At 44.5% G+C, this 63,478-nt stretch overlaps 2 protein-coding genes across 11 annotated transcripts in view; one reads left to right on the forward strand and one right to left on the reverse strand.

The window, feature by feature from the left end:
* BFAR (bifunctional apoptosis regulator) overlaps positions 1-2,175 on the forward strand; it is a 32,386-nt gene extending 30,211 nt beyond the window's left edge. For 7 of the 10 annotated variants that reach the window (XM_046667855.1, XM_046667852.1, XM_046667853.1 and 4 more), the window contains one exon: positions 1,081-2,175. In XM_046667855.1, coding sequence (XP_046523811.1) covers positions 1,081-1,273 — 193 coding nt within the window. In that variant the 3' untranslated portion in view covers positions 1,274-2,175. The remainder of the gene's footprint in view (positions 1-1,080) is intronic. The other 3 variants (XM_046667860.1, XR_006889483.1, XM_046667861.1) reach the window with 3 other exon arrangements.
* A 1,622-nt stretch (positions 2,176-3,797) lies between these two features.
* On the reverse strand, positions 3,798-19,734 carry LOC124241976 (group 10 secretory phospholipase A2-like). Its single transcript, XM_046666393.1, has 4 exons — positions 19,674-19,734; positions 16,569-16,710; positions 15,482-15,588; positions 3,798-4,427 (listed from the first exon to the last, which is right to left on the reverse strand). The coding sequence occupies exons 1-4, from the start codon at positions 19,732-19,734 to the stop codon at positions 4,276-4,278; spliced, it is 462 nt and encodes a 153-aa protein (XP_046522349.1). The 3' UTR covers positions 3,798-4,275.
* Between the last annotated feature and the right edge of the window lie 43,744 nt (positions 19,735-63,478).

Here is a 63,478-nt window from a genome sequence, read left to right on the forward strand (position 1 = left end):
GCCAGCCCCTGAGTCAGGACTCTTGATTGCTAGTGACAGAAGCCAACCTAAACTGGCTTTCCTAAAAAGGGAAATGCCCAGTTAAGGCTTCCTGCAGGGCTGGACCCAAAGACCCAAATGCTGTCATCAGGACTGACTCTTTCTCTCACTGTCACAGCTCTGCTTGGTCCTGTGTTGTTTGGCCTCAGGCACCGCTCTCTGTGTGGGGCCCCTTGGTCCCTGGGGCAGTGGATCTGAGCAGCTGAGCAACCCTGGGGGAGAGAACACTTCTTTCCCCATAGAACTTACATGCTTTAGGGCTCACACGCCACATGCCCACCGAACCCATCACAGGGTGCAGGGCTGTGCTGGCCCTCCTTGTCCAGGCTGGAGGCACGTACTTACCCTCACCCAGGGGCTGGCTCCAGCCCCACCCAGACCACATGGAAAGGAGTAGGGAGGGAGGCACCCCAAAGGAAAAATCAGGTGTTTCCAGAAGAAAGAGGATGGCAAAAGTAATATATCACCACACCAGCATCCTTTCAGCCTGAAACACATCCCATAACTCGACATCCCGTGACAGGGTTCTTGGCCTCATTAATCAGTAGCAGCCTTCTAGAAAGTTCTGAGAACCTGACAAGAATTTCCCTCATTTACTTCAATTCCGTGAACTCATTTGTTCATGCACAGTTAATTGAGCCCCTGCCCCGCCCCTGGCTCTCTGCCAGGCACTGCAGCTCTTCTGGTAAAGACGACAGTCTTTCCTCTGAAAGCCCGCAGCCTATCAGGGAAAATGTGTAGGTTAAATACGGTGTGACACAGCAGTGCGGCAGGTGGTGTTGGGGCTGTAAAGGGGAGGCCTCGCCTGCTGTGGGGACCAGGCAGTGGTGCCGAGGAGGCACCCTCCAGGCTGCATCTGGGGTTTCAAGAGGGGCTGGGGAGGTAAAGATATGTCTTGGGCCCCAGGACAGAAAGCAAGGTCTTTGCAGCACGGGCAGCCAGCCTCCTCACTGGAAGGAGGCCCAGGCTCTGGGCACTTCTGTGTCAGCATTAGGATCCCATCAAGGTTCTACCTCTCAGACGCTTCTCTTCTTTTTTCAGGACTGTGCCTCAGAGGATGTGGAGCCATTTTTGGAAGGTATCAACACAGGGTCTTTTTGTGGCCATGTTCTGGCCCCTCATTCCTCAGTTTGTTTGCAACTGTTTATTTTACTGGGCCCTGTACTTTAACCCAATTATTAACATCGATCTCGTGGTCAGGGAAGTCCGACGACTGGAAACCCAAGTGTTGTGACTGGCACTGCCCAGGCTCTGAGGGACTCTTCCAGCCTCCCTGACGTCTGAGGTTTGATGCCTAGGGTGGCTGGAGGTGGGGGGGCACTTAAGGTAGCGGATTTCCTATTTTCTGCCCTAGTAAACAAGGTGCTGCTTTGTCTGTCAAAGGGTGCGGCCAGGTCCTCTCTCCCTCTGCCTGTGGCATCGTGGCAGCAGGGACTGACATCCCAGAGCTAGGACAACACAGCAGCCACACCTCCCACCCAGCTGCCTTCCTCACAGGGACTTAGGAGGCCCCGGCCACGACGGCTGGCAAGGACCCAGGGTCCTCAGAGGATGCGATGTGTGCGACATGAGAAGGCTGCTACGTCAGCAGTGCCGCTTGCCCTAACATCGGTGACTGACAAAGACTCCCAGGGCAAGGTGGAGCCCTGATCTGAGACCAGGCTTGTTGGGGCCAGGCCTGTCCTCTAAGTCAACTTTAGGGAAACAGAAGATTTTGTCATAGGCATAGGCACATAAAAAATAAGGAAAAACCCCAGTCTGCTCGACGATCCTGTCTTCTTGACGAGTTGCTAGAACGGTTCAGAGTTCACCCTCTGGAAGGATTCCGTCTAGACTAGTTGATGGATAGCCTCGTCGTCACTGGCGTCCACGTGTAATTGTTGAAAGCTTGCATCGCTTCTCTGAGTAGGGGACTGAGGGGGACATCAGGCAGTTAATGGAAGGTAATTCACAGCAGCCTGAGCTGCCTCAGTGCTACTTAAAATTGTTTTGGGGTTTGTTTTTAAGAATTGAATGTGTAAAATAAATTCCAGGATAATCCTTCTGTTCAAGGAAACATTTTGTACGTTGACCTCACACTGTATAATCTTTACTGTCCTGTTCTCATGTATAAAACAGCAAGTATGATTACGCTGAGAGCTGTGGTTGTACTTATGAGTGGGATGAACTATGGCCTTTTATCTCCTGCCAGCGTAGAAGCAGCAGGTGTGAAATGGGATCCCTCTGAACACGGAGATAAGTCTGCCTCCAAAGGGTTTTTGTGACTCCACGACCCATTCATTAGTCCTTTGTGTATTTGAAGATTTAACTCAACCTTTGCATCTGAAAGTTTGAAGACATTACTTGAAATAAAAAGAAAGATTTTTATACAGATGAAACTTCCGCCTAGAGAAAAACTAGTGAGAAAACATGAAGCAAACGTGCATTGGCCAATACAACCTACTAGGCACGCTTAAGTCCGCCCGCCGGACGCCAACAGTGAGCCAAGGAGCCACCCGAAGGATCTTAAGTGAAAGGAGGGAGCATGTTTTTCTTCCTCTTGTGTTTGCTCATCAGGCCCCAGGGCTGCCTGACTTTACCTGGTTAACACTGTGACCTGGCAGAGACGCTGACAGCACTGCGGGTCTGGAGACACTGCAGGACTTGCGCATCCCTGGTCTCATGCCCTGCAGGGTTACTGTTCTTTCCAGATGGAGAGATAGAGGTTGGGTGGCACCGGTGGAGCTGGGCCCAGGCTGGACCACAGGTTGCCAGACTCCTAGTCCAGTGCTCCCCACCCACACCCCGTGGCCCGCCAAACACTGTCCCCACCCCTGTTCCCCATATCCTGTTCAAAGATGAGTAATATCCATGTATGCTCTAGGGAGGAGGGCAAAGAGATATGGCCTAGAGCAAACGGGCTGGGCCGGACTCTAGCTCCTTATCGCCAGCAGGAGGGACAGGCATGTTCAGAATGAGAGGCACAGGCTGCCTCTCTCCTCTCCAGGACTCTCAGTCATAGCAGGCTTGGCTGCATCAAAAGGGGGTGTCTACTTAAAATATTCAGATCCTTTGAGGCAAGAATTCCATTTCTGCAAGTCTGCGTTAGGGAATAATAAAAAGGTGGGCAACAGAAGGTGGCAAAGGTTAATTCACAAGCATCCTCATCACATCAACAATGGATAAAAACAGGAAATAGCACCAGTATCCAAAAGTTAGCTGTCTACTACAGCTATTTAAGATGAAGTTTCCAAAGATTTTTTAATGACATAGAGGAAACCTTATGAAAATCATACGGTATAGTCTCAACTATGTCTTTTAAAATTATAGAAAAGACTGATAGCACACTAAGTTGCTAAAAGTGGTTATTCTGGATTATGGGAATTGGAGTGATTTTTTTCTCCTTTATATTTCTCTGTATTTTCCTTTTTTAAATTTCTTTTGAGGAAGATTAGCCCTGAGCTAACATCCACTGCCAATCTTCCTCTTTTTGCTGAGGCAGACGCCCTGAGCTAACATCCACTGCCAATCTTCCTCTTTTTGCTGAGGCAGACGCCCTGAGCTAACATCCCTGCCCATCTTCCTCTCCTTTATATGTGGGATGCTGCCACAGCATGGCTTGCCAAGCAGTGCCATGTCCACACCTGGGATCTGAATCGGGGAACCCCAGGCCACTGAAGCAGAGCATGTGAACCTAACTGCTATGCCAGTGGGCCGGCCCCTCCTTTTTTTTTTGTAAGCAATGAGTATGTACTACTATTTTAATCAAGAAATAAATTTTAACTGTTAAAGGTGGAGTGGGATGGGGAAGAATACTCTTTCTTGAGCTAACAACTACTAGACTTGAACTTCACAAGAGTGGGCATCATGTGGCCGTCTTGTTTATTTCCTCAACCCAGAACCTAGAAAAGACCAGGCACATGGCAGGTGTTCATTCATATTTGACTACCCACCATCAAGAGCAGGTTAGAAGACAAGGCTTGCCCCTTTTCATAAAGGTTGAACCTCAAAAATGGTATCAAACCCAACACAATCATAAACACACTTTCAGTTTTATAACAGAGGCATGGGACTTTTGACCTTAATCAAACTGGAGACCAAACAGGCTCCAGCCCCAGATTCCGGGACGGGAGAGAAAGCAAATGCAAGGCTTGCAGCTTTAACACACTTGGCCTCGGTTCCCTCCTGCAAAGAACTGGATGCAGTTGTTGATAGTGAAAATGAGTTTTATTTCCTTGTGCAAAAGGACATTTGAAGTCAGTCTAGTTTGTCACACTTGGGTAAGTCTATGCCACATAAGAAATGGGGGTAGAAAAGGTACTTTAAGTTGTATGTAGTTGGGGCTAAACAGTAAGCGAACTCCTGGTCACACTTGCACATGAGTTCTTGGCATTTGTCCGCCGTTGGTTCTGGAAGAAATGGGGAAACTAAGGTTAGAGCAGAGACTTGAGGATAAACAAACACAAGGAAAGCCAGTAAAGCTAGAGGCAAGAAGGGTCATAAGTTGCATTTGTGTGACACTTGACAGTTCACCACGTGATCTCCATCGTCATGGCAACTCCAGGAGGGAGGTGACGTTAGCCCCATTTGACAGAAAAGGAAACTGAAGTTTTCAGAGAAGTATTTTCAGCTGGAGGGTTGAAGTCCGTACAACTTTTGGCTCCCGTTCTGCATCAACACTGCTATTTCATTTGTTGGGATAAGCAGCGGGGGCCTGGTGCTGCCCAGGCCTTTCTTTGTAATGCCTGCTCTGCTACTTCCCATCCGTGTGATCGCGCCTAAACTCTCCGAGCCAAGTCTTCATTCAAAATGGGGGCCCTATCCACTGTGTTACTGGGATCACTCGGCAGCCTGGGTGGGAAAGCCTGTGTGAGCTTGGCACGGGACGCGTGCTCAATCACTGTTGGCTCCACCTGCATTTCTCTGCCTTCTTTCTCCAAGTCTCTTTCAGATGCTCCTTCAAGAAGAACAGCTTGTTTTAGGTAACAGTCATGTATTCCATCTCTCCCCTCCATCCTGGGCCTACCTTATACAGAGATGCAAAGCTTGCCCCCCCAAGGTAAGTCTCCTTCTGCCTTGGGAATTCCACTACTAAAGATTCATTACTTTGGGTTGGAAAGAATTTCTGATCTTCAAGTCATATCTTATTAATCTAGAAGGTATAATGCCTTAAATAGCTATGGATAAGTCACCTAACCATGCCACCCACTGCCTTTTAGTGTGGGCTTTTAATTATTCACATAAATGAGGGGAAAAACTGACCCACTATTAAATCCTTCCAGATTCTTTCAGAGGCACAGTGAAGCACGAGCTCTGGAACTGGCCAGCGTGGCCATGGATGAGGGCCTGTGAGCCTTTAGACACATCACTTCACCCTTCCCAGGCTGCTTCCTCAGGGGCAATGTCGGGAAACTCATACTGCTTTTAAGGGCTGTTAGGAGAATGAGAAGAGACCAAGTTGTGAAATGCAGGGCTTACAGCAGGCACTCAGTCAGCCGAAGCGGACCTCCTTTAGCTGCCAGCTAATCTTTAAAGATCCCCTCTTAAAAGGCGCAAGTTCCCTGGCGATCCTAGCAAGGTGGAGCATGAGAGTCAGAAAAGCCATCAGCGTCTCTCCTGGAGTAACACCTAGAGAGCTTGGCAGCACCAGGAGGGGACAGAATGACAGGTGGGGATGTCGGGCAGGGGGCCTGGGACCCTCTGGCCATCATCCTAGGCCCTCTCGTGAGCTGAGTTGAGTCAAGGGGTTCTCTACATGGCTGCACACAGAGTTTCCTCTGTCAGGCCCATGGCCGCTTCAAGATTATTGCTTTAAATCCCCTCATTTTTAAATGCTAAGTCAACTACTAAATAAATAAATTATAATTTAATTATGTTAAATTACATTGAATAAATTCTATCACTGCCATAAATGGGAAACCAAAATCTTAAATTTAAGAAATTGACTTCTTAAGTATAAGAAATTGACTTTAAAAAAAGAAGCAAAGACAAATAACAAAAACCAGCGAAGATAAAGTTCTGATATCAAAGTCTAGTTAGATGCTGTTGCGTACCTGAAGGCTGTGAGCTCCCAAACTCGGGTGTCTTGGTTTTAAAAAAAAGGGCGTTCAGAATAAGAGAGGTTTAACCATCACACAACTGACACTTCCTCCTTGCCTAAGTAGGAAAATTAACAGAGGACTGAAAGGGAAGATCTTTCTCACTTAAATTCACTTGTTAAGCTTCTCATACTCTAGGAGACTGCTGGGAGGGAGGGCAAAACACAAAGCAGACCCCTCCAGCTGCGAAAGCCTGTGTTTAAAGGCTCCACAGACTGCCTTGGTTGTAATTCATTACATGGACAAGAACAGGACGATGGAAGCTGGCGTTCACCAGGCAGCCAGGCGGAGCCAGGCACTGGGCGAAAGGCTCTGCGGTCCCCATGTCATCCAGTCATCCCAGGCCTGTGGCACTGGCACCCCCACCTTACAGAAGAGAAAGCCAGGAAGGGGCAAGGGGACCAGGGCTCCAACCCAGCTCTGCCTGACGCCAGGCCTCTGACCTGTCGGCAGGAAGGGAATGGGGTGTCACCTCGGGGGGTGTGCCCACCCTTACGATTCCTGTTTCTAACAGAGGATTGTCCAGTAGAGTTTTACTGACATGGGAAACAGCTTATACTTAGAAAAATAAAGGATACAAAACATACTGTTGTATTTTTTAAAAATTAGGCACTCGGAAAAGACAGGAAAAACACCAGGTTAAGGAAGCAGTTGTGTGGGTAGTGTCTATGGGGTTCTATGTCCTCTGTTTTTACATTTTGTAATTGCAAACTTTTCTCCTTTGACCTATATGATGATTTCATAATGGAAATAGCACTCTCAATTAACAAAATTTGAAGGGTAGCTATTTCAGGGTTTAACTTACAATATTTGTTTGATTTAAAATGTCGCTATCACTCAGTGGCAGTGCCAAAAGGAGGAGGCCTGTGGGGGCTTCAGGGGCCCTCCTCCTCCCTAATCTCTACCAGGTCTCCCTTGCCCCCTCCCAGCTTCTACAAACACGCACACTTTACAGTCTTAAAAAACGCTCTTGCCAGGTAAACGCTCTTTCAGGACAAGTCCTCCAGCGGCCGGCAGGCTGCCCCCAGGCCTTCCTACACACTGATTCTAGAGGCGCCTCAGATACACCGCTTGACCCAATGCTTCTAGGGCTCCATGCTGCAGAAACGCTCACGCAAGTGCACAGAGTTATCAACTGCCATGGTCTCTGCCGCCACGGACAGCAGTTGATGGGGAAATGGTCAGAAGAAAGTACATCCACGCCACAGACCAGTTGTCCTCAACCGAAGGCAGCTGCGTCCCCAGGGGGCACTTGGCAATGTCTGGAGACATTTTTAGGTGTCATATGTGGGGCGTGGAGGGGGTGCTACTGGCGGCTGGTGGGTAGAGGCCAGGGATGCTGCTAAACGTTACGATGCATAGGACAGCCCCACCACAGAGAATTATTTGGTCCAAAACGTCAGTAGTGTCAGGATTGAGAAACTCCGCCATAGCTTATTAACTAGCTTTAAAAGAATCAGGTCGACCCATATGTTCCAAGATGTCCAAGATACAGTATTAAGCGAAAAAAATTTATATGTAGAGTGAACTAATTATTATTATTGTGGAGGAAGAGGTGCCAAACGTAACAGAAGCTAGTTCCTGCTGGTAGATGGAGCATAACTTTCTGCATTACAGTATCTCTGTAGTGTTTGAATTTTTCACAACAAACACATATTAGGTTTGAATCAGAAAAAGCATGTGGGTGAACAGATGAATATATAGATAGACAGATAGATAAAAATAATGAGTAAAAATCAGTAACAGAACCGGCGAGCCCTTCTGCCTGTAAGCTTTGCACGGGCTGCTGCACAACAGAGACACATGCACCCTCAGAGCAGTGTGACCTGGTGTGGTAGGGACTCCCGAGGAAGGAGCCATTGACGCTCCAGGGTGGCAGTGTTCCCACAGAGCTGGCTGGAGGCTCTGACTGGGTGAGTGCCCCAGCCAGCCCCTCTCCCCTCCCCCATCCATCAGTAAGCCCTCCAGCTCCACCTTCCAGCCGAGTATGTCCGGAAGCCAGCCCCTTCCACCACCTCCACTGCCACCTCCCGCCCAAGCCACCGCTCACCAGGACCACTGCAATAGCGTCATACCCAGCGCCTGGCTTCCACCCTTGCTCCCTCCAGAATATGTTCCATGCAGCAGCCAAATCAGTTCGGTTAAAATGCAAATCAGATCATGTCCCTCCTCTGCTCAAAATTCTCACGGGCACCCCATCTCCCTCAGAGGAAGGCCCCCAGTGCCCTACAGAATCTGGCCCCCATCACTCTGACATCGCCTACACTCTCACCCTAGGTGACTCTGCTCCAGCTTCACCATCCTCCTTGTGCTCCTCAGACCACCCAGACGTTCATTCCTACCGTGGGGCCTTTGCACTGGCCGTTCCCACCACCTCTTCACATGGCTCCTTTCATTCCCGAGGTCTCTCCTTCAATGGCATCTTATCAGTGGACCTTCTCAGACCCCTGAGCATTCTATACAAACGAGTGTCCTTCAACCAGCCCTCTGCTTTTTTTTATTGAGGCAAAATTCCCATAACGAAATTTATGACATTACTCATTTTCAAGTGCATGAGTCAGTGGCATTTAGTACATTCACAGTGTTGTATGACCATCACCTCTATCTAGTTCCAAAATATTTCTGTCACCCCAAAAGACACCCATGTTGTATGACCATCATTTCTATCACCCCAAAAGAAACCCCATTCCCATGAAGAAGTCACCCCCATTGCCCCTCTCCTGAGTCCATGGCACCACCGATATGCTTTCAGTCTCTATGGCTTTGCCTGTTCTGGACTTTTCACGTACATGGAATCCTACAATATGCGACCATTTGTGTCTGGCCTCTTTCACTGAGCCTCATGTTTTCAAGCTTCCTCCATGTTGTAGTGTGAATCAGTACTTCGCTGGCCTTGTCTTCCGACACGGCACTTAGAAAAGCACTCGGCACAGACGCTCCCGCCCACTCTCCTCCTCCCAGACTACAGGGCCTTGATTCTTTGTCCTGCCCGAAACCTAGCAGGAAGTCTGGTGCTGAGTAGATCATCCATAATATTTCTTGGGAGAATACAGAAAAGCCAGACTCATTTCCAGTTCTCACACCAACCCAGCAGCGAAGGTTTATTCTTCCCATCTTACAGATGAGGAAAGTTCAACTCAGAGGGATTCAGCAACTTGTCCAAGGCCACAAAGCTGAGACGGGGCGGCCCAGGATTCCAGCCCAGGATCTCCTGACCCAAAGCCTGTGCCTCCCTTGGGCTCCCACCCTTCTCCCTGAGCGAGAAAGATTCTTTCAGAAGCAAGCCTTGGTTTCACTGCTCCATGGCCTCAGGAACCCAACAGTGTCATGGTATTCGAGAATGATTAAAACCGAAAAGGAAAAATAGCTCCCAAGGGTTAAGTTTAAAATAAAGGGCTGCCAGTAAATATTATTATAAGCTTAAAAATTTTTTAAATATATTTAAGTCAGGCCCATAAATGGAAAATGGGCCACACCTGTAATTAAGTAAACAACTATGTCCAGAATATCTCCAAACAGAATAAGAGGATATTTTTAGCCAAAAACGCATAATAGGTATTTTGGTTCTTCTTTTCGCTCGGTTCAGGGAGGGTAGGTCTGTAAACAGGCATGGACTCCACCAGCAGACACACCAATGAGTGTTTTACAAACATCACTTTCACGTGGTTAGAGACGAGCGCAACATGCAGGCTGAGAGAGACAGATCTTTAACAGACTCCCCTTCAAGCCCATTTCGCCTCCTCTCTGCCACACTGGAAGGGGCAGAGAATGTGCCCAGGAGTGGGCGCAGAAGCACCAGCTTAGGCAAGACTCTTCTTTCCCTGGGGTTCAGTTTCCCCAACTCTAAATGAGAGATTGGATGAGCTGATGTCTGGGGCGCTTTCAGTCCTAAAAATGGATTATCATGTCTCCATTTTAATTCAGCTTTGCTTTTCTGCCAACTCCTAATTCACACTGAGGAGATACGGCTGAGAACATGCTTCTAGTAACCCTCATGATGGCCTCCTTCCCTCCCGAGCAGCCCAACTCTGCAGAAGCTGGGGTTTTCGTGGAGAGTCACGCCAGCTCCTCAGTTCTGTCTGGTGGAGGGAGCGGGGTTCAGAGAGAGGTTCAGATCAGGATGAGGAACAGAGGAGAAGGGAAGGGAGAGAGTAACAACCCCTGTCTGAACTGTTTATCATGTTATAAACCCTTTTTCCATTTTTGAAATACCCATCGTCCAGGTAAGGAAACTGAGGGTCAGAGAGGTCACCCATCTAGGGCAAGTGATTTTCTTTTCTTTTTTGAGGAAGATTAGCCCTAAGCTAACATCTGCTGCCAATCCTCCTCTTTTTGCTGAAGAATACTGGCCCTGAGCTAACATCCATGCCCATCTTCCTCTACTTTATATGTGGGATGCCTGCCACAGCATGGCTTGCCAAGCGGTGCCATGTCTGCACCCGGGATCCAAACCGGCAAACCCCGGGCCGCCAAAGTGGAACATGCGCATTTAACTGCTGCGTCACGGGGCCGGCCCCCCAAGTGATTTTCAACAAGGGTATCAAGACTATTTAATGAGGAAAGCAGAGTCCCTTCAACAAATTGTGCTGGAACAACTGGATATCCACATGCAAAAGAATGAAGTTGGACCCCTACCACATACATATACAAAAATTAACTCAAAGTAGATCAATGACCTAAATATAAGAGTTCAAAAAAACTATTAGAAGAAAATGGCGGTGAGTTTTTGTGACCTTAGATCTGGCAACAGAGTCTTAGGACACCAAAAACACGATCAACCAAAGACAAAAGAGATGACTTGGACTTTATCAAAATTAAAACTTTGTGCATCAAAGACATTTCCAAGAAAATGAAAAGACAACCTACAGAACAGGAGAAAATATTTGCAAATCACATATCTGATAAGGGTCTAGTATTCAGACTATATAAAGAAATCTCACAACCCAAGAACAGAAAGACAAACCACCCAATTAAAGATGAGCAAAAGACTGTGCAAAAATAAATATACATTTCTCCAAAGAAGATATAAAAATGGCCAACAAGTACATGAAAAGACGTTCAGCATCATTAGACACGAGCGAAAGGCAAATCAAAGCCACAAGAGACACTAATCACCCCCACTAATCAAATCAAAAAAACCGCAAAAAAACAAGTGTTGACAAGGCTGTGGAGAAAAGGCTCCCTCATATGTTGCTGATGAGAATGTAAAATGGTGCAGCTTCTGAAGAAAAGTTTGGTGGCTCCTCAAAAAGTAAAACAGAATTAGCAGATGATCCAAGAATTGCACTCCCAGGTATAGACCCCAAAGAACTGAAAACGGGGAGTCAAACAGATTCCCGTTCACAAATGTCCACAGCAGCGCTATTCCCAGGAGTCTAAGGTGCACACCCCAGTGCCCACAGATGGACCGACGGACAACCAAGACGTGGTCTGCAGGCTCAGTGGAATTTATGCGGCCAAAAGAGGGATGGAGTTCAGACACACGCCACCACATGGAGGAACTCTGAAAACGCCACGCTCAGTGAAAGAAGCCAGCCGCAAAAGGCCACACACTGTATGATTCCGTTTGTACGAAATGTCCAGAATAGGCAAATCTGTAGAGATGGGAAGCGAATTGGTGGTTGCCAGGTACTGGGGGGAGGCGGCTGGGGGACTGACTGCTTCATGGGTATAAGCTTTTTTTAGGCGAGGGCTGATGAAAATGTTCGGGAACTCAGTAGAGGTGGTGGTTGAAAGACATTGTGAATGTATTAAATATCACTGAATTGTACACTTTAAAATGGTTAATTTTATGTTACGTTTATTCTTAATTAAAAGGAAAAAGGAAAAAAACAGGTTCTGGAACCAGGTGTCTGGGTCATTTCTAGCTCCTCAGTTACTTAGTCTCACTTTCCCAACCCCAGCCTTACCTTCGCTGTGCCTGTATGATTATTCACTTCCTAGTTTTAAATTAGATTCAGCTTTTTAATTCATCTGAAAGGGACCTATAAATGGAAAATACCATCCATCAGAAGGCAATTTTAAAAATAAACACCTGGGGCTGGCCTGGTGGTGCAGCAGTTAAGTTCGCATGTTCCGCTTTGGCGGCCTGGAGTTCGTCAGTTCGGATCCTGGGTGTGGACATGGCACCACTTGGCACGCCATGCTGTCGTAGGCGTCCCACATATAAAGTAGAGGAAGATGGGCACGGATGCTAGCTCAGGGCCAGTCTTCCTCAGCAAAAAGAGGAGGATTGGCAGCAGTTAGCTCACGGCTAATCTTCCTCAAAAAAAAAAAAAAAAGATTTAAAAAATAAATAAAATAAAAAATAAATAAAACAAAGCAATAAGAAAAGGAGTTAGGTTTTTCCCCCCCTGAGGAAGATTAGCCCTGAGCTAACTGCTGCCAATCTTCCTCTTTTTGCTGAGGAAGACTGGCCCTGAGCTAACATCTGTGCCCATCTTCCTCTACTTTATATGTGGGACGCCTACCACAGCATGGCGTGCCAAGCGGTGCCATGTCCGCACCCAGGATCCGAACCAGTGAACCCCAGGCCGCTAAAGCGGAACATGCGCACTTAACCACTGCACCACCGTGCCGGCCCCAAGTACTTTGTTTTAAAAACCAGTGAGGTTGCCCTGAGGAACATTAACATTTTTAACTGCAGTTTTATTTTTCTTTTAACTTCAGAAGTGGCTGGTCACGTAAAATGTACAGCGATGTTAGCGTGGATCATGTTACAATCATCCTCCTTAAATGCACATTGCTTGTGGTTAAGGATAAATAAATCGAAAGGTATGTGGATAGATAGATAGATACAAAGAATGTTTCCAAAAGCCAGCATTAAATTTAGGAATAGAACTGCTCTTGGATAAGGCTGTAAGCCAGAAGCCTACTGTCTCATTAAAAAGGATCAGCCGAGGGTCTGGCCCGGTGGAACAGTGGTTAAGTGCACATGTTCTGCTTCAGTGGCCCAGGGTTTGCTGGTTCGGATCCCAGGGGCGGACATGGCACCACTCAGAAGGCCATGCTGTGGGAGGCGTCCCACATATAAAGTAGAGGAAGATGGGCACGGATGTTAGCTCAGGCCCAGTCTTCCTCAGCAAAAAGAGGCGGATTGGCAGCATATGTTAGCTCAGGGCTAATCTTCCTCAAAAAAAAAAAAAAAGGATCAGCCATGTTCCAGGGACTTTAAAGCTAAAGTAGCCTTAAACTGAGACTTTCTCCTCCACAAAATTAGAAGGACCGAAAGAGAAATCAGTCTCTCCTTTTGGGGTTCAGGGTTAGTTCGCACTGTGTTCATGCACTCCCCCAAACCCTGTGCTCGGTGGAACAGTGCTGTGTCATCTCACCGGAGGTTCTGTGTCTGGTCATCTCTTCAACAGACATTTAATGACATCTACTATGCATGCAGCCCGTGTCAGTCACGGTCCTTTCATCCTCACAATAAGCAGGCTCGATTTCTGCCCCGAGTTTACTGGTGAGGAGGCTGAGGCTTGGAGAGATCGGGGCTTGCCCCACGTCACAGAATCTGAGTCACTGACCAAGCGACTGTTGACCACTGGACTGGGGGTTGCAAGCTCGGATGCCCACCGGGGCAGTGCCAGTGAGTGGAGAAAAGGAGGCCCTTATCAAACATGGGAGTGCTCTTCATTTCGACAAATAAATGGGCCGACCACTCCCATTTTTTCTCAAAGCAGCCTTTTGGTCTACCCCCTGTTTTCCTAGGTTTGTTATGAATATTTCTTTTCCATAACAAAATCAGTGGCACAAGGGAGATGAAATATGGTTGTTGACACTTGGCCTCCATGTCAGACAATAGGGCATGGTGGGGACTGGGGCAGATGCCAGAGGTAGGCCCTGCCTATAATTGGCAGACCCTCTAAGTTCCAGCCAATGGTTGTTACTGAGTCTGATGCTGTTAGAGCCTCCAATTTTTTAAAGGAAACCAGACATTCAGAAATTCAGATTTTTTTATATGACTTGATTTTGATTTTTCAAATGCTGGCTCAAACTGCTTTTCGAAACAATGTGCAGGTGAAACAAAATATCTGCAAGACAGACGTGGCCCAGGGGCCACCAACCTGCAATGCTGTCATCCTTATTTTCAGAGAGGAGGGCACAGTGCTCCAGAAGGGGGAAGGGGTTTTCCTGGAGTCCCCAGTTAAGTGGCAGGATGTCTCTAGAACCCTGGTTCATTCCACCTGGCTCAGCCTTAGGGAAGAAGAGCCAGTGAAATGGACACTCAGGGTAGAGGCTTGGTCCAAGTTCCACATCACTCCATTCCCCAGGATGGGACCCAGCCTATGGCTTCTGGTCCTCCTAGCGCAGGACATCTGGAGCTGGAGCCTCAGAACTACGGTGTAGGAGGGCCATCAAACCATGCCATGCCATCAAACCATCCTCCCCTCCTTGAGAGGACCACACGCTGGGGCTGGGGGTGAGGACGTGGAGGCACAGAGCCCTCTCACACGCCTCTTCCATTTTTCTTCTGTTTCTAACATTTTATTGTGGAAAATTTCAGAAAGAGAAGTTGAAAGATCTGGTCAGAGAACATCTGTATATCTACCATGCAGATTCTACCCTTAATGTCTCACTTACCCCACCCTCTGTCCATCCATCCATCCATCCACCTTTTAATTTTATTTTGTTTTCATGCACATCAAAGTAACTTGCAGAGATAGTGCACTTCAGCCTTAAACACTACAGGACGTGGACTCCTTTGCTTTTTAACTTTCAATTCACAAGTAATTCATGAAGACATTCTCTTTGTAAAAAATGGAAGTAAAAAATGTAAAAAAACATTACAGAGAACATGAAATCGCCTTTACCACGACTCCCCTCACTGATCCTGTCCCTAGAGATGGCCACAGCCATCCTCAGTCTGGAGAGCATCTTTATATACCTTTTTCTGAGCTTTGCATAGATTTACATGCAACCACGGAAAGTAGTATGGTACTATTTTGCAAGTTTCTTTTTTTTCTTTTAACACAAGTTGTGCTTTCCTGGACCTGTCACTCTGTAGTCTCCTTTTTCACTCACCATCTTTCCATGTCGGCATATGGTTCTATCGTATCCTTTCTCCGGGCTGCAGAGTCTTCCACAGTGAGGACACATCCTGGGTTTACTTACCCAGGCCCTGTCTGATGAATATTTAGCTTGTTTATACCTGGTATCATTTCTTTTTTGGGTTTTGTCCAGACAGCAAAGAAATAGGTTTCTTTATTTTTCTCAAGTGCTCAGGATCAAAGATCACTTATATTCCATAAATACAAAGGATGGTCTATGGAGCATGGGAAACAGTGGTAAGTTATGACAGCCTGGATGCCCCAGCGACCCCCAGCGGGGGGAGGGGGGGTGGTGGCGTGGGGGGTACCGGAACTCACCACACACGATGGTCTGTTGGACGCACTGCCAGGAGTAGCTCTCGGTCTTGGGGTAGCAGCCAGCCTTCTCAGCGCGGATGTAGCAGCAGTCATGTTTATAGCAGCACCTGTGGGTGGCCGCAGACAGACCAGCAGTGAGGAAAGACAGGGTGCTCTCCTGGCAACCTTATTATTATCATCAGGGTCCTAGTATAAGGCAGGCCCCGGGCTGGCCGCTGGTGACACTGTGGGGAACAGGACCCTCCCTCACAGAGCTCCGGTCAGTGAGGGGGACAGACGTTGATCAATCTTCTCCCTGGTGAGGGTCTCATTGTAAACTTGCCCTGGAGGGAAGGAAGCTGGCTCTATGAGAGGGTGTACATGGAGATCACCACGCCTGGAGAGGGAGGGGCCCGGATGGCATCCTGGGCACGAGCTGTTGCTTGGGCTGAGACCTAAGGGAGGAAGAGCGGACACGAAGTTGGCCCAGGCAGATGGCAGGACATGGGTCAAGTCAGGAGGCAGGCAGGGCTTGGCTCACTCCAGGAAAAGCGAGGAGACCGGTGTGGCTGGAGCTCAGAGACGCGGAAAGTGAGGCAGTCGGAGCCAGGTTCAGGTGTGGCCAGGGGATGGAGGCAGAGCGGGACATACTGGGGGCAGCAGAATTGCTTCCCAGGATGGGGATTCTCAGGGACAAAGCCTGGACCAGAAGATGCTGTCTCCCTGTGGGTCCTCACTCACCCTCTATGTGGCCCCAGATAAGTTACTTAATCTTTCTGTGCCTCGGTTTCCTCGTCTCTGAAATGAAGTTGTTGTGAGGACTCAAAGGGGGTCTCATAACGGTTCTAGGTGCATCATAAGTCTGATCGACTTCACGTTATGTTTTTCAGCCAAAGTAATCATCCCATGGCCAGGCTGAGGGGCAGCTGGCACCAAGGTTTGGCCTTACTGGCCACATCACCCAGGAGGCCCTCTGCCTGCAAGGTAGTACCATGGGCTGGAAGCTTCCCAGTCCGAACCTCACCCTCAGTTTTGGGTACTTCCTCATAGGCCTTAACTATCCTGGACGCAGGGGGACCTTCTAGCGTGGGCCCAGGCATGTGCTTACCTGTCAATGTCGTCCACGGGATAGCCATTGCCACCCAGGCCACAGTAGCAGCCGTAGTTCACATAGGCAATGGGGCTGCGGCTGCCAACACAACTCACGGTGCCTGCCAGTTCTAGGAGCCCACGCCGGTGAACGTGGGAGGCTGGGGGGAAACAAAGGTTAGAGGCTTCAGGTCAGGGCTGCCCTGGCCCTGGGGAAGGGCACTAGCCTGAGAAGGGCCTGGATGACTGGGTTTGAATCCTGCTTTTCTTACTTCCTAGCTGTGTGACCTTGGACAACTTACTCAACCTCTCTGTGCTTTGGTTTCCTCATCTGTCAAACAGGGAGATAAGGGGACCTCACTTCATAGAATAAAATGAGATCGTGCATATAAAGCACCTGCACATAACAAGCTATAACTATTATTAACAATATCTTTAAGACAGCCATGAAAGAGAAAACACATCACAGAGCCACAGCATCTGAAAGATCACACGCCTGGGCCTTTGCACAGGCTGGTCCCTCTCCCAGGAATGCCCTGATCCCAATCCCCTGCCCTTGTCAATTCCAGATTGCAAGTTGTGCATCAAATCTCTGTCCAGATGGCTGTGGTCGGCACTGGACATCAGAGATGAGCTAAACAGGGTCCCTGCCATCAAGGAGGGCCTCCCCGTTCCTGGGTCTCATTTCCCCCCCCCCCCCCCCCCCAATTCCCCTCCAGACTCTGGCTCAGGGCCCTTTGCATCTCCTCTTGTTTTCACTGACAGGCACAGCTTCCTCCCACACAGGGAGGCCCTGCGGCCCGAGCCAGCCATTTCTGCGGATCTCCGTGTGGCTCTGACACATAGCAGCAGGTAGTAGGTGTGACTGGAGCCCCTCATTTCACAAGTGGGGAAGAGGCCCGGGCAGAAAAGACGACCCCCACAGTCACACAGCCAACAAGACCCTGACCTGACTGGGGGCTCCGACCCAGGCTTCTGACTCCCAATCCAGTGCTCCTTTCTCTTCACCCAAAAGCAGCAGGGGAGGGACACCTGGCAGGGCGATGGAGCTGAGGGGCAGCAAGGGGGCCACTGCTCGGGGTGAGGGGCCCTCCAAACCACTGTGACCTGGGCATCAGAGAAGCCCAGAGCGACCCCTCCTTCCCGTGAGGGCAGTGGGGCCACTCTCTGGCGTTAGATCAGAAACAACAGTCAGAGCGGCAGGAGGGAGACCCTCACTTGAGCCCGCCCTGCACCAGGCACCGCGCTCCCCGACTTACAGGCACCAGCCTTGTCTGTGGACAGCTGTTGTCCCATTGACAGGTGGGGACACTGAGGCTACGAGAGGTGCAAGGACCCTCCCCAGGTCGTAGGGCAGCAACCGCCCAGGCTGCCCGTCACCTGGGGGCCCGCTCTCGACGGCTCCAGGGACTGAGGAGGCACAGGCGGCTTACGCACGGCAGGCGGTCATCCTGTTGCTTTTGTATCTTTTTGTCTAGAACAAGTGTCTTAATCACACTGACTTTTTTGAAGAGTCCAGGCCAACATTAAAACCAATTTTTCATTTTTCCCTAGTGGAAAAAAGTAGCATATGTGTGTGAGCAAACAGAGAGGAGCTCAACAGTAACAAAACGTAAACATGAGTTTAACGCTTTGCCTTCCTCCGGATGACCAGCGCTCACCCTCACAGCGCCTGCCCCAGCGCTGCTCCCTGCTGCCCACTTCTCTGCCTGAAACCTCCGTGGCTCCCACTGCCCTCTGGATCAAGATCCCCGAGGCCCCGCAGGAGCCGGGCCCTCCCGCCTCTTCAGCGTCCCCTCTCCACCAGCCCCACAGACCCTGCTTATCATTTCCTGTTCCTCCAGTTAAACTTCCCATCACATATACCCTGTGCAGCAAATGCCCTCACCCCTCCTCACCCAGCTCGCCAGCCACCTCCTTCTAGAATCTGCCACGTTCCCAGGTGACCACAGGGCCCTTGTCACACTGTGCTATCTGCTCGCAGGAGTGACCCTCCAGCCTGTGGCTCTCGAAGGGGAGATCTCGCCTGTAGGCAGCTCCAGATCCCCTGGCGCGCAGTGGCCTTCCAGATAAGGTCCCTTGACCCCTGGATCCACCAGACCCCATGGAACACTCCCGGTCTAAGCATAGCTGACAGGGCCCCAGTCTTAACCCCACACCCCAAATCTGTCCCCGGAGGCCCCCCCACCCTGACCTAACCACGCTCTGGCATCTCAGGGTCCCAGGCACAGCCCTCCAGAGAACCCAGGCACGGGGCGGACACCCAGCAATGGGTTTGGAACCAAGAAAAACACTCCCTCTGTGCCAGCTGAGGTGGGGCAGGTCATTCTCGGGTCTGTTTGCTCTGTCTGCCCATGGCAGCCTCTGCTGGAAGTGCCAAGGCTGTCCAGGCTTCCTGGGTGTGTGGAGGGTGGGTGTGTGTGTGTGTGTGTGTGCATACGCGCTCCTCTCGGGGTATCTTGCCTGTGTCTGTGTGTGAGTCCTACACCCAAGTGCCCAGGCGAGGCTGGGGGTGTTCTGTGCCTGTGTCTCCACGCTTGTGGTGTCTGTATATTCCCTGTGAGTGTGTGTGTCTGTGCACACAGAAAGGGGTACTAGCCACAGGGACCTCTCCAAGGGTGACATCCAGGGGTGGGTGAGAAAGCAACATTATGATCTTCCCTGGCCCCAGGTAGGGCTGGGCCCCTTCTTCCCCAGCTCCTCCTAGCCTCTGGGGGACCCCTGGTAGTCCTACCTCAGCCCCAGGGACAGGTGGAGTGAAGGGGCAGTTCACAGGACCCCAGGCCAGGCGGATGGGGAGTGACTGGCAACTGGAAAGGGTTACAGCGAGTGGAGGGGGGTCTGGGGAGGACCCTGAGGCCCTGGGGTAGGACTAGGCTAGTTCTGGGTCCCTAGGAGGAGAGAATGAGTAGGGACTCCTGGGGGGGACCGGGGGACAGGGTTCTTGGAAAGCTGGGAAGGAATGCGTCAGTAGGCAGCGGAAAAGACGGCTGGGGGCTGCAGGGCTCCTGGGTCCCTGGGGAGGGCTGCTGAGCTGGAGTCCTCGCAGAGGGGTGGGGAGGCAGGGCTCCCGGGTTCCCAGGGAGGGCTGGAGGAGCCCGTGAACTCCTGGGTCCTCACTTACCCTCGCTGAGCCAGAGCACGCGTCCCAGCAGAAACAGCACCACCACCACCACCGGCAGCATTGTGAGGCGCAGAGGCAGCCGACCCACCAGACGGCAGCAGGTGTGGGACGCCCCGGCGGACCGCCGCGGTCGCCGAGCCCGGGCCGACCCCCTCCCGCGACGCCCCGCCCGACCCCGCCCCCGGCCTCACCCTCCCGCAGGGCCCGGGCGGAGCCGGGCAGGGGCGGGCACCTGCGGGGGCGCGGAGAGTCTCTCCCGGACCTCCGCATCTCGGCGTGGAAGGGGCGCGCGGGCCGCAGGGAGGATCTGGCCCCGGCGTGTCTCGGACTGGGGCTTGGGGAGAATCACGGAGGAAAGGCGTGTGGCACGGGTCGGGACGTGGAGTCAGTGCGCAACAAGGGTTCTCGGCTGATATTACTATCTGCAGCCACCTGGCAGCGCTCACCTGGGCGTCCAAAAGGAGCAGAAGCCTTGGGGGCGGGGGAGGGACTGAAGTGATATTAAACATTTTAAATATAGGTAACTTAGCACTGCTGCTGCCCCTCGAAATCAACTCTGCAATCCCACCACCACCGCCGTAATCAGGCACAGGCGGTCAAACATTGACGCACCGCCCGGCTGGAATGGTGGGGAGGGGAGTGAGGCCGCCCCTCACCCCAGCCACTTCCGCCTCAGGCTTCTCTGTTCAAGGGTGATAGGCCCCTCCCAGGGACTGTGTGTGAAGGGGAAGACGTACACAGTAGGTGCTCAGCATTTAAAAGAGATGACAATCATGGCACGCATCTGTTCCCCTTTGTCCCTGTTACGAGCCCTACCGAATTACTCATCAGTGGAACCCGAGATTCCTCCCACCTCCATCGCCAAGCTGTAGTAAAAGGATCGGCAACTAAGGGGATGTCCCGTCTCACTGGCTATAGTATGCTAAGGGCGCCAGGCACGTGGGTTTATCACAACCTCAGACCCCTTGGTGTCCCCTTTTCACAGGAAGAAACTGAGGATCAGAGAAGCTAAGAACCAAGAAGTAGGGGAGCCCAGATTCAAATTCACTTCTACGTGGTTCCAAACCTGGGTCTGCCTCCTTTGATGGAAACCTGAGGCACGGACCATCCATCTGCCAGGCTCTGAGGTCACTGCCTCCCCACTGGAGTGAGCCCCTCAAGGCGAGGGCTGGGTCTCTCCTCTTGAACACCCAGCATGGGCCTGCCTGACACAGAACAGGTGTTCAATTAAGGTTTGCCCACATGGGGAGTATGGGTTTCATACTTTCCAAAGCATGGGGTAAAAAATATTTTCTTCCTTCTAAAGGTCTGCCATCGGTAATGCCGGATAAAACATCCCACATAAATCCAGGAGAAAGACTTTTGCTTTCAAGGAATTTCCCAATCAATATGCATAGAGGAAAACTCATTTAGAATGATACATCCTGTGGGGGATCAGAATAGGCGGCCCCAAGAGGCGCCCCTCTGCTATGCGGATTATTTTGAGCTGCAGATGATAAAGGCTCAGAAGACTCAGGAAGAACATTTGACCTTCCCCCAAATTGCCTAAAAAAATTTAAGATAGAAGGACCTGTTCCAAGAACGAGTTATCACCACAGATAATTTTAGGTATGGTAGACAGGACGGCATTTGGCAAGGGCCATCTTATCAAAAGATCTCTTTTGGGTCCCATGGTCCATAGATAACCCAGCAAACAAGTATTTATCAAACATTTGATTTTCCATCTCCATGTAAATTACCTTCCCCCTTTTTGAAGGCCCAAACCACTGACCCCAACATCCTGGTTTGTCTTTAGCTGAGGAGGGTATTTAAGGTGGTGGCTTCAGCCATTTTGGTGAGTTACTCGGTTTTCCTGGGTTTCTACCATATATACATGTTATTAAACTTTGTTTGATTTTCTCCTGTTTTTCTGTCTCCTGTCAATTTAATCCAGCCAGAAGGACCTAGAAAGTATAGGAATAGTTTTTCCTCCCCTACAGTCCGTTATAATTAACAAGTCAGGAAATCTATTCTCAATATTAGAACTTTTGCACCCAAAACTCTACCACTTTAATTTGTTAGCCAAAATCATCTGCCAAGCTCATTTATACAGGATAAATTGTTCCAAATTATGTCAGACAACTTGTTGTTTAATGAGTATAGAGTAAATACATATGCATTCACCTTTTGATCCAGCAATCCAATTCTGAGAATCTAGCACAAAAATATACTGATAAAAAGATGTAATGGTGCATGCTGAAGGAGATTCATTTTAACACTTTTATAACAGCTAAGTAATGGAAACAACTCCAATGCCTATCAATAGGGGAAAGGTACAGCCTCACAATTTTAATGTTTTAATCAGGAACAGTACAGTTTTAATGAGAAAGAACTCTGCATATAGCTATGAGTGATTGCTAGGATATATTGTCAAGTGAAAAAAAAGCAAGGTGTAAAATAGTATGTATAGTAGGCCCTGTTTTGTTTAAGAAAGGAGGGAAGGATATAAATACATTTACATATGATTTTTTTATATATATAAAGTAACAATGGAAAGATAAACCAAAAACTAATAAAAATGGTAGGGGAGTATGAGAACAGATTGAGTAAAGGGTAGAAGATAGGCTTCTCAATGTATTTTATTAGTTTTGACTGTGAATTCATGTAAAAGTTTTACATCATTTAGAAATAAAATTAAGTCAAAAAGGACAATATCCCCAGAAATAAAAAACAAGCTGAAACAAATGAACCTATCTACCCAAGTAGTTGGTAAGTAACCACAAGAAGGGGAATTATTTCAAGAGACTTTAAAACAAGGTATTGACTGTACATCCAAGAGACAAAACACCTACACCAATAGAATATAAACATTAAAATAAAGTGAATACAGCAAATAGGAATAGAAAAAACTTCCTCATCTTGACAGAGAACATCTACAAAAAAATCTATAACTAACATCATATTTAACGGTGAGAAACTAGAAGCTTTCCTGCTAAAATCAGGATGCTAAAGGCAAGGATGTCTTCTCTCACCACTCCTTTTCAACACCATACCAGAAGTCCTATAATTGCTATAGACGGAAGGGTCCTCCCAAAATTCATATGGTGAAATTTTAACTGCCAATGTGATAGTATTTGGAGGTGGGTCCTTTGGGAGGTGATTAGATGGTGAGGGTGGAGCCTTCATGAGTGAGATTAGTACCCTTATAAGAAACCCCAGAGAACTCTTTCACCCCTTCTTCCATGTGAGGACACAGTAGAAGACAGCTGTCTATGAACCAGGAAGTGGGCCTCACCAAATGCCAAATCTGCTGGCACCTTGATCTCAGACTTCCCAACTTCCAGAACTGTCAAAAATAAATGACTGTTGTTTATAAGCCACCCAGTCTACAGTCAGTTGTTATAGCAGGCTGATGGGACTAAGACACTAATGCAATAAGACAAGAAAAGGAAATAAAAGGTACACTGATTGGGAAGGAAGAAATAAAACTGCCTTTGTTCACAGATGACATGATTGTCTATGTAGAAAATCCTGGAACTAATAAGCAATTATAGAAAAGTTGCAAGATACAAGGTTAATATGCAAAAGTCAACTGCTTTCCTGTATACTAGCAATGAATAAAGGGAATCTGAAATAAAAAACACAACACTACTTACATTAGCACTCTCAAAATGAAATACGTAGGTATAAATCTTACAAAATATGTACAGAATCTATATGAAGATAAAAATAAAACTGTTGAACAAAATCCAAGAATTAAATAAATGGAGAGATATTCCATGTTCATGGATAAGAAGACTCAATATTACCAAGATGTCAGTTCTCCCAATTTGATCTAGAGGTTCAATGCAATCCCAATCAAACTCCCAACAAGTTATTTTATGGATATCAACAAAGTGCTTCTCCAGTTTATGTGGAGAGGTGAAAGACCCAGAATAGCCAACACAATACTGAAGGAGAAGAGCAAAGTCAGAGAAGTGACACTACCTGACTTCAAGACTTACTATAATGCTACAGTAATCAAGACACTGTGGTATTGACAAAAGAACAGACAAATTGATTAATGGAACAAAATAGAGAGCCTGGAAATAGACCTACACAATTATAGTCAACTGATCTTTGATAAAAGGGCAAAGGCAATACAATGGAACAAAGCCAGTCTTTTCAACAAGTGATGCTAGAACAACTGGACGTCCACATGCAAAAAAATGAATCTAGACACAGACTTTACATTCTTCACAAAAATTAACTGAAATGGATCAGAGACTTAAATCTAAAATGCAAAACTATAAAATGTCTAGAAGATAACATAGGAGAAAACCCAGATAACTTTGGGTATGGTGATGACTCTTTAGATCCAACATGACCCATGAATAAAATAATTGATACCCTAGACTTCATTAAAATTAAGAACTTCTGCTATGCAAAAGACACCGTCAAGAGAATGAGAAAACAAGCCACAAACCGGGAGGAAATATTTGCAAAAGACACATCTGATCAAGGACTGCTATCCAAAATTTACAAAGAACTCTTTTTTAAAAATTTTTATTTATTTTTCCTTCTTCTCTCCAAAGCCGCCCAGCACATAGTGTATATTCTAGTTGTGAGTGCCTCTGGTTGTGCTATGTGGGGTGCCGCCTCAGCATGGCTTGATGAGCAGTGCTCAGTCTGCCCCCAGGATCTGAACTGGTGAAACCCTGGGCTGCTGAAGCTGAGCTCGTGAACTTAACCACTCAGACACGAGGCTGGCCCCACAAAGAACTCTTAAAACTCAACAATAAGAAAACAAACAACCTGATTAAAAAATAGGTCAAAGAGCTTAACAAACACCTCACTAAAGAAGATACACAGATGGCAAAGAAGCATATGAAAAGATGCTCCACATCGTATGTCATCAGGGAAATGCAAATTAAAACAACAATGCGATACCACTACATATCTATTAGAATGTCCAAAATTCAGAACACTGACAACACCAGATGCTGGTGACAGGAATTCTCCTACATTGCTAGAAGGACTGCAAAATGGTACAGCCTCCTTGTAATATAGTTTGGCAATTTCTCACAAAACTAAACATACTCTTACCATACGATCCAGCAATTCCTCTCCTTCATGTTTACTCAAAGGAATTGAGAGTTGCTGTGCACACAAAAACCTGCACACGACTATTATAGCAGCTTTAACCATAACTGACTCAACTTGGAGGCAAGCAAGATGTTCTTCAGTAGGTGAGTGGATAAACAAGCCGTGGTACATCCGGATGATGGAATATTATTCAGTGCTAAAATGAAATGAGCGATCAAGCCATGAAAAGACATGGAGGAACCATTAGCGTATATCACTAAGTGAAAGAAGCCAATCTGACAAGGCTACATACTATATGAGTCCAGCTATATGATATTCTGGAAAAGGCACAACTATGGAAACAACAAAACGATCCATGGTTGTGAGGGCTGAGGTAAGAGGAATTGGCAGATCACTGATGACTTTTAGGGTAGTGAAAATACTCTATATGATGTTACTGATGGATGGATGTTGTTATACTTTTGTCCCAATCCATAGAATGTACACCACCAAAAATGAACTGTTGGGGCCAGCCCCATGGCCAAGTGGTTAAGTTCACACGCTCCACTTTGGCAGCCCAGGGTTTCACTGGTTCCGATCCTGGGCTCAGACGTGGTACTGCTCATCAGGCCATGCTGAGGCGGTGTCCCACATGCCACAACTAGGAGGACCCACAACTAAAATATACAACTATGCACTGGGGGGATTTGGGGAGGAAAAAAAGCAGAAAAAAAAATTTTAAAAAAGAACTGTAAGGCAAACTATGGACTTTGGGTGATTATGATGCTTCAATGTAGGTTCATCCGTGGTAAAAAAAATATATATATATACCATTCCGGTGAGTGATGTTGATAATGGTGGAGGCTCTCCATGTGCAGGGGCAGGAATGGGAAATCTCTGTCCTTTCCTCTCAATTTTGTTGTAAATCTAAACTACTTTTAAAAAATAAAGTCTTTTAAAAAATTCCACTTCAGTTTAAAACTCCACCCACATAAAGGATGTAAGGTTCTCCCTCCTACCCATTTGGCAGGTGAGACCTGAAGTGGAGGGGGTGAGACATCATCTATTTTTTCTTTCCCCTTCTTTCCATTTTCTAAGCCTGTGGTCTTCATAGAGAGGTGTAGGAACCATAGGGAATACACAAGAAAATCCATTGGGATGGGGGAGAAAAGATTAAAACTTCTATTTACATTCATTTTTATCTAAAAAGAAAAAGAAAGAAATTAAGTTTTATTGAGAATTTAATGCAGACTGATGAGTGATGTCATGTCCTCCTATTCTGTGGTCCTGTCGGCACACACATATATTGACAAAAGAGTGGAACTACCACAACATAAGGGCATCCTCTCTCGTTTTCCACCTGCAGTATTTTGTGATGCATTCTAATGTCCAGTTATTGGATTTACAAATTATATTATGGTTCTAAATAAACTAACCTTCACAAAATGGAAACAAGAAAATAGCAGAGCTAATGCTTCTTTGACTCTTGCAAGGAGCTCTTTTCCAGCTATATTTGAGGTAAAAATAACAATCTAATCATATCTAAAAAAAAAATTAGTCAAGGGGTGGGCCCCGTGGCCTAGTGGTTAAGTTCGTGCACTCTGCTTAGGCGGCCCAGAGTTTTGCTGTTTCGAATCCTGGGCACAGACATGGCACTGCTCATCAAGCCACGCTGAGGTGGCGTCCCACATGCCACAACTAGAAGGACCCACAACTAAAAAGTGCACAACTATGTCCTGGTGGGCTTTGGGGAGAAAAAGGAAAAATAAAAAAATCTGAAAAAAAAAAATTAGTCAAGAAAATGGAAAATTATCAAGAAGGCTTCTCGAGTAAAGCGTTTATATCCACTATGGTTAACAATCTCACCCCAAGTGGGCATTATGCCTTGAGGTATTAGGTGATGATAGTATGAAGCCATTGTGATTGCCAAGATATTTAAAAATATTATTTACTTCATCTTTATCTCAGCCTTTCAAAATGTAGACTTTCGCATTTTCTACTGAAAACCTCGTACCTCCCCAGAGTTCCCTGAGCAGGGAAGATGTAGAAACGTCCCCGCTACGCCGGACAGTGGAGATGCTGCAGCTGCATCACCACCGCTCCGCCTTGCCACCCCCCAGTCCTCCTCTCCCTGCCTTAGCACACGTCCATCTACCCAGTTTCCCTTTTTTTACAGCCCCTCTCCTCCGAGTCTTTCTACTAGTAGTAGCTTGGGGCTTCCTTCATGGCACTGCCCACAAACCCCTCCTTCACAAGTCAGTTTCTTCAGCCTGGGGAAAGGAATGTTGGGCAGGGTAGTGCCCAACGGTCTCATTCCCTGCGAGGGACTCTGGCCCGAGCTGACAGAGCCCTGGGGACCAATTCTGGAACATGGAGGAAAGCCCTGCTTAACGTCCCGTTAAACTAGTATGACTGCATTTAAGATGAATGCCCTCTGACCCAGCAATGTCTCTTGTAAGGACTAGGAATTTACTCTGAGGGATTTGTCAGATGTATACAATGAGACCTATACCCAAGGATGGTCTGCATCCTCAATGGGGAAAAACTAGGAAAACTGAATCTTCAACAGGAGATTAAATTATTATATAACCATCCCAATAACTGAACACTAAGTCATCATCAAAATTATGTGGGAAAAAATTTAATGATCTGAGAAAAGATTCACATATGCTCTTTTTGGGATGGAGGGGTTGGTGAGGAAGATTGGCCCTGAGCTAACATCTGTTGCCAATCTTCCTCTTTTCGCTTGAAGAAGATTGTCTCTGAGCTAACATCTGTCTCAGTTTTCCTCTATTTTGTATGTGGGACACCACCACAGCGTGGCTTGATGAGCAGTGTGTAGGTCCACGCCCAGGATCCAAACCCATGAACCCCAGGCCATGGAAGCAGAGCATGCGAACTTAACCACTACACCACCAGGCCGGCCCCCACATATGTTCTTGGGGCAAAAAACTAGGTTGTAACACACTAAGCACAGTAATACCTATACTCTGCATTTGTCAAACGTCTATATACTACTGAAAAAAGGCACAAAGGCTATACACAAATTTAACAGTTTTCTCTGCTGATTGTTATTCTTTGTGTTTTTCTAATTTTTCTACAAAGAATAAGTATAACTTTTCTAATCAGAAAAAAATATGTTTTAAGAAAGAAGATAGTTCTTTTTTCTAAATCATTATCTTGATGATTCTTAGAATAAGAGTTACAGGGGCTGGCCCAGTGGCGCAGGGGTTAAGTTCGCACATTCTGCTTCTTGTGTGGACGTGGCCTTGCTTGGAAGGCATGCTGTGGTAGGCGTCCCACATGTAAAGTGGAGGAAGATGGGCATGGATGTTAGCTCAGGGCCAGTCTTCCTCAGCAAAAAGAGGAGGATTGGCAGTACTTAGCTCAGGGCTAATCTTCCTCAAAAAAAAAAAAAGAATAAGGGTTACAGAAATGTTTAAAAAATGTGTTTTAAAATGCCAAGAGGCGCCATCCCTCCCACCGCCAAATTCCATTCTTAGTCTCCCTCCCCCACCTACCAGCACCTTCCCCCACAAAAATTCTCCAACGACAGAGGTAGAAACTAATCAAAACAGAGACATCAGGAGCGTACTATCCCCTTATTTCTCTACCAATTTTCCCGATAGGCAATACTTTGATTTTCTTTTTCTTTTTTTGTTTTTTAAATCAGCTGCAAACTTCCTTTTCTGTTTTGCCATCACTAAAATGGGAATATTTCTCAGTAACTCAAACTGTTCTGAATTATTCAAAATTCAAATTTATGGGTCAATAATGTCACTCATGACACCAGTCCACCAAGCATAAACATTGTGAACATTTTGGTGTATTTTTTGACATTGCGTTTTCAGTGACTGGAATGATTTCCTTTTTTTTCTTCTTTCAACTTGTTCATCTTTTTCAAATTTTCCATCTGAAATTAGTTTTTACAAAGAAAAAAAACATTAATTCTAAAAAGGACACATTCACCTTGTTCTTACAAGTCTATTAAAAGCTATGTGGGGGAGATTTAAATAGGATTGCCAGATTTAGGGGGAAAAAAATACAGTATGCCCAGTTAAATATGAATTTCAGATAAACAATTTTTTTTAGTATAAGTATGTCTTAGGCAATATTTGGGACATAATTATACTAAAAAAATTATTTGGTATTTATCTGAAATTCATATTTAACTGGGCATCCTGTGTCTAACCTGGCAGCCCTGCATTTAAAGTATTGCAATGGCTCAGTGGTTCTCCAACTTCGGGAGGCATTCCCGTGCTTGTGAAAATCCTGATTGCTGGCCCTGCCCCGAGAGCTCCCGATTCAGCAGGTCTAGATGGGCCTTGATCATCTGCCGTTCTAACAAGTTCCCAGCTGATGCTGATGCTCCTGGTTGGGACTCTAGTTTGAGAACCAATGCAATAGCTTAGAAGTAGCCTTCGTTTAGAAGTAACGCTTGCGTCAAAATAGCATCAGGTAAAACCAAAGGAGGAGGCAATTATAGTTTCTAATTGAAACAGAGGGTAGTATAAAATTGAAGTATTATTTTCTAACTTTATACATAACTACCTTCAAATTACTTAGTTTACAGCAGTAGTTTTTGAACCTGGATGAGCTTTGGGATAACCTGGGAGCTTTCCATTTGTCCTGATGCAGGCCCTCACCCCCAGCAATTCTTATTCGGGTCAGGCTGGAGCAGGGCAGAGGTATCCGTGTTTTTAAAAGCTCCTTGGGCGGTTGATTCTCTGGTGCACCAGGGTTGAGAACGACTGCCCTAGAGTGACAAGTATTGCTCACAGCCCCTCTTAATGAGGTCCTTCCCCACTTAGAGAAGAGCACTGAAACCACAGGCTGAATTAGGGGAAAAAATACAAACCTGAGCTGTAAGAGTGTGTCCCTTTGAAAATCCACGTTGCAGTCATTAACGACAATCCACGCCATATACTTAAAAAGGTGAGAGGTGGAGAAAAATGGATGTTTCATTTCTCTTCTGAAGAAATAGGTTGTCTCTGAAGGTTAAAGGATATCTAGTCTACTTCTTGAAATGTCTTCTCATTTGTTACCTAAGAGCTACTTTTTATGCTAGGTAAGTGAAATAAAAATTTCATATAAGATGCCTTGGTCTTATTCAGAAGTTTTGTGCTTTCCTCTTGAAATTAGGATCTCCTTTGTGTGAACTTACAATTCCTTCTGGTTGGAAAGCAGTGTAATGACTGTTGGTTCTTGAACTTTAAAAATATTAGAGAAATACAGTAAGCATCTTAATTAGAGCACTTTTTAGAAATTTTTGAAACGATGTTTGAGTTTAGCTTATATTCACTATCCTGATGACTCAGAATAAAGGTTACCAGAGATTTTTAAAAACACATATGTTCTGAATTTATCAGAAAGGAAAGAAACCCCAGCTGCCCTATTCCTGAGCCCTCCTGGGAAGGAGGCTGAAGCTGCTCACCACCACAGGGCTACCAGGAAGATATGCTTTGCCGTGGGACCACCAGATGGTGGGACCTCTGCCTTAAAGGCAATTTCTTGGCATTGTTTGTAAGTATCAGCAACAAATAGCATTTGATGCTTTGATTTTTTTCATCACTGAAATGGGGCATGTCCAGAAAGTAACTTCAAGTATTCTGAACTCTTCCTGCTTAAAAATTTATTAAAAGATAGCATAATTCATATTTTTTGAGTGCCTCTATGATCGGAATTGCTGTTAACATTTTGGTGCATTCTAGCCTTGGTCTGTTATACATGATATGTTTTCCTTTATTATTCTTTCATTTGTTCTTTATTTTCCAAGTTTTCTCTCATGAAACTTTTTAATAATAAAAATAAACATCTATTTTCTAAAAGTACTCATTCTTGTCTGAATAAATGGCTAAAATTACGCATTTTGTAAGGTGATTTAAACTACGCGGCAGTTTACGATGATCCTTCTCCTAGATTGTATCTTTCGCTTTAGCATATTAGGAGCAGGTGAAACCAAATCAAAAGATATGGGGCTGCAACTACTGACCGGAAAACAATCAGTTAAGTGTACGTATTTTCTTATTTTATGAATATTTTAAAACTGCTTATTCAGTAACGAATTAGTATTTGTTCACAGCTTTTGAAAATGATTTCTGAAACAAGCTTGTAGATGGGCAGCTAACATCACACACTCAGGTAGTAAAATACTAATGTGAGGCCCAGTCCAGGGTCCCTCGAGGAAATCCCTGCTGTGTGAGCTCATCGACAGCCCACTCCTTGTCACAGAGAGAAAGGGTGTCATTTTTGTCTGGTGATTTTTGAGGGTTTTTTTGTTTGCTTTGAAGGATACTTGTTCATGAAACTGTTTCTTGATCTCTGCTTGAAAATCTCCTTTTAGACCAGGTAAGTAAAGTTGAAGTTTTTTTTAAATGACTGCTATGTCATTTTTCTGAAAGTTTGTTCTTTTCTGAACATTTGTCCAGGATTCTTGAAAATGTGGCTTCCCTTCATTCTTTTACTTATCTCTGTCTCTGCTTAATCTGTAGAGGGATGCCTGTTACTCTTAGAAAATGCTAATTTCCTAATCCATTTTAAAGTAAAATATTTTAATTGACCAGAAGTCTCTTCATCTTTTAAAATGACTTTATTAGAATGCTGTACCGATTAGAATGGTTATGAAATACACCATAATTTAAGAGAAATGGCTAACACATGTTGAGCACTTGTGATCTGCTGGGTAAAACATCCCTCAGGAGGTGAACACTAGCGGAGAGCTGTGGGCAGCATGACTAAGCAACTTGCCTAAGGTCACGTAGCTAGAAAGTGGCAGAGGCAGGACCTGAACCCAGGCTGTGCCGCCCCAGCGTCCATGCTCTTCATCACTGTCCTCGAGTACAGACGTGCCGAATGCCCAAGTTCTTTTGCTACAAACTCAGTTTTACACCTGAATTATAAAATCTTCCATATTTTCCTTAATGTAGACCAGAGGAATCTGTGCATCCACCAGATAGGAAAGCTTGCCCTGCTTCCCATTCAGATGTTTGGTGTCAAAGAAGGATCTCATAAATGGTGCCTAGCCTGTAGAAAGCGTTTGGAGTAGCCAAGCCCGGTATGTGGTGAGATGTGTTCCAAGGGTTACAAGTTCTGCAGGATTTTAAAAGGTCTTTGGTGGGGAGTGGTTCAATGGCCAGGTGATTTGGGGGAACACTGGGTTTAACAAGCAAAAGTTTTCGATGCAAAATTTCCCAGCGCCTTTACAGTACTTGCACTATGAAACCCCAAGAGACTATGTAGCATCTCCCAAACTCTTTTGACAAAGAAACTTTCTATTTGTGAAGCATCTCTCTGGGGGTGAGTGATCTGTGGAACACATTGAGGAAATATCTGAAGTGCCAGCAGTAGCTACATCAGTAGCTGGGAGCTTCCTCGTCTACTGTAAAAGATTGACCGGGTCTAAAAGTTAGGTGGTTCTTCTGGTTTGTGTGTGTCTTTCTGCTCTCCCACATCCAGCTCCTCAACCTTTATAACTGTTTCCAGCCGACACTTGTACATAGAACTTAAATGAGTGACATTTTTCTCATCTAATCATAGGACTTCAACTCTGCTAGCCAAAACCTAGTTTTCTTTCCTGTAGTAGCTTTTCTTAATTTGATTCAGAATCACTGTCAAAGAAGTAGTTGAGTAGGTACTATGTGACAGGCACTACCGCTGCAATACACAATAGACAAGATTTCTGTTCTGTTGGAGTAGAGCCAGGTGACCTGCAAGAAGAAGTGGGTACGCCTCTAGCCTTCATAGGTGGTAGAAATTTAGTAGAAAATAGCTGGCATGGCCCCTTGGCTTACAGAAGACACCATTCATTGTACCACTATGTTCTGTTGTTGACTCTCTTCTCATCGCTCTCTGCATACTCCTTCAGGACGATTTTGCTATTCCACAGCCTCGACTGCTTTCCGTGTGCTGGCCAACTCTTACATCTATCTCAGGTTGGAAATGCTTTCTCACTAGCCCTATCCACCTAGATTTTGCACAAGCACTTAATTCCTGACATGTTTACAACTGAATTCATCCTCCTTACCCTAGAACCGGTTCTTTCCAGTGTATCCAGTATCTACATTAGAAAATGTAGCTACTCAAACCCCAAGCCAGCTAACCCTGATTCCCACACTGTCTGCCCCTCCAACCTCTCCCACACACCGTTGGTCATCAAGGCCTGTTTATTTGTCTTTGTCAACACTTCTCTCAGTCTCTACTAATACTGCCTTAGTTGAGGCCCTTACATCTCCTTTCTGGATTCCCTAATAGCCCCCCTAAATTCATCATTCTTGTGACCAAATGTGTTCATTCTTAAATGTTAAGGGTATATGTTACTTTTTATTTCTTTATTTTTTTTGCAGGGAAATAGTCACCCTGAGCTCACATCTGTTGCCAGTCTTCCTCTTCTTTTCCTTCTCTCTCCAAAGCCCCAGTGCATAGTTGTACATCCTAGTTGTAAGTCCTTCTAGTTCTTCTATGTGACCTGTCGCCATAGCACGGCAACTGACAGATGGGTGGTGTGGTTCCACGACTGGGAATTGGACCCGGGCCGCCGAAGTGGTGAGTGTCGAACTTTAACCGCTAGGCCATTAGGGCTGGTACTGCTTTTTGTTTCTTACATGTGGGGTCCCCAAGACCATCCTCACTAGGAATTCACTAGGACTCACAGAACTCAGAGAAGATGTTATACTCACAACTACAGTTTATTACAGTGAAAGGATACAGATTAAAATCAGCAAAGGAAAAGGGCACATAAGGCAGAGTCCAGGATATACCAGAAACAAGCTTCCAACTGTCCTCTCCCAGTGAAGTCGCACAGACAGCACTTAATTCTCCCAGAATTCCATAACATGTGTGAAGTGTTCCCAACCAGAGAGGCTCACTCAGGCCCTGGTGTCCAGGGTTCTTATTGGGGGTCAGTCATGTAGGCATGTGGGCACATGACTGACCTTAGCTACTCAGTCTCCAGGTGCCCTCTCCCCTCAGCCCAAGATCAAACTGATGCACTGTGGCCCAAAGCCCCTAAGCATGCAAAAATTGGTACTCACCATAAGTCACGTTATTAGCATAACATCTGGTGTGGCCCAAAGCCCGGGTATACCAAAATACTCTTATCAGGCAGCATATTCCAAGGGCTCAAAAGTTATCTACAAAGAGTGGTCAAGGACCAGGCCAGAAGATGTCAGAGCTGCTGAGTTAACAATTTACTGTACATTTCTTTGGCTTAAAACTCTTGAAGATTTGCTCTGCTCCTCTCAAGATCAAACCCCAATCATAAACTTTTTCATATTGTTTTACATCGTGAATTTGTGCTTTTGCATAGCAATAGTATCTGGTTGCAGCTTCCACCTGCCACCACTGAGTAGGGGTCAAGAGCTGTGTTTTTGTTTTTGTTGAGGAAGATTGGCCCTGAGCTAACATCTGTGTCAATGTTCCTCTATTTTTATTATGTGGGATGCTGCCACAGAGTGGCTTGACAAGTGGTGCTAGGTCTGTGCCTGGGATCCAAACCTGTGAACCTTGGGCTGCCAAAGCAGAGCATGTGAACCTAACCACTACCCCACCAGGCTGGCCCCAAGAGCTGAGCCTGCCACAGTCCACAGCTCATTCCCTCCAGCCACTGCTTTTCTATCTGTGCAGACACTCTGGCCGACCAGCTGAGCTGGAGTGCTGGGTGGGGAGAGGGGTGCTTTCTTTCTCCTGCACAATCCCGGGGGCATTCTCGCTCTGCCCTTGCTATCTGCTCTCCTGGGGTGCTAGCTTGATGAAGACAGCCCCACAATAGCTTAGTCACCTCTGTGTGGGGCTGTGAGGGAATTTGGAGAGTGAAAGTGTTCCTTTGGAGGGCCCCTTCCCCAGAGCCATGTGGTCCAGAACCCAGGGTCCCTGCCATTGGAGGAGGGAGTGGAGAGTCCCCTTACCTCCTTCCACTTCCTCCAGGGGGTCCAGCACCTCCACCTTCAGGCATATGGCTGCGTGGGTCTCTCAGATGCCTTCTGTATCATGTTAATGTCCTCTGTTGGTATATGAATGTCCTTTTCATTGCATCTTAGCGGGGAGAGTCTAAGGGGGGAGCTCACTCTGCTATGATGCTGATGTCACTCCCAAATCATAAACTTGTTATAAAGTCCTATGGGCCTTGCCTACATCTTCAGCTTCTTCCTTTCTGGTATCTCCTTTCTTCACAGAACCCAGCTTCTACTGTGGCCATGGTAAATTATTTGTCATTACGTATATATGATCATGCATCACTCCAAGCTCACTACTTTTCTGTTTAGCTAGAATATGCCTCCCACTTTGGCCTAACATATACCAGTCATGTCTTAGGACTAAGCCCATATGTTACTAGGAGGCCATTCCTATTTATTCTCTGTCATCTCTCTATCCATTCTCTTACATTGTCATCAGTGTCCACTTCTACAGTCATGCCAATAAAACTTGATTGCACAGATTTACTTATGTAACTGTTGTCCTCTACCATATTAAGCTGTTTGAAGCAGGGCCTAATAAACCTGACATGTCTGAATCTCAGTATCCAGGTGTTCGAAAACTTTGAAGCCCTATCCAGATTCCTAATCTGATGTGCCTTCCAAACTCTAGACTGCATTGTGAAGTTGTCCTAAACTTTAAAAACACTGGTAAAAGTATCCTAGTATGTAAAGGGTGTCTGCAAACTTCTTGGACATGCATAATGATTTTGTAGAACTTGATGAAATAAGTTTCTCATTAGGTTGTAAGCTTATCAAAGGGTCTGTTTAGGGCATTTCTCTGTATTGAGATTTTATTGGGAAAAAAAGGTGAATGACAAATTTTAAAGGATAACTGTAGGGCCTAGAAGTCTCGGACAGAAGAGGGCACATGAGTGTTCTGATCATCTCCTTGGGGAAACTGAAATAAACAAGAGAAGATCAGGTAGCTCATACCACAAAAGGGGTGTCTACTAGAGACAGCCTTGAGTTTCCATTTCTGCATCTTTCCATTGAACCATAGGAGTTGAAGACCTGTAGCTTGGCGGTCAGAAATCAAATTTCAGAAGTTCCAGGCTTGATATTTAAAAGACTAGCCCTCTGACCTACTTACATTTCTGAACTTGCATGTACTTTGGCTTTACAGTAAGTCCACCTAAAAGTCATCAGATGAGGCCTCAAACTCCTTCCCTGGCACCTGTTCCTCAAGAAGAATCTGACTTGTTCAGAAAAATGGTAGCTGAGGAGAGACTTCACTCCTGTACTCAGATGATTGCAAATTCTGGCTCTATGACCTTAAACAACTTAACGGACATTAGCTGTTATGCCAGGCACTCTGCTAAGCCTACTAATTTAATCCTTTCAACTGCCAAATGACGTGGGTATCGTTACTGACAAAGAAACTGAGGTTAGAGAGGTAATTTGCCCAAGGGGCTGGGGTTGCCCTGTTCTGTCAAATTTCCATGTCCTGGTACATAAGTAGGGCCCCAAGGAGCCTTTCCCGTGTTCTAAAGTCACTAATGACCTATGCTATCTTGGGTGCCCAGTAGCTTAACAGCTGACACCTTCTAACACCGAGACCTTAAGAAACGTTTGTATTTAAAGCAAGTGCAGAGTGGCAAACCATATAGACATTTCACCCATGTGAAATAATTACAGATCACTATCTAGCTATCCAATGATTGTGGCTCAAACTATTGATTCTTAAGTTCATATGTATCTTACTTTCTATTGATCATATGTTTACTTTTATAAAGTATAAAATTACTTGCCATACAGTGAAAATGTTTCAGAAAGACATACAAAGCTTGTTCTTGCTTTAAGTACTCCCTAGCATGTCTCAGGAACACAGGGTATTTCCCAGTTTCAAAAGAAGTTCACTGGGATTTGTTCAATAAATTCATGACAGCTTGCTTCCTGAAGTCGTCTGAAGCCACAGAGAATTGAGTGAGGCATTCTCTTCTCTTGAGGATCTTTCATGGAAGATATTTTAGAATGTCCTAGAACATTATCTTTATACTATCCTCAGAAAGCTAGATAGGGTAGAACCCTAGTCTGACTAGTCATGTTCATTATGAGTACAAATGAATTTTATATTGAAAACCGTGTCCTTTCAAAATGAGAAGTTCTTTAGTCAGCCTTTAACTGTATTTGTAACTCTTCCCTCTTCTTCCTGCCACCCCCAAAAATCCACCATGCCTTGGATCCCACGTGCTTCTAATGTAAACACCATGTTACGAGAGATTCAGCACCCAGGGAACTTCTTGATGCAGCACCGTGAATTCATCGTTCTCCTCATGTTGGGATATTCACTGTACACTATTGGAATGGCTTTGTCAACTGAAGACTGGATAACTTTCATCCTTGGACTAGCTCTTCTTTGGGTACTGATACTCAACATATGAATATTATAGTGCAACAGTGGAGAAGATGAGGCAACAGCAAGCAAAGCATCATGGGGTGCACCTACAGAATGAACCTCCAACCTAATCCTGGCTGCAAGAGCCAGAACGAGCCTCTGATCCATATTTGTGTGCAGAATCAGGCCTCACATTTATCTTATTTACTCTTCTCACACCTAAAATAAATTGTAGTTTTTCAGTTATAGCAACAAAGATTTTGCTTCTATTCAGTTCATTTCCATTTTTTAAAAGCTTTTCTTGTATGTTGGGCAGAGGGAAAGTTCTTCATCTTAATAATCAAAGTTCTCTCCAAATATTAGTAAGTGGTACAATAATATTACCAACAGAAGAAGTGAGTTTAGGGAGAAATTCTTCAGAATCAGTTTGTTAAACTTTTCGTAAGTCCTTGAGTCAGTGCCCTCCAGAATAAAGAAGGGCAGAATTCCTATTTCCATTTAACTTTTAACCCGCTCATCAGCTAAAAGAAAAGTCAAGGAAGACCCAGCTTTTATAGCCTTTGCTACTTACAAAGAGCACAAATTAGGCGGGCCCCAGAAAGCATGAACAAAATCAGTACAGCAATCGTGTTTATTAAACAGAAACTGCTTGAGCAAGGTACGTCTGTCACCTGTTCTCAGGATTCTGACATTGCCCGATATCACGTGTGTGCTGAAGCCTAAGGTCTTTGTCTCTTTCTCCCACAGGACATTTTCCCCTCTGCCCTGATAAACAGGAAAGTGAAAGAGCTGAGACCTTTAGGACTAGATAGACATTTTCCCACTCCTCTACATCAGTGGTTCTCAGCTGGGGCAATTTGGCTTCTTAGGAATGTTTGGGAATGTCTGGAGTCATTTTTCGTTGTCATACCCGGGGGGGAGGGGATTGGGGAGGGAGGTACGTGCTGGCCTCTAATGGTGAGTAGAGCCTGGACGTGCTGCTAAAAGTCTTACTGTACAAAGGACAGCCCTCCCACAACGAACAATGATCTAGGGCTGTTATCAGTCTGCTTGGGCTGCCGTAACAAAATACCAGACTCTGGGTGGCTTACACAGCAGACATTTATTTTCTCATAGCTTTGGAAGATAGAAATCTCATATTGAGGGGCCGGCCCGGTGGCGCAGTGGTTAAGTGTGCATGTTTTGATTCGGCAGCCCAGGGGTCGCCAGTTCAGATCCTGGGTGTGGACATGGCACCACTTGGCATGCCATGCTGTAGTAGGCGTCCCACATATAAAAGTAGAGGAAGATGGGCATGGATGTTAGCTCAGGGCCAGTCTTCCTCAGCAAAAAGAGGAGGATTGGCAGCAGTTAGCTCAGGGCTAATCTTCCTCAAAAAAAAAAAATCTCATATTGAAATGCTGGCAGATTTGGTTTGTGGTGAAGATTCTCTTCCTAACTTGCAGGTAGCCACCTTCTCCCCATGGCCTCTTCTCTGTGTGTGTGGAGGGAGAAACTCCTGGTGTCTCTTCCCTTTCTTATAAAGACATCAGCCTTATCAGATTAAGGCCCCACCCTTATGACCTCACTTAACCTTCATTACCTTTTTATAGACCTTATCTCCAAATAAAGTCACTTTGGGGGTTAGGGCTTGAGCAAACAAATTTTGGCAGGACACAACTCAGTCTATAACAAGGACCAAGTGTCAGTAACGCCAAGGTTGAGAAAACTTATTCTCCATCTTCTTCCTAGGTTCCATGCTGGGCCTTATAAGGGGGCAGAGGCTGGCTATGCAGAGACCTGGAACCTCTACGAATAAGAGCGGCTCATGACACCTTTTCAAATACCATTAGTACCTAGCTTTACCCATATGAATGTGGATAGAGAATAAGGAAGCGGAGCTGAGATGTGGATGGTGAGCAGTGGTCTCGGCTCAAGCATTTGGTTCATTACATGTCCTACTCCTTTGGGGTCCTTTGTGAATAGTTAAAATTACCGTGTTAAGCATTTGAAGCCCAGTGTTTATTGCATATAAACTAAGGTAGAAATGAAGTGTCTGTTAGAAAAGATGAGTCCATTAAGCATGTTGGCTTTCCTGTGAACTGAAGAGTTCATCTACAGCAAAAAGTAAAATATCTAGAAAATGATCTGAAAAAACGTGGAAGACCCTCACACAAACTATCAAACACTGATGAAAGGTATAAAAGACCTGTACAAATGACAAGACCACCAGGTTCCCAGATCGACATCTCTGTGTTATAAAAATGATGTTTTCCTTAAACTAAACTGTACATTTAGAGCCACTCCAGTCAAAATTCCAATGGGAATGTTTGTTTTTTCGGGCGGGGGAGGACTTAAATATGATTCTAAATATCACCTGTAATACTCACACAGTTTCACCAGGACTAAAGGTGTTATATGATGGACCAGAACCTGTCTGATTTCAAATAAGTGACAAAACAAACCAACCCAAGAAGTGCCCCTGGGATGACTGGGAAGATTTCCCAGCACTGCGGGTACCTTGCCCATATTCCTTCACTCTGACAACTTCAGTGGCCCAACGTCCAACTGCCAGCACAGGCCTTTCTTTGTCTATGGGCTTCCTCATGTCTCTAGAGGCCACTTTGTCATCTGCACAGGGAATTGACATTCTTAGGAAGAGCCTTCAACTAATGACTGATGATTACGCCAATACGCCAGCTCCCTTGACTCCAGGGTGGCATAAGTCATGCACTGATTCTCAGTGGAATTAAGCTCCAGTTGCCCAAAGGGACTGGTAACATATCCTTTATGGACTGCCTTCCCTTCCTTGTCCCATTTCCCTGATCTTTTATCATGGTATTTCCTTTTATCTCCCAAATAAACTACTTGCACTTGAATCCTTGGGTCTGCTTCTGTGGAAACCCAAAGGAAGAAAATATTTGGGGGAAAAAAATTAGTTCCTGTCCTTCATTACACAGAAAATAAATTCTAAATAGATTAAAGATTTGGCCCTAAAAATCAAAGTTATAAAATATTGAAAAGACATCGTGGAGGATAATGCATTTACAAGTACAAAGTAGGGAACGATGGCTCTCCAAGCAATATATAAAACCCAGAAAACATTAAGGATATAATGAAAAAAGGAAGTTAAAGGATAACAGGCAGAGCAGGAACCATAAATGTGTGTATATAGTTGACCAGACAGAAACACAATGAAAACATAAAGCTAAAAGATAAGAGGTAGCCTGGGAGAGACAGAGAGAGTGTGTGTTACAGAAACTATAAAATGAATGACACAAAAAGAGCTCTTCTGAAGCATTCTGGATTTGGTAGTCAGCATTTTCCTTGCCAAATACAGAAAGACCATGTGCAGAATGGAGACAAGCAGAGACGGAGACAGAGTGCTGGTTGTATTATGTGTTAAGCCCACACACCAGGCCTGAGCCCCGGCCTCCTCCAGCTCTTCCTTCAATCCTGTGTGTTTCCCCAGTATCATTTCCAACTTCATAAACCAACATACTCCTTGCTTTTCCTTAATGCTAGTTTGATTTGTATTTTTGTCCTTTGCAACCAGAAGAGTGCTTGAACTCTTGAATGTCCTTTAAAGACATTCTCCCATAAATGTACAAGAATATATGTAAAAGGTTGTACACGGCACCATTGTTTATAAGAGAAAAATTGGGAACAACCTAAATTTTTAACAATGGAAGATGAAATAAAGGTTTGTCTAAATTCCGGATTGCCATGCACTGTTAAAATAATGGGGTAAATCTATATTTAATAACATGAAAAGGACTCTAAGATTGTTAAATTTAAAATGCAAGTAATAAAAAAAACCCCAAGTCATGTATCATCCCAGTTTTGGGGGGGCTGGCCTGGTGGCGTAGTGGTTAAGTTTGTGTGCTCCACTTTGGCAGCCCTGGGTTCACATGTTCAGATCCTGGGCTTGAACCCCCATATCACTCATCAAGCCACACTGTGGTGGCATCCCACATACAAAATAGGGGAAGATGGGCACAGATGTTAGCTCAGTGACAATCTTCCTCAAGCAAAAAGTGGAAGAATGGCAACTGATGCTAGCTCAGAGCCAATCTTCCTCACCAAAAAGAAATAAACAAAATAAATAAAAATAAAACTTCCTTATTTTCCCAGTTTTTAAAAAATGAACTGTGTACATCAGTATATGCATAAATGTATTGAAAAAGAATTGGAACGAAATTTATTATGCTCTTAACAGTGACTGTCTCTGGAAGGTAGAGTAAGTGAGGAAAAGGGGCCTCCTGTTCTTCTTCTACTTGGGTAGAAACACTCCCTTTCTTAGAGGAGAGGGGACTTCTACTCTGTTCCCCAGGAAGAGATGGTACTGGAGTGGCTTTTCTTATTATTATTTCCTACAACATTTATCCCCATCCCCCAAACAAAACCTCATTTCTTGTTTTTGTATTACTCAAAGGAAGAACACTAGCTAATTTGGTGAACACTCACACTTCTTTGGTAAAGTCCCCTGAACTAATAGGTGGTGTTCCTTTGCTGGAAAGATGGGGAAAAGGTCCCACCATCTCTGCGGGCCTGCCTGTGCTCCAAAACAGCATGCTCTCCTCCACTGTTTCCCCTCCGTAACTTGGATGTCTGGGAGGGGGCCCGTGTCCTCACCTGGCAGAGGTCTGGGTTTTACTGGTCAATTTCACCAACCTTTTGAAAATGTTGTGAAGGCTACGTGGATCTTTGGAAATTGTTCCATTTAAACTTTCTGGAAAAGAGTTTTCAAGTTGTAATTTTGAATACATTTCTCCAATACGTTTTGTGTGTGTGTGAGGAAGATTGGCCCTGAACTAACATCTGTTGCCAGTCTTCCTCTTTTTGCTTGAGGAAGATTGTCACTGAGCTAACATCTGCGCCACTCTTCCTCTGTTTTATGTGGGATGCTGCCACAGCGTGGCCTGATGAGTGGTGCTAGGTCTGCGCCCAGGGTCTGAACCTGTGAGCCCTGGGCTGCTGAAGTGGGGTGTGTGAACTTTAACCATTATGCCACTGGGCTGGCCCCTCTCCAATACTTTTTAGAATAAATTCAATTCACTTTTTGCTACCTTTTGAAAATTTAAGGTAATCTCGAATTAAGGCAATTACCATTTGTTTATATCCAATGGCCTCTGAGTAACTGATGTTGGAATTCAGTGTCCCCCAAGAATATCTTTTTCAGGAGGTCTAAAATATTTAGACAGCACTGAAGTAAACAGTTATGGCAGAACCTATTTTTCCCGGCGGCTCTCACTGCTTGCGACCTTTTCTTCCACTATTTAAAATCTCTGAGGAACATTAACATGTGATCAAACCTCACAAATGGGGCCAGGGCCCCCGTGGAGTGAAGGGGACAGTCTCAGCACAAGTAAAAAGTTGGCACTTAATATACTCTATCTGAAAGTACCACTTCTAAAACGAGTCTTTAAAAAGAGATTATTTTTTCTTTAAGTACTAAATTTCTTAAAGGAAAGGAGAAAAAAGACCAAAAGAGAAACTGCTTGTGACACAAAAATGAACAGACACCAGTAAAGAAAAAAATATATATTTTAAAAGTTCAAATGGTAGAGACTCTATACGTGATGCTAGACGTATGTGGCTACCACTTCCTGAAAGACCACTGGGAGGAGACTGGAATTTGTTTTTATTTTTTTAAAGATTTCATTTTTCCTTTTTCTCCCCAAATCCCCCTGGTACATAGTCGTGTATTTTTAATTGTGGGTCCTTCTAGTTGTGGCATGTGGGATGCCGCCTCAGCATGGCTTGATGAGCGGTGCCATGTCCGTGCCCAGGATCCGGACCAGTAAAACCCTGGGTGGCCGCAGCGGAGCGTGCGAACTTAACCACTCAGCTACGGGGCCGGCCCCCATTTTTATTTTCAGACAGCTAGTGCTCTACCCAAACGCTACTCACAGGAAGGATTACTTGGACTAGCACTCTGGAGCCAACTGCAGGATGCTGGGACAGAGGGCCAAGAATAAGGCTGGAATATACAAAAGGTAGAAACAGCCCAAATGTCCATCGATGGATGCATGGAGAAACCAAATGTGGTATATCCACACAATGGAATATGATTAGTCTTAGAAAGGAATCAAATCTGACACGTGCTACAACAGGGATGAAGCTTGAAAGATATGAGTGCTAACTGAAAGAAGCCAGACACAAAAGGACAAATATTGGATGATTCTTCTTATAGGAGGTACCTAGAACAGTCAAATTCATAGACGTAGAAAGTAGAATAGTGGTCACTAGGTGCTGGGGGGAGGGGATGATGGAAAGTTATTGTTTAATACAGACTTTCAGTGTGAGAAGATAAAAAAGTTCTGGAGAGGGATAGTAGTGATGGTTGCACAAGTGTGAATATACTTAATGCCACTGAATTGTACACTTAAAAATAGTTAAAATGGGGTGGGTGACATTAGCATCACGGCGGCATAGATATTCCTCATTTTTGTCCCTTTCCTCCAGCAACAAAAATTTGGCATCTATTCATGGACAAAGGGCCACTGAGGGAGCTGTGGGACCCAGCACCACATGTCAAGGGATTCAGGAGGAGTTCTGCCCACCCATGCATCAACTAAAGCTAGACCTTGGTGCTGGCTGTGGACCCTGCAGCTGCCGGTGAACTGGCTCCAGCCTCTCTCTGCCATGATCTGGGAGCCCCTGGATAATACCATCTTAGACAATCAGCCACGGATGAGAGAGCCTTTGTGGAAGTCCGAGTTCCCAGGGGCAAAGTTCAAGCACACTATTCGAGCAAGAAAAATATAAGTCTGGACACACTGCAGTGGGTAAGGGGAACAGCTTGAGCGCACCAGCATCATTTCTCCCCAAGGCAGCCCAGCTTAGGGCCAAGAGACATCTTCCTGGCCGGTGATTTCTCCTGCAGGGGAAAGGGAGAGCAGGTGAGTGAGCACCTGGCTTCCCCAGTTCTGTGGAATGCTGCCAAAGGGGCTTGTTTCTCTCTCACCCCATTCAGGGCACTACATCGTGAGCCACATGACTGGAGGGCGGGAGGCTTGGAGAGTAGCAGATAGGATTCTCGGAGGGCTGTGAGAGGACGTAGATTCTACTAACTGCATTGTGGACTCCATCAAGAAGCCTGTCCACGCGCTCTGGGAATGCCTTATCTGCCAGCTGGCCCACAGGCACCCCCAGCATTCCATATGCCTCATCCACATACCACCCACCCCGTGGCCGGCACCTGGTGCGTGCTCCTGATGGCGGCAGTGAGAGCAAGCTTTGAGGACAGCCAGTGAGCGTGTACAGAAAGTCAATCTGAATCTGCAGACCAGGGACAGACCACAAACTGGGTACTAGAGCTTTAGCAACTCCTTTGGGAAAACAAGACAGGCTGTCAGAACAGCCTGGTGCATCGCAGGATCCAGAGAAGGCACACAAGCTTAAGAATTCTGCCACAAGAGGGAGCAAGAAGTCTGGGGCAGGTGTCCCCACGGAAGGTCTGAGACAGCCTCAGCATCTCTAGCACGTCTGACAGAAGCTCTCTCTCTCCGGAAGGCAGCGAGTGGATTGTTACTCCAAATGTGAAGAGAGCACTGCAAGACTTCAAGGAACAGGAAAAAATCAGGGTAATATCACACCACCAAAGGATCACGGTAATCTTCTAGTAACCAAACCCAAAGACACGGAGATCGTGGATTTACCTAATAAAGAATTCAAATAGCTGCTTTAAGGAAACTCAAATACAAAATCCATCAGGGCCTTCAGGAAACTTTCAGAGGCCTGGCTAGTACCCCACGAGACACACCCCTTCTTCCCAAGTACTCTCCAGAGTTGCATATGCCCAAGAAACAAATTAAAAAACCCCAAATACATACTTGACTCCATTGCCTACATCATGCCACATTCAAACAATTACCAAGTCCTATTATTTCTTCCTTCCTTCAAAAATACTTTACTAAGGGGCTGGCCCCGTGGCCAAGTGGTTAAGTTCACGCGCTCTGCTGCAGGCGGCCCAGTGTTTCGTTGGTTCGAATCCTGGGCACGGACATGGCACTGCTCATCAAACCACGCTGAGGCGGTGTCTCACATGCCACAACTAGAAGGACCCACAACGAAGAATATACAACTATGTACCAAGGGGCTTTGGGGAGAAAAAGGAAAAAAAATAAAATCTTTAAAAAAAAAAGACCCTAAAAAAAAAAACTTTACTAAGAGACTATATGCTGAGTTCTGTCTTAGGCTCTGGGGATATCAAGATAAATAAGACATAGTTCCTGTTCTCAAGAAGCATATAGGGGGCCGGCCCAGTGGCACAGGGGTTAAGTTCATGTGCTCCGCTTTGGTAGCCTAGGGTTCACAGGTTCGGATCCCGGGCATGAACCTAGCACGGCTCATCAAGCCATGCTGTGGTGGCATCCCACATAAAATAGAGAAGACTGGCACAGATGTTAGCTCAGGGCCAATCTTCCTCTCACACACACACACAAAAGCATATAGCCTGGAATGAAGAGAAAGACAAGTAACCAAATAAGTAAAATAAAGATTCAATTTCTTAGTCTGGATGGTCATTCCACTCTTCTAAACTATTAACTGGCCTCTGAGGAATGTTTAAAGCAACGGTTTTCAACTTTGGTTGTACATTAGACTCACCTAGGAAGATCTCTGTTAAAAATACTGATGCCTGGGCCCTACCCAAGACCAATTAAATAGACTCTCTGGAGACGGGGCCCAGGCATCAGCATTGGTTAAAAATTCTTCAAGCGATTCTACTGTGTAGGCAGAGTTAAGAATCACTGGCTGAAAGTATGTCACCTCATTTAGTCATCATATTAGCAGTCGGTAAAACAAAAGAAGGACCAACAGCTCCCAACTAAAAAGCATTATTGGTGTAAAACAAATCCATTATTTCCAAAATTTAAACCCAGTTACTATCATGTTAGCCACTGGACACTGAAAAAGCGGTTGCTCATATTTCCTCTGGTTAATGAATTCCTTCTTGGCCAATAAATGAATAATTAAATTATTGACTTAGTTAAGAAAAAAAACCCTAATCTGAAGTGTGAAAATGGCTTCCTCTGAGAAAGAATGTTGTTAGAATTATCTAGTCAAGACGCTACCTCATGTCAACGAGTGGACGCGCCATTGCATTTTAACTGTCCCCTGCTGGTTGTGCTCCTTGGTTTGAAAGGCTCTGCTGTGTCTCCTTAGATAAGAACTACTTTTTACTATCAGGTAAGTAAAGCAAATATTTCTTCCATTAAAATAATAACTTTTTTCTTGAGTAGTTACTCAAAAATACTCTGTGGCTAAAAGTCATTGAAAAACACAGGTATAATTTCTTCTAAGCCTTGAACAGCCTGGGGAATTTGAAAATCTTCTCACAGATTGTTAAACCTTTAGCAGCTCTTCACAAAACTGCTAAGGTGGAATGATTCTTCTAACCTTTGAAGCCTTAAAGAGCTTTGCCTGGGTCAGGCAAGGTAACTTGAATTTTCTTCTCGCATCTGATGACAAACTTCAATTCTATTTGTCAGAAAAAACACATTGTTTAATTTTTGGTCTGTGATAGCTCTTTTTAAATCTGAGTCAGGCTCCTTCAGACGGAATACGATGGTGAACAAGACAGTTGTTGCTCCCCGACTCACAGAGTTTTCAAGCCTGTGATTTAAAGGAAACGCTGTGTAAAACTTCTGGCTATAAAAGCTGCCAGGCGAGAGAGGACGTCAGGGTGGTGTGGTTTAAGCTGCAGGCGGTGACCATTGACGGAAGCTCCCTCCGACATCCCTTGTCAACTCTGCGTCCTGAGGTGTTTTTTGTCAGGCACCAATTCTGAGGCCCAGTACTGCTGCCTCGGTTCCTGCTCTTAACATGCCTCTCCTGAAATACTGCCTGAATCTTACCGACTGGCATCCTTGATGACTGGTACCCCACTACCCAACAGGGCGCTCTCTAAACTGTAACTCTGCCCCTACCATTCCATGGCCTGGGCCTTTCTGCAGTTTCCCCCCACTCACCACTTCTACCTCACCTCTCCACCAGTGTGTCTCCACCCCACTTCTCTAGCCCTCTCCCCAGATACAGAGGCACCGACATCGACGACACTGCCCAAGGACAAGGTCCCTAACGTTCCAGTGTTTGCGCTCTTCCTTGCTCACACAACTGCCCTGCCTCGCTGAAAGACCCGTGACTCATGCCGGCCCTCCTCTCCCTCAGTATTTATGCTTAGAACTTACGGCTCCACGTGTCCACAGCCCGTTTCCCACCTGTTTGCTCCACGGTCCCTTGTGTCTACCTCTATTCCAGCACCTGTAACAAACTGGATACACGTGTCTCTCTCCATGAGGCTGTAAGCTGTCTGGACGTGCTCTGCTCGAAGGCATCTTGAGGCGTCTGGAGGCATCTAGAGGCATCTGGAGGCACGGCTTTCAGCAAATAGCATGCGTTCAAATGCTCCAGGGTTTGAAGCTCTATCTCCTGATTTCCAGTCCACTACACCCTTCTGTATCGTGTACTGATTTGCCACCTCGTGGCTCTAGGACCGCGAACAAGTTGGTCTCTCTTTCTCAGTTTCTTCAACCACAAAACACAGATAGTAATAGAACCTACTTCATAGAACTGTTGTGAGAATTAAATGAGAAGCCAAATAAAGCGGTTAGTGACCACGGGACCTGACACACAGAAAGCACTCAAGTAAAACTGTTACTACTATTATGTAGATCTTTTAGTAATATAAGGAAATAATATTTTTGTATATAAAGAGCTTATGCAAACTTCTAAGAACTACAAAAGATTTTCTGAAGAACCTGACAAATTTAGTAAAAGAAAAAGGCGGGGAGGGTACAAGCTTGGCACAGGGCCTTATACTGCGGACCCCTCTCACCCCTGAGAATTTTATTGTAATACAAATGGAAAACATGACTGTGCCAAGCCTAAACTAAAAATGGACAAACAGAAAAAGAAACGCTCTGGAGAACAGAACAGTGTTTTTCTGCTGGACAATTAACTTTCTTGAACAAGCTGAAAGAAGTAAAACAGAATGTGTTTGCTCCCGTCCATCAAAGACGGCCAGCGGGGAGACTTCCATTTACAGAGTTCTTCCACTGAGCCCCAAAGATTGAAGAATTGTACTTTCCTGGGCCTAGAGTAGAACCCCATAATTTTTAGACAGTAAAATCACAAAGGTTTCTTGCCACTGTTAACTAGTCCTATTATTGTTTTATTTAAATAATAGCATGTTTGTCATAGAAAAGTGAATAATACAAACCAACGTATACTTTTTTCTTTTTAAATTTCAGGGGTACATCATTATATTTCGATTTCTGTGTAGATTACATCATGTTCACCACCCAAAGACTAATTACCATCCATCACCATACACATGTGCCTAATCACCCCTTTCGCCCTTCTCCCTCCCCACCCCCTGTCCCCTCTGGTAACGACCAATCCAGGCTCTGTCTCTATGTGTTTGTTTGTTGTGGTTTTTATTTTCTATTTATGAGTGAGATCATACAGTATTTGACTTTCTCCCTCTGACTTATTTTGCTTATCATAATACCCTCAAGGTCCATCCATGTTTTGTAAATGGCAAAATTTCATCTTTTTTATGGCTGAATAATATTCCATTGTGTATATATACCGCATCTTTAGCTATTCCTCCCTTGATGAGCACTTAGGTTGCTTCCACGTCTTGGCTATTGTGAATAGTGCCATGATGAATATAGGGCTGCATGTTATCTTTATGCATTCATGTTTTCATGTTCTTTGGATAAATACCCAGGAGTGGAATAGTTGAATCATATGGTAGTTTTATTCCCAATTTTTTGAGGAATCCCCATAGTGTTTTCCCTAGTGGCTGGACCAGTTTGCTCTCCAACCAGCAGTGTATGAGAGTTCTCTTTTCTCCACATCCTCTCCAACACTTGTTATTTCTTGTCTTGTTAATTATAGCCTATACTTTCTTTCAAACAGCTATTTTATACATTCTTGTATTAAAAACACATAGGTGCATAATTATCTATTGTATATTATATTCTGGGTTTTTTTGTCTGTTATGTCTGTGTCCTGCAATGGCTCTCTAAAACATTGATCACCCTAGACTAGAGATAGATTCAGATTTTAGAAAATCTATTTCACTTGATGGCTAAACATTTTCAAAAGACTGATTTGTAAAAAAATATCCTAATGACAAGTTGATTCATTTTTACTGACTCTCTTATTCCAAAGAATTTATTTTGTTTCTACGTGTTTTTTTTTGGGGGGGGGGGGCAGTAATTTAACAGAATCAAATATTTATATATCAAAAAACATATTCAAAGATTAGAAGAATGTAAACAGAACTTGCGACCACAAAGATTCGATATTTCATAATGATGTTTTCTAAAACAGAAGGGTTTAAAAAAAACTCAAACTAACAATTTACAAGATGATGCTTAGCAGAGAGCAATAAAATTAGAAAAATAAAAAAGGCAAAGTATTTTGCCAGTGGTTTTAGATTTTGTTATGTTTTGTGAAAAAAAAAATAATATACCTTTCAGAGGATCACAACAAAGCATTGGAAGCCTAAACCCTAGACTCTTTCCAGATTTAGATGAATTTACAGCTTATGATAATATCAATGTAGGTAATGATAGAAAGCGATCTGTGCCTTATTTGCATAACAGAATCAAAAAGGCATTTATAATGTTGTAGGAAATCTCATTAAACCAGAAATACAATTTAAAACATAAGAAGTCAAGCACTCTTCCTTACTTTCAAATTATAAAACAGATGCAGCCCATCATAAACAAATGTATTAGATCATAAATTATGTTCACATTAAGAGTACTGTCATAACAATAGAAGAAAGATGACGTTATTGAAATGAACGAAAAATTTCAATATGGTCAAGCTTCAGAAATTATTAATTGGAAAAAAAAAGATGATATTGACACACAGATGCCCAAGGCCAGAAAAGTGATAATGGAACAACTTATAGCAAGGGGTATTAAAGTGTAGAAGCCATTATCTCCTCCCCCCAAATGATTATGCCACATTTTTGCCTTGTTCTGCTCACAATTTAATATGCAAAACTTCTCTATATATGAATTAAAGTATGATAACCATTTTAACCATAAGGGACTTAAATATTTTTTCGAAAATTCAACGGGCAGATGGGTTATTCTCATGTCTGTTCTAAAAATATTACAAAGATGTAAGGATACCCAATGAACATCAAGATCAGGTGTAATCAGGGCATTTCCCACACAAATTAACATTCACTCAATACCAACACATGTAATATCATATGAGGAAATACACTATGCTGAAATCAAAAGCATCTTAGTGCAAATAAATCAAACGTTTTGTCTTGTGAGGAAGATTGGCCCTGAGCTAACATCTGTGCCAATCTTCCTCTATTTTGTATGTGGGGTGCCACCACAGCATGGCTTGATGAGTGATGTGTAGGTCCACACCCAGGTTCTGAACCCACAAACCCCAGGCCACCAAAGCGGAGCACCGAACTTAACCACTACACCACCAGACTGGCCATAAATCAAACTTTTTAATGCGACTTATCAGTGTGAGATGATATTTTGAATCCAGTGGAAAAGATCATAAAATTATCCTCTGAGAAAATCTGACAATATATAAAGCTTCGTGAAGGCCTATCCCCTTGCTTACAACAAATAAAAGAAAGTGACTCTGCAAGTATGCTTGATGCATATAAAACTTCAGCAAGACCTATGCATATATTCTCTGACTTAGAAAACAAACAAAAAAGAAAAGAAACTGGAAATGTATGAATCACTGGATTAAATGATCAAATATAGGGAACAGGCATACTTAAAAATATTAGGATATTGTAGACATCCTCATTTCATCTTTGAAATGGACATATAAAAAATTAAACTCTTCAGATTTTAATTGGTGAAAGATTATTTTCAATCGATACATCTGATTTATAACAAGCCGTCACTAACTTGGTTCTCAAATACTGTGATGATTTAGGTCCTGTTGAAATTTCATCTTCAGTGATTTTAAGCAACACGAAATACCAACAGTTTATATTTTAAAAATCATCATTGTGTTTCGATCTTCCAAAATTGATTCACGAATGTTGCTTAGTACAATCTTATCTAAATTTGGAAGTAGTCTTTATGTATTTTTTTAACAGTACCAGTCACCATGTCAGAGCCCTGTGAGAGATGTTTCAATACATTTAAAGTAATTAAAAATGATTTGAGAGTTACTGTCTCATGAAAAATTGTAGAACATGGCAATTCTTTCCATTGAAAACGAGATAGATTAAGAAGTATGTTTTAAAAATATTACTGAAGTTTGCTTCCATTAAGGCCAGAAATGTAAAATTTTAATAAATTCTGGTTTGGGGGTAAATATTATACTTAAACTTAAAATAATGTTGTGAGTTTTAATACAAATTTTCAATATTTTTTCAACTACTTTAACAGTGTAGGGAAAATTAACTATTTAAAAAATGAATACAAGTATGTATGTACTGGTATGCATTTTCTCTTTCAACTCTGGATCCAATATGACTTGGCTAGGCACCGGCCATATCCCCTACTTATTTTCCTGGAACATCCCAATATTTTGTATATTTATTTCCCGACTGAATGTGTTTCTGTTTCTCTAAATCTGTAGCAGGATTTCTCCCCAGAAACAATCCTGAGTATGTAAAAAATGCTATAGCCTGATAAAATTCAGAACCACCAAATCCCTCATAGGGATACTTTTGTAAAATAAACTTTGCTAAAATATTATATGAGAAAGGAAAGAATAAAACTCATGGGAACGATCCAGAAAATGAAAGGATTGGTGCTTGCTAAGTGAGAAATATTTCTCCAGAGAAGCCTCATCAAAGCAGTCAGGGCCATGAGAAGGAAGCCTTTTACTTACTACTGACAGGCCACCAACTCAGCCCCAAAGTCACAGCAGTGCCTCCCGAGGAGGTATATTCTGCTACCACAAAGGTCACAGGTTTCTTGCTAGCTTACCTGTATATAGACCTGTTAATGCTTACTCAATAATAAATACTGCTCTTTCTCTCTCTTTTATATTGGTGATACTGGCTCAACACAAGGTTGACATGAGGGAAGCCATATTGTAGAAAAGAAACCATATTGTAACTTGGAACAACTTCTGATTAACTAACCCTGACTCACCAGCCTCTCTGAATCTTTGCTTTAGTTTGCCTAGATAAGTAAGGGTCTGTCTCCAGGGGATTTGCAGGCTCTGTAGATTTTATGGCCCCTCCCAGCTATGAAAAGATAATAACTTTGAATGACCCCCAGGCAGAGAGTTCATGCTGATAGCCATCATCAATGACAACTGAAAGATCAGGGTATGGGGTGTTGCTCTGGTCTCTGATGCATATCCAGTAAAACAAAAGACTATCAGGAACTAAGACCAAACACCTCCCACACCAGGAGACCCGCCTCGTATATAACTGGCCTGTAGTCCGTGTTCTGTAAGATGGTTCTTTTGGACATCAATCGGCCATCTTCCCTCATGCTAGCAAGCTGTAACAAAACCCTTTCTCTCCTATCACCTTGCCTCTTGACTATTGGCATGACTATTGGGGCAGGTAGACAACCCCCTTAGGCAGTAACATTGTTATACAGAGGTCTTTTGTTGGCGGGATTGTTTTATTTCCCCAAGAAAATGAAGGAATTTCTCTTATGTCATCATCCTATATATATAGCAGTACTTCTCAACAAAAATTTTCTAGTCAAGTATCCCCAATGTTAAAAGAAAGTAAGCCCCTATCCTGGAGATATGTACAAACCTGTGTCTTCTATTATATCAAATGTGTATGGATTTCCTATCCTATTCCATAATATCCTCATACTTATTTCAATATATGAAAACATAGTGTTAACACACCAAGTTTGTTTTTGTCCACCACCTGGAAAGCCAAATGCCAAGACACAAGATTGCAGTAGAGAGAGAGTTTAATCACAAGGCAGCCATGTGAAGACGTGAGCATGAGTCTCAAATCCACTTCCCCAAAAATAGGGACTCAGGGATATTTATGGGATACGGGGATAGGTGGTCTGAAATGTGGAGATAGGTGATTGGAGGTGAGGAGAGGAGAGGTAACTGATGATCTGCGCAAGCACAGTCAGACTCCATGCCTCTTCACAGACCACAAAATGGCAGTGTTATGATCTGAGGGTGGAGTTTTTATCGGCTTGACATCAAAAGGTTGCTTATCAGACATCTGCATGGGCCCAGTTGATGAGTTGATGGTCTCAACTGGCCTAAAGTGGACAAGGGGTTCTAATTCCTGAAAAACAGCTCACACTGTTACCATGGTGACCCAGGCTCCAGGGAGATGTTATCTAAGGAATCCAGAGGGAGTCAGATAGCATATTGCCTAAACAGCACAGTTAACAATGGGTGAGGGAACAACTAAAAGCTATAATCAGTAATTGCAAAAAGGAAAAAAAACCTTTAGTTACCAGCTACTTAATCATCAATGGCTAACTGTTTGCCAGTTTCAATCTCCCTATTCTTTGGTCATTCCTTATTCTTGAAAGATTTGGGATGACGACCAATCTAGCTACTTCCTGCTAAATTGGGGTGTAGATCTGGGTTAGGAATGAAATTGTTTTGCACTCATTTGGAAATATTCTCTTGTTCCTGGCTTCAGGTCGACATTTTGCATTAGAATTTTGTACCTTGCTCAACAGTTTTGGAAACACATCTAAAGGCACATTTTATAATCAAGTATTGGACCAGAAGGAAAGAAGTATAGACAACCCAAATTTTAACAGTCTCTGAAAAATAGACCTAATCTCAATGAGGCTTCCATCTGATCTCTAGGTGGGAGCAGAAATCTGGTCTTAGTTACTGATAGTCATTTGTTTTACTGGATATGCATCAGAGACCAGAGCAACACCCTATACCCTGATCTTTCAGTTGTCATTGATGATGGCTATCAGCATGGACTCTCTGCTTGGGGGTCATCACATTCTTAAGGAACTCAAAAGAACAAAGTTATCAATTTATAGCAGCTGGGAAGGGACATAAAATCTACAGAGCATGTCTGGGCTAGTTAATCAGAGGTCATTCAGTTATAACATGGTTTCTTTTCTACAATATGGCTTCCCTTATGTCAACCTTGTGTTGAGCTAGTATCAATAGTAAATTATATAAATGTGGAAGAAGGTAAAAGTAAATATTTCACATTAAAATTTTGCAAGTTTCTTACGATAAACAAAAGGCAAGCAAGAGGGTATACTGGAGTATATGAGGAAGCCACTTGGTGTAAAACTAATTTGGCCTGACCTTGTTTTTCCAAAAGGGCCTAACATGGCCATTGAGCATGCATTGTATATTTGCTTTAAGCATTTGCTGTGTCCCAAAAACAAGAACAAATGACCTTAAGATAAAGATGCAACTTCCCCCACATTTGGATTTCCTTAAAGATAAGCATTTCTCCCTAGGCTAGGAATTGATTGCTGTGCCCACCCTGCTGTGTCCACTGAGACAGCAGACCTGCTACCTGCTGTGTGAACTGCTGTGCTGTGCCAGCTAGGCAATCTTGTGACTGTTGTAAAGGGGACATTCCTATCATATGTGATGTATGCTCTTTTTTCCAAGATAGTATATAACCACTCTGTACGCCCCATGTCTTTGGTGCCCTTCCTTCCTTGGGGAAGGAAGGCCGCAGGCTAGGCTAGTCCTCAGATCTGGTTCATAATAAACTCATCCCAATTTTGATTTATAGATTGATTATGGATTATTTTTGTCAACATTTCTTGGCATAGTTGTGGCAGGATTTCAGAGAAACCCACTGGAGACCACCTGGAATCTACACTGAACTGGCATTCGGTACCAATAGAGGCCCACTGAGCCCTGCCAAATCACTGCATTCTTCAGGTGACCCTGGTGAGTTCTCCTCATATGACATAAGGGAAACTCAGACCTCCTTATTTTACATTGATGCTCCAAGGTTTATATGAGCTGTTTCAAACCTTAAGAATAGGTGTCTTAAGGGGATGCCAGTATGCACCCTAGGTAAGAGGAGCCCAAGGGGGAATTCCTAGGCCAGAGGAGCCTAGAGGGAATTTCCTAGGTGAGGGGAGCCTAGGGGGAACTTTGGAATGAATGGGGCAGGCTGACCTATTTAACTTGGCTTTAAATTGAAAAGAATTGTGTTTATAAAGTCTGAACAAACTGCTTGATACAGAAATAAGAGACTGAACGTGCTCCGCTCCAAAGAAAAGGGACACTAGCTTCTCTTGGCCAAAAGCCGTTCTCAAGTGACTGAGGACCTCAGCGGGAGTGTTGGAGAACTGATTGCCTCATGATGTGTAGCAGTCCCATAGGGAACTCCACTATCATTCACGGTAATTAATTAAAGGCTCATCTGGCGAAGCTCATATGAGGGTTGGTCACCCACACTCCAAGCCCCCATGGAGGTTTTAGGCTGCTGGTGGGAGAAACTGAGGCACATATGAGAGAGTTGATGACCTTTCTTTGGGGAGTAACACTCACAAGCAGCACACTTCTGAGCCACCACACTGTCCTTAGGAGTTGTTCAGTCTTTATAGCAAAACAAAACTAGGGGCTGGCCTGTGGTGCAGCAGTTAAGTGCACACATTTCGCTTTGGCAGCTTGGGGTTCACTGGTTCAGGTCCCAGGTGCAGACCTGGCACCGCTTGGCACGCCATGCTATGGTAGGCGTCCCACATATAAAGTAGAGGAAGATGGGCACAGATATTAGCTCAGGGCCAGTCTTCCTCAGCAAAAAGCGGAGGATTGGTAGCAGATGTTAGCTCAGGGCTAATCTTACTCAAAAAAAAAAAAAAACTAAACTAAAAGTGGGAAATCGAGGTTCTAAAAAAAGCCCAACCAGTTCCCAAATGGGTGGCCTCCCCTTCGAACTCTGGCTCATTTCATGCTGAGACTTGCAATTGCTTAACAAAAGGGGGAATATTCCCATCCCAGATTCCTAAGCCTGAAAGAAAGAAAGAAAAAAAAAACTGGGGGGGCCAGCCCCATGGCCGAGTGGTTAAGTTCACGTGCTCTGCTTCAGTGGCCCAGGGTTTCGCCAGTTCAGATTCTGGGAACAGACACAGCACCACTCACCAGGCCATGCTGAGGCAGTATCCTACATGCCACAACTAGAAAAACCCAAAACTAAAAATATACAACTATGTACCAGGGTGCCTTGGGAGAAAAGTGAAAAATAAAATCTTAAAAATAAACAAAACTGGGAAAAGAAGTTTTGGCAGATAGAGTTTGCTATGAAAGCACCTTGCCCAGAAATGTAAGGAAAATCTTTGTTGTATCCATCTGTCTGTCTGTTTATGTGTGTGTCTATATATGTACATTATAAATGTGTGGTATTTTACCTCCGGATGGTATAATTTCTAAGGAGTTCTATTCAAGTGACTTAAAGTAAGTGCTTACAAAAATTTTTCTAAATGAAACTAACCCAAATGCCTTTCAGGTTAATGTGATATGAAATAATCTTTGGCAAATAAAAGATTGTTGAAGTTTGTTGGTTTGATTAAAATAGGCATGTCCTCAGATTTATCAGCACTGGATATGACGCAGACAAGCAGCCTTTATTCTACACTTAAATAAGCTGTAAAATAAGCTTGGTTAAATAAGCTGATGTTATCTCTATCATAAAACTGGTTAACAAAAATAATAACTTAAAATGGTGGCCAATTTTGTCTAATGTCTCATGAAGTCTTGTAGGCAATCTAAATAATTATTTGGAACAAGTAATTAAATACATGTGAAAAAGATGAGAGTGGGGTGAACTTTTAACAATAAGTATGTGTTATGGTGCATGTACCTAAAATAGCTTCCAAAATCTCTTTGGTAACTTGAAACTTTGAAGTTTTGCTAGGTTAATTTAAGTGATAAAAATTCACTAAACATCTAGATCATCTCTAAATAAGATAAAATATTAATCGTTAATTATTAAATATAAGTTTACTTTTGGCTTCTTATTACAGAAAAACTAAAAAGTGTCTAGGTCTGTTAGTAAACATATCTTGTATTTTATTAAAGGCTTGTACTACAAAGTTACAGGTTTTTAGAAATTATAAAAGGCATTTATAAATTTGCCAAGCCACAGAATGCTAATGTAAAAGATAGTTTATAATTACTTACTTCTTAGCTTTCACTAAAAACTTAGGTTCCTATGGGTCAAAAGTTCTAATATATGTGATTAAAGCTGCTAAAAATTAAGGAAAATATATGTATATTCAAGGAAAGATGTATATTTTCAGTAAAGAAGGTATAAAGAATGGAAATATTTTTGTTTGGTTGGTTAGGAAAGAAAAATTTGTCCCAAAGTACTAGAAGGAAAAAAAATAAAGGCATGGGACAAATTCTGAATGTAAAAGAAAGTGACAGAATGTTGGTGGAAGTAAAACCCTGAGGAGTTTTGTACATGGTCAAGTTGGCTAAGATTGAAATGAATCTAATTAGGTAAATAAGTTTTAATATCAAAAGTAAGCTGGTACAAGAAGTAGAATTTGGCCTTCTCTCTTAAAAGGGATAATTTTCTTAAACTCTTAGTCGGCTCTTGATAAAGAGCTTAAAAAAGGTTTTTTTCGGCCGGCCCAGTGGTGTAGTGGTTAAGTGCACATGTTCTGCTTCAGTGGCCCAGGGTTCACTCGTTCAGATCCTGGGTGTGGACATGGCACCGCTTGGCATGCCATGCTGTGGTAGGCATCCCACATATAAACTAGAGGAAGATGGGCATGGATGTTAGCTCAGTGCCAGTCTTCCTCAGCAAAAAGAGGAGGATTGGCAGCAGTTAGCTCAGGGTTAATCTTCCTTGGGGGGAAAAAAAGGTTTTTATTTTTGAGTAAGTTTACCTAAAAGGCAGAAAATCTGTGTTTTGTTAAAATAATTTCCTATGTTCAAAAAGACTGAGGTCTCTCTATTAAGGTACAAGCTCCCCATAATTCATATCCTAAATGAAGACTTTATTTTGACCTTCTTTGAAAAGTTTCAGATGGCCCCTGGGACTTCTCAAAGAAATGTGTTCTCTCTTCCTATAAAGAGGGAGATATTAATCAGGCTTGTTTGGTATGCTAAGTTGCATGGGAAGCACTGTCAAGTAAATAATGATAAACCTTCTTAGGTTATATTGTGTAGATATATATTTTTCACTATTTTAACCCTGCTACCTTGCTTCCAAAATCACAAGGGGAGAAGACCACGACTGCATTCTATTGTTTAATTGGTTTACAGATGGATCCAACTTAAATTATAAACAAGGATGTTATCAAGCTGGATATGCTATCCACCCTCAAAAATGCCTTCCACTTTCTCTTAATTCCGCTAACCCAGTAAAAGATTTCCTTCTATAGGCTCAAGAAATCACCACAGAGGAGAAAAAATATATATAAACGTGGCCACAAGAGAAAAAAATACTTTTGGAAACTTTCTCCCACAGTGGCTCATAAAGCCTATACTCGCTGGGCTACATGCCCAAAGTATAATCTAGGGAAACTATTTCATGAACCACAAGGCCACTTTTTCCTTCCTAAGGGACCCTCTGAGGTACGGCAATTGGACTTTGTCCAAATGCCACCATCTCAAGGATATAAATATTTCTCGTAATGATCTGTATATTCTCACACTGTGTTAGGGCCTTTCCTTGCAGAAGAGTGATGGCTTTAGGTAAATTATTATTGGAGGGAATAATTCCTGTTTGAGGAATTCCTACAGAGTTACACAGTGACTGGGGAACTCATTTCACTGGACAAATAATTAAATCTATCTGTAACATCTGGCCAATAGGCAGCATTTCCACTGCACTTACCATCCTTAATCCTCAGGATTGGTGGAAAGAACTAATGGCACAATCAAAACCCAACTGGCAAAGCTTTCAGAAGCATTTACTCTCTCATGGCCAAAAGCTCTTCTGCTAGTGCTCCTTAATCTTGTATCTCCACCCTTTTGGTAAACAGCAGTTGCCTCCATTTGAAATAATAATAGGACAGCCTATGCAATTAGATGAGGAAATATGTGAACAAACTTTGCTTAAGAGAGATATATAACACTGCTGTCAGGGTCTCATTGAGATGCTTAAAAGCAATGAACGGTTGGTAGCTGTTTCTTTTCACAGAGAGCTCCCTGACCTTTAAGGATCATGGACTATAATCTGGAGAATTATTTATCAGAAGAAGCATCAAATAAAAGACTCTTTGCAGCCCTGTTGGAAAGGACCATACCAAGATGACAAGAAGATGACATCTGTTGTAGATAACTGTCCCAAAACTCCAGACCAGGCCTGTATTCCCAACCATTTATCCCCTCATTTAAACCTTTGTTATGCTTAAACTGTATAACTATTTTATAATTGTTCCATTTAAGGTTCAAAATACTATCATACTTAAAGAAAGTGATTGATTTGGAACAGACTGGTCTCAAAGGCCAGACATTTATCGAGTAACTCCTAATGGAACTCAATGGTTATGTGGAACAAATCTCTGGCCTTGGCTACTATCTGGATGCTAAAACACTGCACCCCAAGTTTCCCTTAGAAGCAAGAAAGGATTCACACTGAGCTAACATCTGTTGCTAATCTCCCTCTCTTTAAGGCCAGGTGGGCTCATTCAGTGTTCCACTGGTATGCCCACCAAGCGGCTATAACTGTTCCTTCTCTGGGGCTAAAAGATGTCATTATCACATACGGAAGGCCTGACTAAATATACTCAACAAGGCCTTAACGAAAGTCAAGCAGAAATACTCTTATTAAATACTAAAATGTCTTTTATGAAAAAAGCTGTCCTTCACAAGAGAATGGCTTTAGATATTTTAATTGCTTCCCAAGGCGGTACATACACAATCACTCAAACTGAATGCCATGCTTTTATACATGATGAATCTTCCAATCTGTCATCTCTGCTAAAGCACATGAAGAAACAAATGAATGCCTTAAGCCATCCTACACCCAGTCTTGATTTGTTTGGTTGGCTCCCTTCCCATATCAGTTCCCTTTTTCCATCCAGATTGCAATTCCTATTTCTATTACTTCTTGGAATTCTTGTACTAGTCATAACATTCAAACTAACTGCTGTTTTCTTTACTCAGTGTTGTAAGACTGACATACAAGCTAGAGTAGTGGTTGCTCAGCAACTTGAGATGGTCGATTGATCTTATAACCCTGGACAAATTTCCTTTTCTGATAAGGACTATGCCTAAGAACTCATTTTAAACGAATGTTTTCAAATACATGGAATTATTGTTACTGTACTTGTTCTATAATTGTGAACAATGTGAACATGAGGATTCACAGAAAAGCACACGTACCATGTTTGCGCAACAATCTAAAATTAATTGAAAATTATATAACCTACGAAATGCTTCCTCTGTTAATATATATACCTCTATGCTTGTCCACTATATCTGACTATTTCCCCCCAGTGTGGACAACTGGGTAAATAAGTGAGATGAGTCTAGCACCAAGGGACATGATGGATCCAGGGCAAGCAGCAAGCATCCTGGTGCCAAGGGACAATATTTGATCATCAATGCTTTCTATCGAAAGATTACAGATCAACAGGGGAAAAAATGATAAACAAATGGCAAGTCATAGGATATATTGGAGTATATGAGGAAGCAATTTGGTGTAAAACTAATTTGGCCTGACCTTGTTTTTCCAAAAGGGCCTAACATGGCCATTGAGAATGCATTGTATATCTGCTTTAAGCATTTGCTGTGTCCCAAAGACAAAAGCAAATGGCCTGAACATAAAGATGCAACTTCCCCCACGTTGGGATTTCCTTAAGGATAAGCATTTCTCCCTAGGCTAGGAATTGATTGCTGCGCCCATCCTGCTGTGTCCATCGAGACAGCAGACCTGTTACCTGCTGTGTGAATAGGTGTGCTGTGCCAGCCAGGCAATCTTGTGACTGTTGTAAACGGGACATTCTATCATACGTGATGTATGCTCTTTGTTCCAAGACAGTATATAATCACTCTGTACACCCCACTTCTTTGGTGCTAGGCTAGTCCTCAGACCTGGTTCATAATAAACTCACCCCAATTTTGATTTATAGATTGGTTATGGATTATTTTCGTCGACACTTACCACTAAGAAACGGACGTTCCTGGAAGGTGTCTCCTATTTATATACACTGGGACTTTCTGTACACTGTGACACCTTAACTGATATTCCCAAATAGCCCAGGAAGAATAAACCTGTCTCTTGGGTATTTAGCCCAAAAACTTACGCCTTCTCATTTTAGATTCTATTCCATAACACATGCCTGCTTTTGTGATATTAATGTTTTAAGGTACTTACTATCAAGGAAAATTGACACTGCAGGAAGATGGCCTATGTTTTCTCTTGTGGCCTCAGGTCCCAAGAGCCTAGATCAGGGGAACCCAGGTTCAGGAGTCTTACTGCTTGGTTCAAGAAATTCCTGCAACACTGCTTCCTAAACTCATAGAAACACCTATAAAAAGAAGTGAGGAGCTTTGTCACGCATTTTAAAAAACAGAAAGGATAGTGGGTGTTTGGGATTTAGAGGAACTCTCTATACTATTTTCACTTTTCTGTAAACCTAATTCTATTCTGAAATAAAAAGGTTAGTTTTAAGAATCCCACCTTTAGCAATCCAGGGACCCACTGGTCATGACGTTTCATTACTATAACCTGAATGACGGCAGGTCTTAACCTCGTTCTAACTTTCTCATGCCCTATGCTCAAACTTGAAATGAGCTCATGTTTAAGTTTGGGTCGGTTTTGGGCTCCAGTCAGTGTTTCTATTTTTGACACAGTTTTCCTATCTTACTTGTTTGGGGATAGTGGGAAAAGTAATCATTGAAGTATTCCCAAGGGTCTGGGCAAACAAGGCAACAAAAACAGGAAAAGGGAAGAAACTGGACAGGGCAGGAAAACCCTCAGAGAATTCACCTCTGGGTGTTCTGGGAACAGGCGAGTCACTACGGGGCAAAGCAATATGATCGAAATTAACATTTGTGCAACAAGAGACGCTCATCTATACACTTGTGCACCAAAACAAAGGGAAACCATTAACTCCACAGCAAGTGGCAGCACCTGAGGCCAAGCTGTACTCCCACCTGATGCGAGGAAGTTACTAGAAAGGGGTCCTTGCCCTTTGCGTTCCCCCTGCTCAGGAAAGGGGATGCGGATGGAGAGGAATGCAGCTATTTCTCTCTCAGGTGACGATGACACAGACCACACACTTTAGAAGTAAACTCTCCAAAGCACCGCCTCACGTCCCACGCTGCGCACACGGGACAAACACACGAGTGGCACGGCGCGCGGACCCTGCGCATACGGAGAAGCGGTCGCGCACGCGACGGGGCGTACCACGCATGCGCACCTCTCCGGGGCGGGGCCCCTTCTGCCCCGGGTCAGGTGAGCGGTGGCGCGGCTGCGCGCCTTCTCGCCCCGCCCCCTGCGCTGCGCGCTCCCCGCGCGTTGCCATGGCGACCCAGCGGCCACAGCCGGCCTGCGGCGGCGCCGCCGGCCAGGTGGCCTCTGCGGATCTGGAGGCGGCGATCGTCGGGGCTCATGGAGAGTTCAGGAAACACCGTCGGTGGGACCAGGAAGCGGACGGGCCTGGGCCGCTGCCGGCATTTCTTCTGGCTGGGCGTCGTCTTCGACACGGTGGGCCTGACGGTGCTGTTCACCGGCATCTTCGCCGACCTGTTCTTCTACGACCTGCTGCTCTACCTGGGTGCCATCATCATCGTCTTCAGCCTCCTCTGGTGGGTCTCCTGGTACACGGGCAACATCGAACTGACTCCCGAGGAGGCCCTGAAGAGCCCCTTCCCCGTGCCCTCCGCCACCACGGTGGAAGCCCTCAGACAGGGCGTCGGCCACCGCCTCTCTTTGGCCGTCTGCGGCGTCTCCACCACCTTCCTGCGCATGCGGCGGCGGCGCACCAGGAGGATCCTTCAGAGGAGGGCTTCTCTGGATATGACCGTCACTGGCGAGGTGGAGAAACAGCTAGAGGAGGAGGCCCAGGACAAAGACGGGATGCAAGGTGTCCGAGAGAGCGGCGACGCCCAAGACGTTTGCAGAGAGGCTCTGGGCCCCCAACCTGAAACCGTCGAAAGTTCCGAGGCACCTCGCCCTGCAGGCCCTGACGCTAGTCCTCCGGGCCCCGAGGCTGGGCTGCCACGGCTTATTAAACGACCATCGGCTCATCTGGTGCAGTCCGAGTCCACTCTGTCTCCTCCGGACCAGCCCGTGCCTCCAGCCATCCTCCCCTCCAAGAGCCTGCCTGTAGTCTCTTTGGCCTCCACTTGCCAGCCTCTGCCTGTTCTTACTTCCGAGAGCCAGCTTGTCATTTCTGGGGCCTCTACGAGCCAGCCTCTGGTCACTCTTGCCTCTGCAAGCCATCTTCCTGTCCCCTTGGCCTCTACGAGCCAGCCCATGGTGCCTGTGGCCTCTCGGAGCCACTTCCTGCTGCCTGTGGCTGCACAGACCCACCTCCCGCTGCCTGTGGCCTCTCAGAGCCACCCCTTGGTGCCTGTGGCTGCACAGACCCACCTCG

This window comes from Equus quagga, chromosome 7 (assembly GCF_021613505.1).
Source record: "Equus quagga isolate Etosha38 chromosome 7, UCLA_HA_Equagga_1.0, whole genome shotgun sequence".
Classification (NCBI taxonomy): Eukaryota; Metazoa; Chordata; class Mammalia; order Perissodactyla; family Equidae; genus Equus; species Equus quagga.

Coding starts and splice junctions, on each gene's coding strand:
- LOC124241976 (XM_046666393.1), bottom strand. CDS start 19,734: ATGCTGCCGGTGGTGGTGGTGGTGCTGTTTCTGCTGGGACGCGTGCTC. Junction 16,711..19,673: donor CGTGCTCTGGCTCAGCGAGG/GTAAGTGAGGAC, acceptor GTTTCCCCCCAG/CCTCCCACGTTCACCGGCGT. Junction 4,428..15,481: donor CCAACAGACCATCGTGTGTG/GTGAGTTCCGGT, acceptor CATTTCTTCCAG/AACCAACGGCGGACAAATGC.